Source organism: Eleutherodactylus coqui, chromosome 3, assembly GCF_035609145.1.
Source record: "Eleutherodactylus coqui strain aEleCoq1 chromosome 3, aEleCoq1.hap1, whole genome shotgun sequence".
NCBI lineage: Eukaryota > Metazoa > Chordata > Amphibia > Anura > Eleutherodactylidae > Eleutherodactylus > Eleutherodactylus coqui.
Window position 1 is genome coordinate 235,071,329 of NC_089839.1, and position 72,089 is coordinate 235,143,417.

Below are 72,089 nucleotides of genomic sequence, written 5' to 3' on the forward strand. Positions count from 1 at the left end.
TCTTGCAGTGTAATCCCCTGTCTGATGCCTATCAGGCACCATCTTAAGAGTGAGATTTGTTTTACTTTCAGATTCACATCGATCACATGATGCATTAGCTTAGTATTAGCTGAGGCTGTACCATTTTGCCTGCTTGGGAGACAGTTTACCATCTTTATTCCCCTAAATAAGCTATAGAGCATAAGTATAGAACCAGTATGATGAGCTATGATCTTCTCTTTTATAACTGTGTGACAGGAGCAGTGTGATCATCATCAGAAACTGTGATAAGAGTATCCATGTCCCCCTCTAGGCAATTATTGTGTAGATGCATGTAACAGCATTACACAAACTGTAAAACTGACTCAATTTGAGAAAACATAAACCTAAGCAGATCTGAGCTGGTCAAATTGAGATCACATGGGGCATGGCTTGCAGGAGTCCTGAGAAGGCAGCACTGGCATGAGCTCCGCTCGGCACCATCACTCAGAGCAGATTAGTTAGCACCAACAGGTGAATATACCGGGGAACTCATCTCAGCAATATCCCAGGAGTGCAGGGATGATGAGGAAGAGGATGAGCCGCTCGATTCCCTAGTAGCTGGATGATTTCTTCATAGCACGAGACTCCCACTTCCGGCTTCTCGGCGGAGAGGTCGTGTTCGGAACAGGGTCTGATTTATCACTGGGCATGGCAGAGGTGAGCTACAGCAAATGGGGAGAGAATCCTAGCCTGCAACAGGAGGAAGAGATACCAGGAGAGGGAACCACAGGCAGGATGCAGCAGAGGGGAATGAGCGCTATGCTTCCAAGATGGCGCTATCCCAGCAGCCTCATGACACTAGCTCCACATCTGTAAGCCCAGAAAACAGCAGCCATGCATAGAGGCAAGTGATGTGACACATAACTCCACAATTCTTGACAAAGCCATAGCAGATGGCATTACAAGCCTTGCATCCTCTGACAGACCTGCCACAGAATCCTTAATTAAAGAGACCATAATTGCACATCATTGTCAACACATCTATCCAAGAGTTTAACAATAGAATTGAGCATGCAGAAAGTAAGATGGAGGAAATTGTCAAATACCATAATGACCTGACAGACACTCATTATGATTTAGAAGAAATGGTTGTTAAGTTTAAAAACAAACTCACTGACCTAAAGGACAGGAACAGGCAAAATAATGTCAAGTTCTGCAGAGTACCAGGAAGCATCTCAACAACGGACATTTAAGCATATATAACACGACTAATGCTCAAAATGCTGCCTGACATACCCGACCAGGCCCAAATTGTTGTAAGAATCAAGCCCAAAGGACATTATAGCAGGAATACATTATTATCATACAAAGAAAGCCTTAATGAATGCCACAAAGAAATTGCAGGCGCTTCCAGGCCCCTATTCTGGAGTGCATATTTATACTGATTTGTCACAGGCCACATTTGAGGCAAGAAGAGGATTTGCCAGCACTACCACAACTATGAAAAGGCAGGAATTCCCTATAAATGGGGCTTTCCAGCAAAAATAATAGCATCAAAGGACAATACAACTCACATTTTTCACAAACCAAAAGAAACGGAGGAAGTGCTGAAATCATGGGGCATCCTTATCCTAGACCCAAGGCAAACATTCACGAATGCAGGACCGAAGCACCCTGGGCCTTCATGACCCCAAAATTCCAAGACTCCGTGCTAGAGTGTAATTAGGGAACATTGTGTTGAAAATTCCCCGTTAGTGGAACTCTTTCGCTTTAAATTTAGATTGACCGCCTATCCAGCCGAACTTTGCCCCCTCCCCCCCCCCCAAGAATTACGCAAGCGTAAACTATTGTGTTCACATTTCTATGTTCTTTACCCTCTTTTGTCTTTACCTTTATATGGGTCCATATATCAGTGCTTCAGAGCTTGCAATGATTAAGTAGAATTTACTTTCTCTAACTTATTCAGAAAAAGTCCTATCCCGTTATACGCCTTCGGGTGACTGTTGTATATGGTTTTATTATGTTTTTCTAGGATTCCATGTTGAATGACACTATTTCCACCGCTTGAGCGATATCCGGCAAATGAAGTCAGGCTTTGAAACTTTTGTCCCTGAATGCCAATGGTCTAACTCTTCATACAAAAGCTCGGCCTGGAGAAATGCCATAGCTAATAACTAGAGATGAGCGAGCACACTCGTCCGAGCTTGATGCTTGTTCGAGTATTAGGGTACTCGAGATGCTCGTTACCCAGGACGAACGTTACACGGTACTCGAGTCAATTGCATTTCCTTCCCCGCATGTTTAGCGCCATTTTTTAGTCAATTAACATGCGGGGAAAGCATTACCACTTCCTGCTGTGACATGCCAGCCCTCTGCACGTCTACAGCAGTGAGTGGCTGGGCCATTCAAGTGACCACCGAGTACTTAAGCTGGTGCCGCCCGCGGCTCACCTCAGACGCATGCTGGCAGAGGTTAGGGAAAGTGCTGCTGCTGATATAGGGAACGTGTTAGAGTAGGGATCCTCTCTTCAAGAATCCCAACGGTCCTTCTTAGGGCTGCTCCTCATTTTGTGCATTTTGTGATGTTGCTCATGTTTACTTAGAGAAGACTTGTCACTGTAACATTTTCCACAGTGTAAACACACATATGGTTTCTCCCCAGTGTGAAGCCTTTGGTGGACTACTAGGGATGACTTATCGGAGTAATTTTTGCCACATTCCAGACATATAAACGCCTTCTCCCCGGTGTGAGTACGGTAATGCCTTATCAGATTCAGTTTCTCGCTAAAATGTCGCCCACATTCCGTACAAGTGTACTGATTCTCCTGCGAGTGGATGTTCTCATGTTTTGTAAGAGAGGACTTGTACGTATAGCATCTACCGCACTGGGAACATACATATGGCTTCTCACCAGTGTGCATCCTTTGATGAATGACAAGTGACAACTTATTGCTCAAATCTTTACCACATTCAGAACAACGAAATTTCCTCTCATCCAAGTGAGTTCTTTGGTGCCTGGACAACTTGCCTTTCTCTGCAAAACATTTCCCACATTGAGCACATTGGAATGGCCGCTCACCTGTATGAGTCCTTTCATGGCTCACTAGTTTACCTTTTTCAGTAAATCGTTTCTCACAGTGCATACAGTCAAAAGGCTTCTCACCTGTGTGGCTTCGTTGGTGCACCAAGAGTTGGTTATTGCTCTGAAAACATTTGTCGCACTCCGAACACTCAAAAGGCTTCTCTCCTCTGTGAATTCGTTGATGTGCCACAAGTTGGATATTATTTGGGAAATGCTTCCCGCACTCTGAGCATTTTACACCTTTATGGGTTCTTTGATGCCTGACTAGCTTGCCTTTCTCAACAAACTGCCTACCACACTCCATACAAGCGTACGGCCTCTCACCAGTATGGATACGTTCATGCCGCGCTAACTTTCCCTTCTCAGAGAACAGCTTTCCACAAAAAGTACATTTAAAGGGCTTTTCTCCAGTGTGGCTTCTCTGATGGACAAGTAATTGGGAATTGGTGGGGAACGTTTTACCACACTCTGGACATTCATTGGGTCTCAGCTGTTGGTTGTCTTTAGACTCATAATTGTGAAATACCTTCTGCTTCACATGATGTCGCTGATGTTTTCCCAGATCTGCAATAGCACTAAAACATCTTCCACATTCAAAACATATAAATTCACTGTCTTCAAGGTTTCTTCTCCTTTTATGGGAAAGGGTATCCGACTTGTTTTGATACGCTGGAAAAGGTGATAAAATGGGCCACTCTCTAGGTACATACAGGCTTGTGTCCATTGTATTCTTTGCACTGAATTAATCTGGTTCATGCTTTATGTGGCATTTGGTATGACTTGTGGCTGAATTAGTGTCAGTCATGTCACCCACATCAGAGTCCTCCTTAATATTAGCTGGTAGATATTCTTCTGGAGGATCTATTGGCTTACAGATATTAGAATCTATTATATTTTCCCCATCCTGCAGGGTTGGTTCCCCTTTCATTTCAGCTGTATAGGAAGGTTTATCAGTGTCGGTCTCTGTGAGGCTTTCACCATGACATGCGGATAACTCTTCCTTAATCTGAGGGGACATATCTTGTTGTCTACAAATGTCAGCATTAATAGAATTTCCTCTGCCACATGAAATACATTCCTCCTTGATATTAGGAGATGTATTCTGCGTATGATCTAGGAGTGTATGGATGACATTGTCCCCAAGATGTCTCATATCCCAGGACGTTGGTTCCTCCTTAATGAAAGCAGAGCCATCTTGCCGTTTATGATCCACCAGTATACAGCTAGCATGGCCTGTAACATTACCGACATCCCATAAGATTGGTTCCCCCTTCATTGCAGACAAATATTGTCTTCGGTTATGTAATAACATAGCAATGCTGGATTCTGGGATGGTGGCATCTTCAAACAAACCGAGCTGCTTGGTCGCCATTCTCACAGTTTTTGCATCCTATTTCCGTAGCATACTTTAAGGCTTAAAATTCTTATTTGTGGCTACGAGATCAAAGGAAAGTATACTGCGTGAAATCCTGATGAAGGCTCAGATTCAAATACATCGTCCGCGGCCGCCCTATCCTCACACTGGGATGCCAGACAGGTAACTAACTCAATTGAATGACCCAATGAATGTCCAGAGTGTGGTAAAACGTTCCCCACCAATTCCCAATTACTTGTCCATCAGAGAAGCCACACTGGAGAAAAGCCCTTTAAATGTACTTTTTGTGGAAAGCTGTTCTCTGAGAAGGGAAAGTTAGTGCGGCATGAACGTATCCATACTGGTGAGAGGCCGTATGCTTGTATGGAGTGTGGTAGGCAGTTTGTTGAGAAAGGCAAGCTAGTCAGGCATCAAAGAACCCATAAAGGTGTAAAATGCTCAGAGTGCGGGAAGCATTTCCCAAATAATATCCAACTTGTGGCACATCAACGAATTCACAGAGGAGAGAAGCCTTTTGAGTGTTCGGAGTGCGACAAATGTTTTCAGAGCAATAACCAACTCTTGGTGCACCAACGAAGCCACACAGGTGAGAAGCCTTTTGACTGTATGCACTGTGAGAAACGATTTACTGAAAAAGGTAAACTAGTGAGCCATGAAAGGACTCATACAGGTGAGCGGCCATTCCAATGTGCTCAATGTGGGAAATGTTTTGCAGAGAAAGGCAAGTTGTCCAGGCACCAAAGAACTCACTTGGATGAGAGGAAATTTTGTTGTTCTGAATGTGGTAAAGATTTGAGCAATAAGTTGTCACTTGTCATTCATCAAAGGATGCACACTGGTGAGAAGCCATATGTATGTTCCCAGTGCGGTAGATGCTATACGTACAAGTCCTCTCTTACAAAACATGAGAACATCCACTCGCAGGAGAATCAGTACACTTGTACGGAATGTGGGCGACATTTTAGCGTGAAACGGAATCTGATAAGGCATTACCATACTCACACCGGGGAGAAGGCGTTTATATGTCTGGAATGTGGCAAAAATTACTCCGATAAGTCGTCCCCAGTAGTCCACCAAAGGCTTCACACTGGGGAGAAACCATATGTGTGTTTACACTGTGGAAAATGTTACAGTGACAAGTCTTCTCTAAGTAAACATGAGCAACATCACAAAAAGGAGAAATTGTAGGAGAATTTCATAAGTACAGATCATTTTGTGCGTTAGTGTTGTGGCTGGCTGGGAGGAGTAGTGCACCATTTTTTTTTTTAAAGAATCTAGGCCTGTGCAGAGCATTTGAGCTCTACCATTCTCTGTGTGCAGTGCATTGGACAGATTTCTCATCGTTAAACAGTACGCTAATATTTCCTGGGCCACTGCACAGCATTTCAGCTATACTGTTCTATGTGTGCAGTGCATTAGGCAGAGGTCTAATCGCTAAACAGTACGTCAATATTTCCTGGGCCACTGCAGAGCATTTCAGCTATACTGTTCTATGTGTGCAGTGCATTAGGTAGAGTTCTCATCGCTAAACAGTACGCTAATATTCCCTGGGCCACTGCAGAGCATTTCACACATACCATTCTCTGTGTTGGGTGAAGTAGCCGCAGTTATTAGCACTATCCACTGGCTTTAAAACTTTCTGCCCCTGTGTAGAGCGTCTCGCAATACCCTTTTCTTGGATGCAGTGAAGTAGCCGCAGTTATTAGCACTATCCACTGGATTTATAGCTTTCTGCCCCTGTGCAGAGCGTCTCACAATACCCTTTCCTTGGGGGGTTGAGGTAGCCGCAGTTATTAGCACTATCCACTGGCTTTATAGTTTTCTGCCCCGTGGCAGAGCATCTCACAATACTCTTTCCTTGGGTTGCGGCGAAGTAGCCGCAGTTATTAGCACTATCCACTGGCTTTATAGCTTTCTGCCCCCGTGCAGAGCGTCTCACAATACCCCTTCCTTGGGTGCGGTAAAGTAGCCGCAGTCATTAGCACTATCCACTGGCTTTATAGCTTTCTGCCCCTGTGTAGAGCGTCTCACAATACCCTTTCCTTGGGGGGGTTGAGGTAACCACAGTTATCAGCACTATCCGCTGGCTTTATAGTTTTCTGCCCCGATGCAGAGCGTCTCACAATACCCTTTCCTTGGGTGCGGTGAAGTAGCCGCAGTTATTAGCACTATCCATGGGCTTTATAGCTTTCTGCCCCTGTGCAGAGCGTCTCACAATACCCTTTCCTTGGGGGGGTTGTAGTAGCCACAGTTATCAGCACTATCTACTGGCTTTATAGTTTTCTGCCCCTGTGCAGAGCGTCTCCCAATACCCTTTCCTAGGGGGGTTGAGGTAGCCGCAGTTATCAGCACTATCCACTGGGTTAATAGTTTTCTGCCACTCCATACAGCCTCTCTTATCTGCAAGTCTCTGTGAGCGGTAAATGACCCCTAGGTATCAGCGCAAGATAGCGGTTTAATTTTTTCCGGTCACAGCATAAAGCCTCTACTATCTACAAGTCTCTGTGTGTGGTGAATTTGCCCCAGTTCTCAGCACTGTACAGTGGGGTAATTTATTTGGGCCCTGCTCTATCCTTAATCCGACATGATGAAGAGTAGGGGCAAGGGTCGAAGACATGGACGCGGGCATCCAAGTGAGGGTGTGGGCACAGGCCAAGGTCCTGGGCGGGGTGAATCACAGCCGGCTGCTGAGGGATTAGGGAAGAGCCAAGTCTCTACGCTGCTCAGCTTCATATCACAATTTGGGCGTCCGCGTGGTAGACCTTTATTACAAGCAGAGCAGTGTGAGCAGGTCCTGTCATGGATGGCAGATAACGCGTCCAGCAATGTATCGAACCCTCAGTCTTCTACACAGTCCACTGCTCCAGGCCTAGGGACTGCACATCTGAATCCTCTGCCGGCTACTCCTTCCTCCCAGCCTTCTAACTCCATGAAAATGACAGATTCTGAGCAGGCAGACTCCCAGAAACTGTTCTCGGGTCCCTGTCATGAGTGGGAAAAAACGGTTCCTCTCTTCCTCTCTCACCTGAAGAGTTTGTCGTGACCGAAAGCTCCCAGAGTCCGGGTGATGAGGATGGGGATTTCGGGCAACTGTCTTAACAGCTTTTTGTGGATGAGGATGATGAGAAACAATTGTCTCTCAGTGAGGTCGTTGTAAGGGCAGGAAGTCCGAGGGAGGAGCGCACAGAGGATTCGGAGGAAGAGCTGCTGGACGATGAGGTGACTGACCCCACCTGGCTTGCTAAGCCTACTGAAGACAGGGATTTAGAGGGGGAGGCAAGTCCAGCAGCATGACAGGTTGGAAGAGGCAGTGGAGTGGCCAGGGGTAGAGGCAGAGCCAGAGCAAAGAATCCCCCCAACTGTTTCCCACCACACCCCATCATTGCAAACCTTCGTGCAGAGGGCTAGGTGTTCAAAGGTGTGGATGTTTTTAAGTGAGAGCGCGGACGACCAACGAACAGTGGTGTACAACCTGTGCCACACAAAGATAAGCCGAGGAGCCACCACTGCCAGCCGCACCACCACCAGCATGTGCTGGCATATGATGGCCAAGCACCCCACAAGGTGGGACGAAGGCCATTCATCGCCTCCAGGTCACACCACTGCCTCTTCCCTTGCACCACAACCTGGCACACAGATACAATCCCCCTCCCAGGATACAGGCACTACCGCCTCCCGGCCTGCACCCACACCCTCACCTCCACCGTCCTTCACTCCATCCAGCAATGTCTCTCAGCGCAGCGTTCAGCTGTCGTCAACACAAGCGTTGGAACGAAAGCAGAAATACGCTGCCACCCACCCACATGCACAAGATTTAAACGTGCACATTGCCAAATTAATCAGCCTGGAGATACAGCCGTACAGGCTTGTGGAAATGGAGGCTTTCAAAAACATAATAGCGGCTCGGTCCCCAGTCACCACTATTTTTCCCAGTGTGCCGTCCCCACCCTACACCAGCACATCTTCCACAACATTAACCGTGCCCTCACCAACGCAGTTACAGGGAAGGTCCACTTAACGACGGACATGTGGACAAGTACTGGCGGGCAGGGACACTATATCTTCCTGACGACACATTGGGTGAACTTGGTGGAGGCTGGGACCGAATCAGAGCCTGGGACCGCTCACGTGCTACTCACACCAAGAATAGAGGGTTCTACCTCAGTGCTGGTATCTGCAGCATATTAATCCACCTCCTCCAACCTCCCCCCCCCCCCCCCCCACTCCTCCGCCACCTCCACCTCTCAATTAAAAAGTATGAGCACGTCGCCAGCAGTCGGTAGTGCGCGGCACGGCAGCACAGTGGTGGGCAAGCATCAGCAAGCCGTGCTGAAACTAATCAGCTTAGGTGACAAGAGGCACAGGGCCCACGAGCTGTTACAGGGTCTGATAGAGCAGATTGTCCTCTGGCTTTCGCCGCTGAGCCTCCAACCGGGCATGGTCGTGTGTGACAATGGCTGTAACCTGGTGGCGGCTCTGCAGCTTGGCAGCTTCACACACGTGCCTCATGCCTGGCCGACGTCTTCAATCTGGTGGTTCAGCGGGTTCTGAAAAACTATCCCCACTCGTCTGACCTGCTCGGCAAGGTGCACCGCATGTGCGCACATTTCCGCAAGCCTACCACAGATGCTGCCACCCTCAGGACATTGCAATGTCGGTTTCAGCTGCCAGAGCACTGACTGCTGTGCGACGTGCCCACGCGCTGGAATTCTACGCTGCACATGTTGGCCAGGCTGTACAAGCAGTGTAGAGCAATAGTGGAATACCAGCTGCAACAGGGGCGGCGGAGTGGTAGTCAGCCTCCGCAGTGCTTTACAGAGGAGTGGGCATGGATGGCAGACATCTGCCAGTTCCTCGGAAGCTTTGAGGAGTCTACCCAAATGGTGAGCAGCGATGCAGCCATCATTAGCGTTACCATCCCGCTGCTTTGCCCGCTGAGAAGTTTGTTGCTAAGCATAAAGGCTGGCGCTTTGCGGTTAGAACAGGAGACAGGGGATGACAGTATTTCGCTTGATAGCCAAACCACCCTCACGTCTGTATCTCAGCGTGTTTTGGAGGAGGAGGAGGGGAAGGGGGAGGAAGAGGAGTAGGGGGAAGAGACTGCTGGCCACACTGCTGAGGGTACCCATGCTGCTTCCCTCTCATCCGTTCAGCGTGTATGGGCTGAAGAGGAGGAGGAGCATCCTCCTAGTGAGGACAGCGATGTGTTGCGTACTGGGACTCTAGCACACATGGCTGAACTCATGTTAGGCTGCCTTTCCCGTGACCCACGCGTCAGACGCATTCTGGCCAACACGGATTACTGGGTGTACACCCTATTCAATCCATGGTATAAGGAGAACCTTTCCACTCTCATTCCCGAAGAGGAAGGGGTACGAGAGTGATGCAATACTGCAGGGCCCTGGTGGAAAAAGTGATGCTAAAGTTCCCATCTGACAGTGCTAGCGGTAGAAGACGAAGTTCCGAGGGCCAACTAGCAGGGGAGTTGCGGGATTAGGCAGCATGTCCAGCGCAGGCAGGGGAACACTCTTTAAGGCCTTTGCCAGTTTTATGGCTCCCTAGCAGTGTCACCACTCCCCAGTCAAGACTGAGTCAGAGGGAGCACTGTAAAATGATGGTGAGGGTATACGTAGCCGACCGTACCACCGTCCCCTCCATGATGCCTCTGCTCCATACAACTTTTGGGTGTCAAAGCTTGACACATGGCACAAACTTGCACTGTATGCCCTAGAGGTGCTGGCCTGCCCTGCCGCTAGTGTCTTGTCAGAGAGTGTGTTTAGTGCAGCTGGGGGGATTATCACGGATAAGCGTACCCGTCTGTCAACTGACAGCGCCAACATGCTTACCCTAATAAAGATGAACAAAGGCTGGATTTCCCCAGACTTCTCTTCTCCACCGGTGGAAAGCAGCAGATCCTAAAGATTCTTTTCACTGCAACAGGAGAAAAATGCATCCTCTATCACCCCAGAAAAGGGGAATTAGCTTTGTCTACCCCTCTCGGATATTTATCCTCCTCTTAAAGCAGCATGTCATCATGCTGAACTGCCAATTTTTCTGTGGCCCAAAAGGCTCTGTTAAAAGTTTTAAAAGTTTAACTTAAAACCAATTTTTTTGGAGGGATGCCTCCAGGCTCTGTTACAAATTAAGCAACAACAAGCTGTATCTTTAAAAAATGTTTATGGGTTTCACCCTCCCCTGGGGGTTCAGCAATTTTTCAGTGGTACACTAGTACTCTTGGTACACCAATTTTTCAGTTCCTCGCCTATACTGTTATCAAACTAATTTTTCTGGGCTTCGCCTATACTCTTGGTAACCAAATTTTTCAGGTGTTCACCTGTACTCTTGGTACACCAATGTTTCAGGAGTCCGCCTATACTTTTGCTACAGAAATGTTTCAGGGGTCCGTCTATACTCTTGATACAGAAATGTTACAGGGGTCTGCCTATATACTTACTACAGAAAGGTTTGAGGGGTTCGCCTATACTCTTACTACAGAAATGTTACAGGGGTCCGCCTATACTGTGGGTGCACAAAGGTTTCCCATAGCATTGTTCAGCTGTCTGGCACAAATACACAGAATGAATTGGGCAGAAGTGTGGGCCAAGGCCTAGATACTGGGCGGGATGAAACTCTGCCATGTTTGGGCACTTTCATTTCTTCATGTGTAATACTGTCTTTGGGTTTCATGAGATCGCCTATGCTGTGGATGCACAAAGATTTCCCAGCGCGGTGTTCAGCTATCTGACACATACACCGAATGAATTGTGTGGGGACTCATGGATTTCCCATAGCTATGTAACTCACGGCACATTGGGTCAACCAGGTTGAGGCTGGGACAGAGCCTGGCCCTGGGCCTGTTCAAGTGCTTCCCACACAGGGGGTTGTGGGTCCTACCTCGGTCACGGTTTATCGGGCTTATTATGCCACCTCCTCCTTCTGCTTGGGGTCTGGGGATCAGCGCTGGTCGACATGCATTTGCTCTCATGTTACCACAGTTATCTGAGACACTGCTTTGGACCAATCAAAATAAGTGTAACTGATTTAAAGAGACATTCACAGCTGTACTCGCATCCGAGTCCACTTCATGCCCACGATTGCTGAGCGAGTGAGCAGAGGCCGAGGTCCTGGGCGGGGTGAAACTCTGCCATGTGTGGGCACTCTGATTTCTTCATATTTCATACTGTCCCTGGGTTGCAGGGGCTCACCTATGCTGTGGGTGCACAAAAATTTCCCATTTCAGTGTTTTAGCTATCTGACACAAATAAACTAAATGACTTGGGTAGGGCGCAGAGTGCAGATGGCTTTTGCAGTGCGTTGTTCAGCTATCTGACACATACACCGAATGAATTGTATGGGGACATATGGATTTCCCATAACTGTAACAGAAGTTTAGGAAGACCCCTGTAACATTTAAGTGGCAGCAGTATAGGCAGACCCCTGTAACATTCTTGTAGCAGCAGTATAGGCAGACCCCAGCACGATCTCTGTAGTAGAAGTATAGGCAGACCCTTGTGCCATTTAAGTGGCAGAAGTAGAGGCAGACCCCTGTAACATTTAGGTGGCAGAAGTAGAGGCAGACCCATGTAACATTTAGGTGGCAGAAGTAGAGGCAGACCCCTGTAACATTTAAGTGGCAGCAGTATAGGCACACCCCAGTAACATTCTTGTAGCAGAAGTATAGGCAGACCCCAGTAACATTCTTGTAGCAGAAGTATAGGCAGACCCCAGTAACATTCTTGTAGCAGAAGTATAGGCAGACCCCTGTAACATTTAAGTGGCAGCAATATAGGCAGACCCTGAAACATTTATGGAGCAGCAGTATAGGTAGACCACTGTAACATTTACGTGGCAGAAGTATAGGCAGACCCCTTTAACATTTATGCAGCAGCAGTAAAGGGAAACCCCAGTATCAGTTCTGTAGCAGCAATATAGGTAGACCCCAGCACCATTTCTGTAGTAGAAGTACAGGCAGACCCCTTTAAGATTTACGTGGCATAAGTATAGGCAGACCCCTGTAACATTTTTGTAGCAGCAGTATAGGCAGACCCCTGTAACATTTTTGTGGCAGAAGTATAGGCAGACTCCTGTAACATTTTCGTACCAGCAGTATAGGCAGACCCCGGTAACATTTATGTGGCAAAAATATAGGCAGACCCCAATAACATTTTTGTAGCAGCAGTATAGGCAGATCCCTGTAACATTTACGTGGCAGAAGTATAGGCATACCCCTGTAACCTTTTTTGTAGTAGACGTATAGGCAGACCCCTGTAACATTTATGTGGCAGAAGTATAGGCAGACCCCTGTTACATTTACGTGGCAGAAGTATAGGCAGACCCCAGTAACATTTTTGTAGCAGAAGTATAGGCAGACCCCTGTAACATTTATGTGGCAGCAGTATAGGCAGACCCCTGTAGCATTTATGAAGCAGCAGTATAGGCAGACCCCTGTAACATTTATGAAGCAGCAGTATAGGCAGACCCCTGTAACATTTATGTAGCAGCAGTATAGGCAGACCCCTGTAACATTTATGTGGCAGAAGTATAGGCAGACCCCTGTAACATTTTTGTAGCAGCAGTATTCGCAGATCCCTGTAACATTTATGTGGCAGACGTATAGGCAGACCCCTGTAACATTTACAAGGCAGAAGTATAGGCAGACCCCTGTAACATTAATGTGGCATAAGTATAGGCAGGCAGACCCCAGTAAAATTTCTGTAGCAAGAGTGTAGGCCAATCTCTGAAACATTGGGGTACCATGAGTGTAGGCGAAGGCCGGAAAAATTAGTTGGAAAAGAGTATAGGCGAGGGCCAGAAAAAGTAGTGTACCAAGAGTACAAGTGTACCTCTAAAAAAATGTATCAACCGAGAGGGCAGGTGAAACCCAGAAATATTTTTTGAAAGATACAGCTCACTATTGCTTAATTTGTAACAGAGCCTGGAGGCAGCCGTATTAAAAAAATTGGTTCATATTAAAGTAACAATACTTTAGAAACTTTGAAAAATTGTAAAAAAATTGTTAGATGAGCCTTTTGGGCCGCAGAAAAATTGGCAGTTCAGCATGATGACATGTTGTTTTAGGAGGTGCAGTAGCAGGAGAACTAATATCAGAGACAGATTGACAAAGCTAAATGACCCATTTTTCCAGTGATAGAGAAGAGTGCTTTTATCTGCGGTTGCAGCAAAAATAATCTTTAGGTTCCGCTGCTCTCCGCCGGTGGAGAAGAGAAGTCTGGGGAAATCCAGGCTTTGTTCATCTTTATGAGTGTAAGCATGTCGGCACTGTCAGTTGACAGGCGGGTACGCTTATCCGTGATAATTCCCCCAGCTGCACTAAACACACTCTCTGACAAGACGCTAGCGGCAGGGCAAGCCAGCACCTCCAGGGCATACAGCGCAAGTTCGTGCCACGTGTCCAGCTTTGATACCCAATAGTTGTATGGAGCAGAGGCATCACGGAGGACGGTGGTACGATCGGCTATGTACTTCCTCACCATCATTTTACAGTGCTCCCTCCGACTCATCCTTGACTGGGAAGTGGTGACATAGTCTTGCTGGGGAGCCATAAAGCTGGCAAAGGCCTTGGAGAGTGTTCCCCTGCCTACACTGAACATGCTGCCTGATCTCCGCGCCTCCCCTGATACTTGGCCCTCGGAACTGCGCCTTCTGCCACTAGCACTGTCAGATGGGAAGTCTAGCATCACTTTGTCCACCAGGGCCCTGTGGTATTGCATAACTCTTGTACCCCTTTCCTCTTCGGGAATGAGAGTGGAAAGGTTCTCCTTGTACCGTGGGTCAAGAAGGGTGTACACCCAGTAATCCGTGTTGGCCAGAATGAGTCTAACGCGAGGGTCACAAGAAAGGCATGCTAACATAAAGTCAGCCATGTGTGCCAGGGTGGCAGTACGCTAGACATGTCTGTCCTCGCTAGGAAGAGGACTTTCAGGAGGTTTTCAGAATCTGCTAAACCACCAGATTGAAGACGTCGGCCAGGCATGGCATGTGTGTGAGGCTGCCGAGCGCAGAGCCGCCACCAGGTTACTGCCGTTGTCACACACGACCATGCCCGGTTGGAGGCTTAGCGGCGAAAGCCAGAGGTCGGTTTGCTCTTTCAGACCCTGCAACAGTTCAGGGGCCATGTGTCTCTTGTCACCTAAGCTGAGTAGTTTCAGCATGGCCTGCTGACGCTTGCCCACTGCTGTGCTGCCGCGCCGCGCCACACCGACTGCTGGCGATGTGCTGCTGACACTTCTTAATTGAGAAGTAGAGGTTGCGTAGGAGGAGGAGGAGGGGAAGGGTTTAGAGGAGGTGGCATAGACCGCCGCAGATACCAGCACAGAGGAAGGACCCGCTATTCTTGGTGTGGGTAGGACGTAAGCGGTCCCAGCCTCTACCAAATTCACCCAATGTGCCGACAGGAAGATATAGTGGCCCTGTCTGCCAGTACTTGTCCACGTGTCCGTGGTGAAGTAAACCTTCCCTGTAACCGCGTTGGTGAGGGCACGATTTATGTTGCGGGAGACGTGCTGGTGTAGGGCTGGGACGGCACACCGGGAAAAATAGTGGCGACTGGGGACCGAGTAGTGCGGGACCACCGCCGCCATCATGTTTTTGAAAGCCTCCGTTTCCACAAGCCTGTACGGCAGCATCTCCAGGCTGATTAATTTGGAAATGTGCACATTTAAATCTTGTGTGTGCGGGTGCGTGGCGGCGTATTTGCTCTTTCGCTCCAACGCTTACGCTAGCGACAGCTGAACGCTGAGAGACATTGCTGGATGGGGTCGAGGACAGTGGAGGTGAGGGTTTGGGTGCAGGCCGAGAGGCCTCGTGCCTGTGTCTTGAGAGGGGGGTTGGATCTGTGTGGCAGGTTGGGGCACAGGGGAAGAGGCAGTGGTGTGACCCGAAGGCGGTGAACGGCCTTCGTCCCACCTTGTGGGGTGCTTGGCCATCATATGCCTGCTCATGGTGGTGGTGAGGCTGGTAGTGGTGGCTCCCCGGCTGATCTTGGCGCGGCACAGGTTGCACACCACTGTTCGTCGGTCGTCCGCGCTCTCACTGAAAAACATCCACACCTTTGAACACCTAGCCCTTTGCTCGGAGACTTGGCGCTAGGGGGTGCTTTGGGAAACAGTTGGGGGATTCTTCGCTCTGCCCCTGCCTCTACCCCGGCCACCCCACTGCCTCTTCCAACCTGTCCTGGTGCTGCACTTGCCTCCCCCTCTGAAGACCTGTCCTCAGTAGGCTTAGCAAACCAGGTGGGGTCAGTCACCTCATCGTCCAGCTGCTCTTCCTCCAAATCCTCTGTGCGCTCCTCCCTCGGACTTACTGCCCTCACTGATAGACAACTGTGTCTCATCATCATCATCCTCCCCACCTACTGAAAGCTCTTGAGACAATTGCCGGAAGTCCCCAGCCTCATCACCCGGACCCCGGGAAATTTCCAAAGGTTGGGCATCAGTCACGACAAACTCCTCAGGTGAGAGAGGAGCCATTTTTTCCCACTCAAGGCAGGGACCGGAGTACAGTTCCTGGGCGTCTGCCTGCTCCTCAGAATATGCCATTTTCATGGAGTGAGGAGGCTGGGAGGAAGGAGGAGCAGCAGCCAGAGGATTCAGAGTTGCAGCAGTGGACTGCGTAGAAGACTGGGTGGCAGATACATTGCTGGATGCACTTTCTGCCATCCACGACAGGACCTGCTCACACTGCTCTGTTTGTAATAAAGGTCTATCACGTGGACCCATAAATTGTGATATGAAGCTGGGGACCCCAGAAGCTTGCCTCTCTCCTAATCCCGCAGCAGCTGGCTGTGATTTACCTGGAGCAGGAACTCGGCCTGTGCCCACACCCTCACTTGGACCTCCACGTCCTCGTCCACTTCCACGTCCACGACCTCGACCTCCACCCCTACCCCTCATTATGGTGGATTACGAATAGAGCAGGGACCAAATAAATTACCCCACTCTACAGCACTAACAACTGGGCCTTAATTCACCGCACACAGAGACTTGTAGATAGCTGAGGCTCTATGCTGTGACTAGGAAAAAGTAACCCGCTCTCTCGCGCTGATACCTTTGGGTAATTTACTGCTCGCAAAGACTTGTAGATTATAGAGGCTGTGTGGAGTGGGAGAAGACTGTAAAGCCAGTGGATAGTGCTGGTAACTGCGGCGATCTCAACCTCACCAACGGAAATGGCATTGTGGGACGCTCTGCACAGCGACTGAGCTTAAATACTTTGCAGTGGCCCCGGTAATATTACAGTACTGTTTAGCGGTGAGACTGCGGTCTAATTCACTGCAGACAGAGAACTGTATAAATAATCAAGGAATTATTTGCGTACACTTTCACGCTGATAGCGGTATTGTAACGCTAACTCCAGACATAAAAAAATAATATGGAAGTCTGCAAACAGGCCTAGCTGTGAAATAGTGAAGCACTACAACTCCCAGCAGGCACCCAGTAAAATTGAGACGGTGAGATGCAGCCCAACGAAGGAGAAGGTTTTTTTTTTTGTTTGAAAAAGAATATAGGCTGTATACTGTCTATATCACTTTCCCTCTACAAGTGGTTGTGTTGGCCCTACGCTGTGCATATAATTCACTGCAGACACAGACCGGTGTAAATAATTATGGAATAATTTGCGTACACTTTCACGCTGACAGCGGTACTGTAACGCAAACTGCAGCCAGAAAAAAATTATACGGAAGGCTGCACACAGGCCTAGCTGCGTAATAGTGAAGCACTACAACTCCTAGCAGCCACCCAGTAAAACGCACACGGTCAGAGGTAGCCCTAAGAAGGACCGTTGGGCTTCTTGTAGACAGGATCCTACACTGCCACTGTCCCCATCTCAGCAGCACTTTCCCTATACTCTGTATAATTGACTGCAGACTGAGAACGCTATAGCTGTAATAGCCTGCACAGCCCGAGATTTAAAAAAAAAATTTGTGCAAAACTTCTCCCAGCAGCCACAACAGTAATGCACATGGTCAGATGTGGCCCTAAGAAGGACCGTTGGGGTTCTTGAAGACAGGAATCCTACACTACCACTTTCCCTATCTCAGCAGCACTTTCCCTAATCTCTCCCAATGTGTGTCTGAGGCGAGCTGCGGGCGGGACCGCTTTAAATACTCAGCGGTCACTTGATCTCGCCAGCCACTCACTGCAGGGGGGTGGGATAGGGCTGGCACGTCACTGGAGGAAGTGGTAATGCCTTCCCTGCATGTCTATTGGCTAGAAAATGGCGCTAAACATGCAGGGAAGGAAATGGAATTGACTCAAGCACTGCATGGTGCTCGTCTCGAGTAACGAGCATCTCGAGTACCCTAATGCTTGAATGAGCATCAAGCTCGGACGAGTGTGCTTGCTCATCTCCACTGTCCCACGCAAATCTGATAGCAGACTCCTTCCGCTCCTATATTAGCATCTTATATAATTTAAAAGACGGCGCCCAGACGGTTCAACCTAGTAGCCTAAGCATACCAACTTTCCTAAAAAATCAAATCTTCCCAAGATCTGTCCTTCAGGCTGAACCTATGGACAAGCAGTTCACATATTCTGAAAGAGTAGAGATTTCCTCCCTCAAAAACCAAAAATCCCCTGGTCCTGACTGCTTCTCAGCCAAATACTATAAAAATTTTGTGACAACACTATCCCCATATATCGTTAAATCCTTTAACATGGCATTAAATCAGGGAAACTTTCCTGAAGAAATGCTTCAGGCTACGATAGTAGCGTTACCTAACCTGGGAAAAGAACCTAATGAACCCACTAACTGTAGGGCCAATTTCATTATTTACCACAGACATAAAAATTTACGCCAAGGTGCTGGCGAGTAAACTCTTGAAAATAATCCCTGTCATCGTTCACTTCGACCAGATAGGCTTTGGTATGCGCAGGCAGGCCTTGGATAGCACGAGAAGAATCCTGAATCTCATGCACTCAGTTGAATTCTCCAATTTGCCTTCAGCAATGTTGGCCCTTGATGCTGAAAAGGCTTTCGATAGGATGCGCTGGTGCTTTGGTTTTGGAGAAGGAGCAATACATGCCATCTGGGCCCTGTATTCAAACCCTTCGGCGAGGGTGCTGGTTGATGGTACTATATCAAAACCCTACGCCATAACCAATGGAACACGACAGGGATGTCCGCTCTCACCGCTGTTGTTTGTCTTAACCATAGAGCCGTTAGCTGAAATCATAAGATTTTACATGGGAATTAGGGGTATTTCTTTGGGCTCACGACAGGACAACATCGGCTTATTCGCCGATGACATAATCCTGATGCTGTTAAGACCTTTGGAATAATGGGGGTTACTCAACAGATACTTGATCAATTTAGTAAAGTATCTTATTATAAACTCAATGTGGGGAAAACACAAATGTTAGGCCTAAATTTATCTAGAGATCTTAAAACCACCATCCTATTGAAATTCCCTTTCAGCTACCAGTGACCTTAATCCCTCCCCTTGCTGATATAGAAAAAGATAACTTCCTTCCACTGATGGCATCCTTACAAAAGGAATAGGACCGCCTCTCCAAACTTTACCTGACCTGGTATTGCAAAATAATGACAAATAAAATGAAAATTTTATCTAGATTATTGTATGTTTTTTTAAGGCCCTACCGGTACAAATATCTAAATTTACCTTGGCTAAATTGCAAAGGCAGGTGTCTGAGTTTATTTGGTGGGGAGGGGGTGGGGGGGGGGGTGGAGGCCTTGTCTAAACGTTTCGATCATGGCTTTGCACAGCAAGCATGGAGGTGTAGATGTCCCCAACATAGAAGCGTATTATAAATCTACTCTATTAAACCAAGTAAAATTTTGGATAGACAATAGAAACAATCTCTGCTAGAGACACTTATTTCATTACTATATGCGGCGTCTCTTACAGCTATGCCAGAATATGCAGAAATAAAATTGATAACCTAGGGTATATCTCCTCCCATGATTGCTACAATTGAGGCACGGCAATCCCTTACCCACATGCTGAAGTCTAATAATTGTCTTCGCAAACCCACATTACCTATAGGAACCCTAGGTCATCTAACACCAAACTTGAAATTGTTGAATTGGAGGACAAGAGTGATACTAAGAGTAGATGATCTTGTTTCTATGCACCAAGTGAAACATTTTGAACAGCTTCAAGTAGAGTATTATGCGCCAACAAACAACAAATTGAAATTCTTTATGATCAACTCCTTTCTTAGGAGAGTTCCCATACATACATTGGAAATCCCCAACAAAATCATAAGCAATTAAACACAATACCAGGACCTGCAAAAACTGAAAGTAGATGGTTTTATTTTTATTTTTTTGTCCCCCACTACCACAAATTATGCAGTCGAGTTCCCCCATTTGGGGAAATCGCAGGGGTCAGCACACCCGGAGTGCAATGGATGAGCCTCACCCTGGGAGAACCACCTTAGTGATCATGGTATCTCCCCTGTCAGGTAAGTATTGACTAGATGGTTTTATGACAGATTGACTGACAACTACAAACCAACGAAAAGATCACAAATGCATAATTGGGAAAGAAATGGGGGAAAATTCTCTATGGAGACATGGGGAAAGGCTTTTAAAGGGGCAATACAAAGGGGGGCAACTATTTTAGAGACACAATTAAAAATCCAGATGAGATGGTATTACTCCCTTTAACTTCTAGTAACCACATGAAGAAAGGAGATTGCCTATGCTGAAGAGAATGTGGACAGAAAAGTTCTTTAATGCACACATTCTGGGTATGTCCAAAATTACTCACATTTTTGGGGGGGGGGGGGGGTGTATTTAATTTGCTTCAGGAGATACTTAAAACAAACATACCAATGAACCCCAAATTGGCTGTGCTGTTGATAAACCTGGATGATTTTCCTTGGCCAATCAGATATCTAATCGGCCACACTCTCATGATGGCTAAGACAATTATTGCAAAACATTGGAAGTCCTCTCTACCTCCAACTTTCGAGGAGTTTGTGAACCATGTGGCAGAACACTGTATATTTGAAAAATGGATGGCTTATTGTGCAATTTTTTTATCAGAAATATTTAGAGGTGGAATTTGTGGATAATATACTACAAAAAATGAAGTGTATTTTCTTCAAAGATGCATGCCAAGTTAATGTTAATGTTACTATTTGTTGACATGTTGTCATTAATGTCTTTCTGCCTTGAAAAACAACAAAATTATTTCTCTTCAAAGGAGAATAGGGGAATAATTAAATTGATTATACTACACTGTAACTGTAGCATTTCTTATGTATAGAGCATCATATCATGGCAACTATAGAAACAGATGTATGACCTTTATTTTCTCCTATGCCTCTTAAAAAAAAATTGAGATCACATGATTCTAGCCGACTCATATATACTGTGTGTGTGTGTGTGTGTGGGGGGGGGGAGTTGGCAGGAAGAGGGGGGCTACATAATAGCACTAGAATTGTCTACATCAGCACCCAGCTATGCTTTACAGTGATTAACTTCATGTTATCATTATTAACCTTTTAGTGACCACCTATACATGTTTTTATATTCTGGGTATCTAGGCTTTATTCTGTAGGGCAATGTGAAAACATGCTGGCCTTGTAGAATAATGCTGCGGGGTTAGAGAGTTTGGCAACTCCCTGCTATTGGCAACCGAAGGTAGTCGACAGCTTGGAGCTGTCACCGGGGGCCTGGTCCCTGGTCTCATGATCGTTGTTTTTTAACTTTCTTGACCACCCCATAGTGTTTTTATGTTCTGCTTTAGTGGGCTTTAATCCACAGGGCCATAAAAACATGCTCGCTCTGGGGATTAAGGCCACGTGGGCTGAGGACATGAGAGTTTTATGCTGTCAGCTGCTAGCGGTAGCCAGCAACCTGGAGCTGTCATGGGGGGCCGGGATATTTGAACCCCGGTCACAAGATCGGCATTATCCAATGGATAACGCTGATCGCATATAAGTTAATATAAAGTTTAAAAAGGTAAAGTTTCAGGACCCATGAGGGGAGCTGAGATTACTCAACCCCTTCCCCTGTGATGTCCTGCGGAGATCTGGTCCAGAAATGACCTGACAACGCCTTCTGCGTATGCGCACCAGAAATATTCCAAAATTTGAAATCTCCTGGTTCTTGGCTACTGAAGGTAGCCAGGAAGAAGGAGATATCACAAGGGACTGCACTTGCCATTATCCAATGGATAACAGCAATCATAGAAAAGTGAAAAAAAAATCAAAAAAAAAGTTCGGAACCATGAGGGGAGCTAAAACTACTCAACTCTGTCCTCCGTGACGTCCCGCGGTGATCTGGACTTGCCCCGGGCTTCTGTGCACGAGATTTTATGGGGGGGGGCTGCGGAGAGTGGTTCCCAGTCACGTGATTGCCGTTATCCACTGGATAACGGCAATCACGTAAAAGTTTTTTAAAAAGTTGAAGTTTCATCTCCCCTCACCAATGCCCTCAGTGAGGGGAGATGTAACTTCTTACTGGAGGCCTCCGCATTTGAACCCCGATGCGATCCTCCTCCATGGACCTTCCCCGGCATCTGCGCACACGCTCACCAGCAAGTTTTCGGACGCATGTGCAGGAGCTGGGGAGGGCCTGGGAAATTTAAAATCTCCTTACTCCCAGCTACCAAAGATAGCCTGGAGCAGTGACCAGTGGCTTCATTGAGCGGTCCCCGGTCATGTGATAAAAAGGTAGCGATCTACCTTAGGCTAGCTCACAAGAGCGGATAGGAATTGCGGATTCCGCAAGCGTTTGATCCGCAATAATACGCAGATCAATTAAATGCATTGGAATACACAATTCCGCTCATATTAGCAAGTCGGAAATATGTAACCCACCCACAGAAAACAGAAAGCAGCATGTTCTATTTTACCATGGATATCTGCAACATAGAGTCCATTATACTCTATGGTCACAGATATATTTGCAGCCCATACACAACTACATCGTGTACAGGCTGTGGGTACCTGCATCATCCCGGGACAGCATGGGAAATATAAACAAAAAAAGATGTACTGCGCATGACCACCAGTGTGCGTACGTAGTTATGCGCAGTACATTACGCGGCCATATGCAGGGCCTCCACAAGCGGATTCTACATATGATCATGTGAGCCCGGCATTATTCAGATTGCTACCTGTAATACATAATTTACAAGAAGCACCGGTAACGCTCGCCTTCCTGCAGTTCCAGGAGAAGCATGTTGAGTGCCTTCTATTTGAAACCTCTGTACATCAACAAGCTTAGAAAGCCGTACAGAGTGCCACTTTTTAAACCCCATCCCTGATGCTGAGATCAAGAAATACCCCCCAAAAAAGTGCCACTGAGGAGGGATACCCGGTTTTATTGCCCCATGTGCCCATTCCAACCAGGCCTCCATAATCACCCCTATCTTCGGACACACCAACACAGTTTACATTATTACTTTTATCTAAGATTTAGAGAATGCCAAAAAGGTGGGGGAGGGTGGAGGATTAATTTAGGGAGTCCTTTTTTTTCTGCACAAGTGTGCATTGGGGCCTGGAATTTATTTAGTTGTGCCCTGAAATCCAATGGGTGTTCCCTCCATTATAGGCCTAGCCATGTGTCCTACAAGTAGATTGGGGCTACAATTGATATGTTTCTGAGCACAGGACAAACAGGGGTATCCATTTTGGGGTGAAAGTCTTCATTCATGTGTGCTGCAAAAAAAAAAAAAAACAGTTTTGACACAATTGCAAAAGCAAATGAAAATCATTATTTTTTCCTTCTGCTTGGCTAAGATTCATTCAAAAACTGTTGGGTCAAAATACGCAGATAATGGGGTCATTTGTGGCTGTCCTCTGTCATTTTGGCCGCTCAATAGCTCTACAAGTGCACCATGGGGCCTAAAACACCTTCAAGCCAAATGTCTGTTCTGAAAGCCAACTGCTGTTCCTTTTGGTTTGGGCCCTGTTGTGCATATAGGCATAATATTAGGGACACAATGGGTATGTTTCTTAACACAGGACAGGCAGGAGTATCCACTTTGGGGTGCAAGTCTTTATTCATCTGTATGCTGTACAACAAAAAAACCTATTTAAAATGACACAATTGGCAAAAAAAAGAAAAGTGTAACTTTTTCCTTCTGCTTTGCTTAGATTTAATCAAAAACGGTGGGGTCAAAATATGCAATACACTCCTATATGAATTAGTTAATTTTGCAAAAATCTGTGGGGTCAGAATGCTTAGTACACACCTAGATAAATTGGCTAAGGGGTCCAGATTTCAAAATGGGAGCATTTGTGGGGGGCATTCTATCGTTTTAGCAGCTTAAAGGCTCTACAAGTGTGCAATGGGCCTGGAATTTATCCAGTTGTGCCCTGATAGCCAAAAAGCGTTCCCTCTCTTACAAGCCTAGCCATGTGTCGATGTGCTGGTTCTCCACAGTTTTGGCCACTCAAGGGCTCTACAAGTGTGCTATGGGGCTCGAAACACCTTCAAGTAAAATGTCTGTTCTGAAAGCCAATGGCTGCTCCTTTTAGTTTGGGTCCCATTGTGCATACAGACATATGACTAGGGACACAAGGGGTATGTTTCTGAATACTCGACAAACAGGGGTATCCATTTTGGGGTGCAAATCCTCCTCCTGTGCACTGTGGAAAAAAATCCTGTCTTTAGAGTGACGTATTTGCAAATATATTAAATTTGTGTTTTTTCTCCTCTAAATTGCATTAACTACTGGAAAAAAATGTGGTGTCACATAGTGAATATACTAAGGGGTATATTTTTTTTTAAATGGGGTCATTTGTGGCAGCATCTGTTTTTCTGACACCCATGAGCCTTTGCAATCTTGGCTTATTTTTTTGTTTATATATTTGAACTATATATTTTTTCTTTGCTTTGATTTTAATAACAACAATAATAATCTTTATTTGTATAGCATCAACTTATTCTGCAGCGCTTTCATTTTGTAATTCACCTAGTTTTATTAGATTGAATTTTTTTTAATAAAGGGAATATGTCCAGACTTTTATTCTGCCCTCTATAAGGGCAGCATAAGATAGCGACAGACACAGTGACTGCTGCAATACATGCCTGTCTTGGGTATCAGGGAAGCAATTTGCTAGATACTTACATTTTATCAGTAGCAGAACAGTAGCAGACTCTCACTGCGATGGCGCCAGCTTTCTACCATTAAGGAAGCATTTAAGTCTGATTCCCATTGGATTATTATAAGGCAATTTGTCTTGTTCTGCTTTATTCAGTGCGTTATAGAGATGTGACAACATGCCTGGTTAAATTGGACAATATTTGCCGAGTGCCTCTAGTGGGTTCATATCAACTTTAGACTCTGGGGAAACCAGGGAGGAGCAAAAGTGGAATACTTGGATAATTCTCTACCACTCTGTTGGGGGAAAATGGAAATGGTTTCTGAAGGTGGAAAATGAGGTTAGCCTTCCATGAAGCAAGAAGTCATTTAGGGTAGTTATTTTATCAAACTGCCACCAGGTAAAGCTGGAGATATTCAATTCTGGGGGGAATTCTGGGTTTGACAGGAGTGGGGTCAGAGGAGATGGACCTGAATGAGAAGTCAACTTGAATCGAACCTGACGCCATAGCAAAATAGTGAAAAATGAAAGAGGAGCTGAAATTCTGAAGCTAGTTCGGAGAGTGGCCCTGGTCCAGAGCAGGGTTGGCCAATTATGGGGATGTAATTGTATGTTTTCTATGGCGACCCATAGAGGGGAATTCTTCCCTGTATAAATTGGTGGAATTTGGGCAAAACTGGCTGCCTTACAGTAATTAAGGAGATTAAGTACAAATAGACCACCTGATTTTTTGTGGAGAGACATGATGTTGTTTGATATCCTAGGACGTTTATGGGACTAAATAAAGGACATGATTCTTTTTTTGTAGAGCTTGAATGGCCTGGGGTGTTCTAAAAAGGTATAATACCCTTGGTAAGAGCACCATTTTGATACTGTGAATCCGTCCTATCCAGGAGAGGTACGGGCAATCCCACTTTATTAGGTCTTGCTTAAGCTTTTGGAAAAGGGGTTCGTAGTTTCACTTACAAATAGAATCGTTATTGTTTGTTAATCTGATTCCAAAATAGGGTAAATATTGTGGACAGATCTGGAATTGGAAATTAATATCAATGAGTTTTTGAATGTGGGGGGAACATTACAATGAAGAATATCAGATTTTGATTGCTTAATTTTAAAGATCAGATGCCCTTTCAAAGCTTCCCAAAACCAACAGATTAGGGAGAGATGTTAAGGGTTTTGTCAGCATCAGGAGGAGGTCATCAGCAAACAGACTGAGTTTTGAATGTTGAGAATCCACAGGGACCCCAAATATGTTAGGGTTGTTACACATGGCTATAGCTAGGGGTTCTATCACAAGCACAAATAAGGCAGAAGAAAGTGAGCAATCTTGTTTGGTGCCTCTAAGTATATTAACAGGAGTAGATCTGGTAAAAGACCTATATTTTTTAACTTATTAAAACCAGATAGTAGAACATTAAATGTTTAAAGGGGTTGTCCCGCGAAAGCAAGTGGGTCTATACACTTCTGTATGGCCATATTAATGCACTTTGTAATGTACATTGTGCATTAATTATGAGCCATACAGAAGTTATCAAAAGTTATTCACTTACGTGCTCCGTTGCTGGCGTCCTCGTCTCCATGGTTGCCGTCTAATTTTCGCCGTCTAATGGCCAAATTAGACGCGCTTGCGCAGTCCGGGTCTTCTTATCTTCTCAATGGGGCTCCGTGTAGCTCCGTGTAGCTCCGCCCCGTCACGTGCCGATTCCAGCCAATCAGGAGGCTGGAATCGGCAATGGACCACACAGAAGAGCTGCGGTCCACGGAGGGAGAAGATCCCGGCGGCCATCTTCAACCGGTAAGTAAGAAGTCACCGGAGCGCGGGGATTCAGGTAAGCGCTGTGCGGTGTTCTTTTTTAACCCCTGCATCGGGGTTGTCTCGCGCCGAACGGGGGGGGGGGGGGGGGGGTTAAAAAAAAAAAAACCGTTTTGGCGCGGGACAACCCCTTTAATCTGTCTTTATTTCCTGATTGTAGTTTTTTTATTGTCTGTATTTGACTATGAATTCTGACATTTTGCCTGAGCTGCAGAGATGTGCTTTGCAGTGGCCAATCTGGCACTTAAATGTAGGATCACATTCCAAGCATTGAGATAAATATAATACAAGAACATAATGATGACATCAGTGATCAATGGCTGTCTGAGCTCTCAACCTAAGTTCAAAGTAACCACATAAATTTAACTCTGTACATGGTTAAGTCCTGCTCTTTGTTGCCATATAATCACATATTGTAGTCCTAAAGTGGAAATGATGAGCCATTTTTTTGCACTGCGGAGTTTACCACATGACTGAGGCAAATTTTTATCCCATGAAGGTAAAAAATGAAGGTTTGTAATAAAAAAACTGCAAGCAGAGATCTTGAGCACTGTAAGGATATGATCCAGAAAGTATACTGTAAAATATTATTACTTTCCATTACACATAAAATAATAAATATGATTACTTTTTTCAAATGGTGGTATTGTTTATATGCATCTGTTGAATAAATATTTATATATTTTTTTTACTTATCTAGTGTTATGTACCAGAAAATGGCAAATGTTGTATGTTTGCATTGAAGTAGTTATAAAAAAAACTTGGCTTCTGTTTTCGTAGTACTAAAATATTCCAGAATCTTAAAAACCTATATCCTACAGAATAAGGCAAATGGCTTAGTTTTCACTTTGCAACACATGCTGTGTCATTAATTAACTGTAACAAATTAGGACCAGGTGTTAATCAGTTCCCCCAAATAAAAGTCTACTGTAGCTGTCAGAAGAAAACCCAAGTGAGACTGATATATCATTAAGGAGCAAAGAGGATCAGGGGATTTTGCACATTAGTTTAAATAAAAAAATGATTATCCCAAGTACTATTTACTAATTAACGATAAGGTTTTGTAAATGAATTACACAGCTTCTTGTCATATGTGAAGAATACAATTCTCCTATGAGATGTACTGTATAACAATGTTATACATGCAAAATACCTTACTCTGAATTTAGTAAACATTTCAGAGACAGGATTGATTGTAAAAGGTGATTGTGTGGAACCTTTATGTGTGAAATTTAGAAAATAAATATTTGTAGATACAATAGTTAAACAGATGAATGACTAAAGATGAACACAACTTTGAAAATCTATTATTACCAAACTTGCACATGGCAGAGACTGTATAGAGAAATGTGTAATTGGAGAATCCAGTAGACCATAAACCTTGGGCTATTCCCAAAACTTGGGCTTCCCCCAAGTCTTCACTTTTATGTGCTAGCAAGTTTAATTCTAGTTCAATAGTAAGTCCTTATTCTGCTTGTATTAATAAACTGGAAATTGGATGTTAGCATTACACTTGTCAAAGAGCTGTGTTCCTACAGTCTGACACTAACCAGTCATCACTGACAGTATCCGTTTTATGTAGAGACACATCTTCATGACAAGATGGATGGTAATATTCAGTTGTCAATTAGGATAGTACTACATGGAGACTTTTTGTAGTGCTACCGGTTGATATCAACTGATAAAATGACAACTCAAGTCCAGAAGATAGGATGCAACACATTGTATAACTTTGTATACAGCTGTAGATATATAGTTAAAATTAATTAGTTGAGCTGCAAAAACTTTCTGTACAGCCCAGGCCGTATTCATATATTTCCAAGATAAATACATGAATAAGGAGGAGCTGCACTACACAGAATTCTAAGAAAAGAAGCTCCAGGATGGTTAACTCATGAGAAATCTAAGTATTTACTAAAACAAAGACGTCAGGAGAGCAGACAGACTAGACTCTGTTTACACCACATTATAGTTTTAACATACAATATTTTCTACATACATTGCCCATCTCATATAATATTGTATGTTTAGGGACCATTGTATTTAGCTATTGTAACAATGCTGTCTGTTTTGAACTGCCTCATGCTTTAGTCTAGAGGTAATATTTTTGTGTTTAGTTCTTTGTCATTATCCTTAATGAGAAGGAAACACAACTGAAAGCTGTAATAAGTTATACAATACATATATTTAGCTACTCGAACTTAAAATATCGGCACCTAAAAAATAATGAATCAAGCAAGTACAATAAATTAAAGAATTCTAGTACCCTGCCCTCCATTAAAACAAGTCATTCCTCACTGCCCATACCATTGTTCCTACATATACCAGAACTCATTTCTAATCAAATGTCAAACATCAGACTTTACAGCTCTGCGATTGATTGGTATTCATTAGAGATCCATTATGTTCCATATGTCATTTGCCATTCATATTCAGAATCTAAATTTACTCTGGCTTTGTCATCGAATTGATATTAAATTCCCATACAGTCACGGAAGAGCATGTCTTTAATAATGAATGCGCTTTGTGCAATGTTAACTGCCGTGCACATACATTAATCTCTGACATTACCATTAAGCGATGTGAGTCAATCCTACATTTCACTCGGCTTAAGCAGGTATTTTTTATATTCATGAACCGTTGTATAGGGGATTGATATTTGCCTTAACAGAACAAAAATTACAGCAAATGTAGTGGCTTATATATTTTACTGGATTCAGACATTGTGCATTGTGATTTTATCTATTTCATTCACGAGTCCTATGATTCTAAGTATTATGAATGCTAAACTAGTAATTGCATAAGAAAATAGGAACTTTTATAACTTTTTCTCCTTTACCAATAAAAGATAAAGGTAACATAATTACTTAACCACTTTTCCTATCCCTACATAATGGATATGGATAAATTTGATATTCTTCTTCAAATTATAAAACTAAGTCACTCTAGTGATGAGATAAACATCTAGATCTGTGTTAAAGGAGTTCTACCAGAATCAGGTTACTTCTGCAGCCAATCAGAGGTGGCATAATCACTACCCATTCTTCTGGCATCAGTGCTCACATCCTGGGTGCCATGATGCCAAGAATTGCGAACGGTGATGCTGTGGCTTCTGATTACCTGACTTCTTCTATTAGTATGGACCAGGATCATCATGGGACCTGCTGAATCATTTTCTGGGGGGAGAAGAGAGGGAAGTATTGTTTCTTTCTTTATTTTATTGCATACGCAACTCTTTAAAGGGGTTGTCTCGCGAAAGCAAGTGGGGTTAAGCACTTCTGTATGGCCATATTAATGCACTTTGTAATATACATTGTGCATTAAATATGAGCCATACAGAAGTTATTCACTTACCCACTCCGTTGCTGGCGTCCCCGTCTCCATGGCTCCGTCTAATTTCAGCGTCTAATCGCCTGATTTGACGCGCTTGTGCAGAAGGGTCTTCTCCCTTCTGGTCGGTCCGGGCACGAGCGTCGTTCTGGCTCCGCCCCCTTCTACGCGTCATCGCGTAGCTCCGCCCCGTCACGTGTGCCGATTCCAGCCAATCAGGAGGCTGGAATCGGCAATGGATCGCACAGAGCCCACGGTGCACCATGGGAGAAGACCCACGGTGCATCGTGGGTGAAGATCCCGGCGGCCATCTTGGAGGAAAAGAAGAAAGAACTTGCAGAGAGGGGATTCGGGTAAGTAAAATATTTTTTTAAATTTCAACACATCCCTTGGGTTTGTCCTGCGCTGAACGGGGGGGGCCTATGCAAAAAAAACAAAAAAAACAGTTTCGGCGCGAGACAACCCCTTTAATTTTTAAAGTCAGAAAGTTAGTTAGAAAAAAAAGTGTGTCAGTGTTTCTGTAGGCTGTATTGCAGATTTTAAGCCATGCTTGAATAAACAGTCATTCAATTTGTTCTGTCTGCAGAGCAGGGCTACCTGCAGGGCAGTAGATAAAAAGTTACGCCAGTGCAAACAGCACTGGATGATACTTGCCCCATGACTGGGGGACCGGCATTCCTGTCCATATTTAATAGTGACTTTTATGAGGGAATGGCTGATTATGAAATTCAAAAGAAAAAAGTGATATGACACTTTTTGATGTTGATTCCTCACTGAATCTGTGCTTGGACAACAACACACAGATTTGCCCATTAAAAAATGTCCAAAACTGTATGTGGTTCTGGGGTATATAAGTGTTAATCTGCGGCAGTTATCTGTGATTCGGTCATGGATTTTGAGGTGGAATTTGCATGGATAAATCCAATACAGATTCTGAGTGAACAAAGCTTAGTTCTCACACACCATTTTCAAAGAAAAGCAGAAAGCAGCAATAACGTATTGTATTTGCAGTGTATCTTATACGACTTTGTAAGAATGGATTTAATAGGAAAAAAACTTTTCTTTCTGAGTACAAACTGTTTTATTCACTTACATTAGCAAAAATCATTAGTGAGAAGGAAAAATGATCATATTTGTCTCTTGAAAAGTGATATTCTTCATCTCTGAGAACACAACCTGATTATTAAGAAGCAGCTGTAGGGCCATTTCTTTATCATTAGCAAATGATTCATCCATTGATATTTTATAATTAAAAGCTCTCACACTAATGCTTTATTTAAATCAACTGCTCAAAAATTAACATAAATGTAATTACGGCTAGTTATAAGTAGGCGACTTATTCTCTATGTGCATTTGAAACAGTCTTTTGGTATCTCCTACAGAATGCTGTTAGTCATATTAGCAACGTTGCCATCCATCAATGTTTGAATACTGTCGGATTACTCTTTTTTTAACCCATTCAATCCCAACTCAATTATTTGACGGTTTTAAATTAGAATTTAAATTAAAATTGGCTTCATAGTCAATTCTTCAAATCTAGGCTTTGAATTTTCTTTGTGGCAAATGCATAGGAAATGAAACCTGTAATACAGATCAAAATTTTGGAAGTTAATCCCCAGTGGATCTATAGAAGTTAATGGAGTTTAAAATACAGAATTGTATTTTTTACTTCACTGTTCTCTAGGAGTACAATTACAATATAGCATCTGGATTTTCTCTATTAAACAATTAATAGAGCCAAGGGTGAGGCTAGCCACAGCGTAGCTTGGACGTGCCTTCTCGGAGCTCCAGGAGAATCAGAAGAATCCAGAAGAATTCTGCTGGAAACAGGCTCCTTTTGCAACGTCCCTCTGCACCATCGACATTGTGGCTGTCTCCTAATTCGCTCTGCATATTTTGGGGCCCCAGTGATGCCTCTGATTAGCATTGGGATGTGAGCCTAAGCTGCACCCTGTAAACTCAAGTTGAGCATCGCTGGCTACAAGACTCACTGCACTGACTGAACAACAATGCCGCTGGCCTAAAACCACTGGGCCGCGATGACATTCCCTGGCAATAAAGCAGCCCACCTGAATTGCAACCCTGTCTGTAGCCTGTACAGGAGGTGGCAGATATCAATTGTTCCTGTCTGAGAGCTGACCACAATTTTTAAATCACTTCTATCTCAATATTAGAGATGAGCGAACATACTCGTCCGAGCTTGATACTCGTTCGAGTATTAGCATGTTCGAGATGCTCGTTATTCGAAACGAGCACCACGCGATGTTCGAGTTACTTTCACTTTCATCTCTGAGACGTTAGCGTGCTTTTCTGGCCAATAGAAAGACAGGGAAGGCATTACAACTTTCCCCTGCGACGTTCAAGCCCTATACCACCCCCCTGCAGTGAGTGGCTGGCGAGATCAGGTGTCACCCGAGTATATAAATCGGCCCCTCCCGCAGCTCGCCATAGATGCATTCTGACAGAGATCAGGGAAAGTGCTGTCTTGATGGAGTTGCTATAGGGAGAGTGTAAGGAGTTATTTTAGGCTTCAAGAACCCCAACGGTCCTTCTTAGGGCCACATCTGACCGTGTGCAGTACTGTTGAGGCTACTTTTTGCAGTGTTGCACTTTTTTTTTTGTATATCGGCCGTGCAGAGCATTGCGTCCAGAGCATTGCATCCTGCAGTAATTTTACATAGTCCAGGGCCAGTAATGGTGAGGCAGGGACAGAAGACATATACAGTCTATATAGGCAGTGGGCTTTTCCAAAAAAATTTGGGAAAAAACATTCTATTTGGGCTGCCTGTGACCGTCCTGAGTGTACTGGGTCTCTGCTGGGGGTGGTAGTCCTAATTAATACGCAGCCAGCTAAGTGTTACAGCAGGCTTGCGCAAAATTCTTTCCTGGCTCTGCGTTGCCTCTTACATCACCGCTGTATTCCTGTCCAGAGTGAAACAGTCTGCAGTAATTTTACATAGTCCAGGGCCAGTAGTGGTGAGGCAGGGACAGTGAAAGACATATACAGTCTATATAGGCAGTGGGCTTTTCCAAAAAAATGTGGGTAAAAAATCTATTTGGGCTGCCTGTGACCGTCCTCAGTGTACTGCGTCTCTGCTGGGGGTAGTTGTCCTAATTCATACGCAGCCAGCTAAGTGTTACAGCAGGCTTGCGCAAAATTCTTTCCTGGCTCTGCGTTGCCTCTTACATCACTGCTGTATTCCTGTCCAGAGTGAAACAGTCTGCAGTAATTTTACATTGTCCAGGGCACTGCAATGGGATACATTTATGTACAGCCGGTGGGTTCCAGGGAGCCACCCATGCTGTGGGTGCACACGGAATTCCCATTGCGGAGTTGTACATGCCTGTGACTATTTATTAAAAACCACGGTCTGACTGGGGCATGCAGACACCTTGACAGAATGAATAGTGTGTGGCACAGAGGTTCCCCATTGCTATGCCCACGTGTGCAGCTCCTGATGGCGGTGGCACAGGATTATATTTCTCATTGCTTCTGTGCAGCATTGTGGGCTATCGCCCTGCCCCTTTTAAAGAGGGTCGCTGCCTAGCCGTGCCAACCCTCTGCAGTGTGTGCCTGCGGTTCCTCCTCATGGCAGACGCACTTATAAATAGACATGAGTGTGGCATGAGGGCAGCTGAAGGCTGCGCAGGGACACTTTGGTGTGCGCTGTGGACACTGGGTCTTGCGGGGGGGGGGGGGGTTGGGCAGCATGTAACCAAGGAGAAGTGGCAGCGGAGTGTCATGCAGGCAGTGATTGTGCTTTGTTGGAGGTAGTGTGGTGCCTAGCTAAGGTATACCTTGCTAATGAGGGTTTTTCAGAAGTAAAAATTGTTGGGAGGGGGGGGGGGGCTCACTCTTGCCGCTATTGTGGCTTAATAGTGGGACCTGGGAACTTGAGATGCAGCCGAACATGTAGCCCCTCGCCTGCCCTATCCGTTGCTGTGTCGTTCCCATCACTTTCTTGAATTGCCCAGATTTTCACAAATGGAAACCTTAGCAAGCATCGGCGATATACATAAATGCTCGAGTCGCCCATTGACTTCAATGGGGTTCGTTACTCGAAACGAACCCTCGAGCATCGCGAAAAGTTTGTCTCGAGTAACGAGCACCCGAGCATTTTGGTGCTCGCTCATCTCTACTCAATATCCTCTGGTAGAGTCTTGGTGCGAGTTAAACCCAACTACTAAAGATTTTACATGCTTCTCAGCACCTCACTCTGCATACTTAAGAATAGATTTCCTTCTTACCACAAATAACCCATTCAAAAATTCTCTTAATTTTTTGATCTGATCAAATTCCGGTCTCAATCATATGCTGTTAATTATTGTCTAAACTAACTAATTTAGCCTAGTCTCTTAATGATTCCCTTTCAACAATTCCCTTTCGAGAGAACATGTAACACAACAGTTGGAACTCAAATAAAATGTCTCACGGTTAGAGGTGACAGTTAAAATACATCCACTAGCAACTAATCTCCAAGAACTCTCTCAGGCTAGAACTGAATTAGACCTATGTTTTACTGACAACATCGAATGCAAAATCAGATAGTCCCACCAACATTAAATTCATGTTAAACAACAAATCTTCAACACCTTTTGCTTATAAATTCCCCTGTAAACCTCTTCTATAAGCTTTGCAATAAACATGGCACAATCTCTGCCAATCTGCTCACTATATTCTCGGAAATTAAACACTTTCTAGATAAACTTTGCTCTCAATTCCAGTCACCCCAGACGAGGTAATTAGCACCATTAAAACTCTTAAAATTAATAAACGCCTGGGCCCTGATGGCTTACAGTATCATATTACAAAAAACTTTCTCCAATGCCGAGTTTTTATCTTGCTGACTATTTTAATGCCATGTGAGACAGGCACCCGGTAGGACAAACCTCTTTACTGGCAGCTATCTCTATGATTCCTAAACCGAAGAAAGATCTATTAGACAAACAAAACTACCACCCTATTTCTCTCATCAATATGGATATGAAATTTCTTACAAAGATCTTAGCATCACGTTTAAATTCTGCTCTCATATTGATGATTGGAAGGGATTAGGTGGGGTTTATTCCAGGTCGTCAGTGCCACGTCCATGCAGCACATGAGCACTAAGCATAGCACGAACACAGGGTGATGATGACCACAACTGTAGAAAATCGACTATTGCACTGAAGCACAATGCGCACCACAACCAAAGTATGTAACCTAGAAGTAGGCCCGTGCGACACCAGAATACAACACACCGCACGGAGACAAGGAACGTACATTCAGTAGCAGATTGCCGCACACCACGCTATGCAGGGGCGATAGCACCACTCCTGTGAGGGGGAAGGAGCCCTGGCCCAAACCTATCAGGGAGGGTGATAGGACCCTGCCTAACGCGGGGACATCACCTCAATAAAGGCGGCCCAGTGGTCTTCTTTCTGGGCCCTGGTTGTCCCTATAGGAATCCCAGGAGAGATGAACTGACACGCAAAGCAAAACAGAAATGAAAAGAAACAAAACAAACTGAAAAGGAACCAGCATCTACTTATCTGCAGGTTGTGAAACACCCAGCGCAGCAGAGCTCCAAACTCCAAGTTCTGCACTGTGGAACTAAATAAGCAGCTCTGATCACCAGGAGGGGTGCGAATAAATAGCCACTGTGCACCTGAAACAATGGCAAAGTGAATGGAAAACCACACCTCCACCCTACTCTCAGGCATGGCTAATACAGCATGCATCCCTTCAGCAAGGCAGACAGCACCAACAAACCCTGCACATGATGCATTTAACCTTGACCTGCTTAACCAGGCAACCAGACTTTGCCTGTGTTGAAGCCACCATGCCTCAACGTTGTCGAGACCGACAAGCCGCGACAGTCAGGTCCCGGAAATATTTGTGGAACCACCCATCTGACACATGTCGCTCAAAGGGCTTTCCTGTCATGTTGATACCTTTAGCTGGCCTTCCTGTTCTCAGTACTTGGACACTTGAAATTCCACACTGAATTTCTCACATTGTTACAAGTGTTATATACATCACCCAAAGCTTTTGTTCACTACCAGGGTTTTTGTTCGGACACCACACCTATTTTCCAAGGTGATAATGCCCTTTATCCACTCTTCTTTCCATTTTACCTATAGAGCTACTACTATGTAAGGACTAAGGCATGATATCCGTACAGATAAGAAATATTAAGCTGTGTTGGAAAAGTTCAAATATCCAAGCAGAGGGACACAGTACTATTTCTAGTACTTTAAATTAGATGTTATAGGTCACTAACATTTAGAGGCAAGACTATAAATATCTGGATGGCTTTCTGTCCAGTGTATGAAATAGGAAAAGGACATGATAAAGTGAACCTTTAAAAAAGTGTGCCTTCCATTGTATAATACTGTGTTCGCATACACAATAACCACGTGGTGCCTGGTACTGTGTGTAGTTTTAATATAAAAAATGGCACCTGGACTTATAATACAGAACAAAGCGAGCCCTCCAGGTGTTCAAACAGATATGCAGTTGTACCACACTAACCACCCTGAGGAAGGGGAGAGATCCCACCCTGTCCTCGCTCTCAAACCAGCTCATCGGTCCAGCAGAGGCAGCGCCCCACTCCTTTTCCTGTCTCCCCCAGGAAACCTGGTGGACATGAAATGCAGCTGCAATAAGAGGCTCCAGACGCCCACTTCAGTGGGAAAGGTGGCTCACGGAGACAGCTGGCAGCACCCCACAGCACAACTAGGCGGCTGTCCAAGCAGCAGAGTGGTCCATGACGAAACGTTAGAGGATTTTGTCAGACAACTCCCATAGTCCCCGAGAAGTCACAAGCCCACACTCACCTGGAGCCTCCACTGCAGTCCAGTTAGGCCGCATCCCTCCAAATCCAGCCCAGGTAAGTCCTGTAGTGTGCTACTGCCTGGAAACCCCTGTATATTTTCAGGAGGCTGTAGGGAGACAGGGGAATCCTCTTGCAGAGAAATCCAGGACCAGCAGCAGGGAAAATTAATTTTTAAAGTTGTAGATAAGAGGAAGCATGCACCCTTCATTATAAGTATGTTAGAGCTGGTAGGGGCAGATGGACAGGGAACCCCTATGCCAGCCCTCTCCCATGTCCCTACCTACTTGCCCCCCTGGGCTAAGCCCCAGGGTGACAACTGGGTGACAGTTCCTGCGCTGCACTAGTGACGGGGACAGGGATACAGGCCGGTGAGCACAGCGTAGCTGACTGGAAGCACAAATAAGCAAACCAGAAAGTAGTCGATAAACAGGCTGGGTCAAACCAAAAGACACGTGAAGAGTACAGGAGGGCAAAACAGAGGCAGAGTCAAAGGAAAAGCAGAAGTCAGAACACACTAAGGTCATGCCAGATACTGCGGGTGTAGGCAGACAAGTCAAACCAAACACTGGCACCAGTGTCTGGGCCAGCCTGGTCTATATACAGAAATTCCCACCCAGAGGGGTGGGCCAAAGTCACATGACACCTGGAGGGGATTATAAAGCCACCTCCCGATGGTGGCGTGCACCAGCCCGAGCACCGCGCGGCCGACCAGTGGACAGACCTGCCTGCGCATGACGCAGGACGCTCGCCGGCCGCCGCGACCAACCAGCAGAGTGGGAGAACCCTGGACAGAACTGCCAGAGTGGGCCCCCGCAGCACCCAGACGAGCACCCCGCACCAACTGGACCCTGGTGCCCCCAGTGGTAACCCCATATCTAGCAAAGTATATATTTTGATAGACTTGATTGACTTCTGCAGGCCAGAAACTGATAGAAGGTGCCTTCACACTAAGCGTATTTGCTTTGGGCTTTCCACAGTAGAAAACCTGCAGCAAATCTGCAGTGGCCAGATCCATACCTTAGGCTACTTTCACATAAATGATTTTTCCATCTGATTTTAGGAACAATTTTTCAGTCTGAAAATTGGATGGAAATAGTACTCAATAATTTGAATACGTGTATTTACATGGGCTTTCTTTAGTCATACTAATAGTCCTCTTCTGTCTAATTTTTTGACAAGAATAGTACATGCAAATATGCCGTGTCCCGCACATCCGACAAAATGTCAATGTGCTATCCAATGCAAGTTGTGTCTGAGAATCTTGGGCACAACTTTTAAAATGTCCATGTAAAAATAGTCTAAATGGGGAAAGCCTGACAAAGGCCTCCATGTCTGCCATGTGATTCAGCCTATTAGACTCAATCTCCAGCAGAGTCTAATACTGTAGGTTGGTGTCAAAGACTTAAACCCCATTTACACTGATAGATGATCGCTCAAAAGTCGCTCAAACGATAGTTTGAGTGACAGTTTTGAGTGATCATCTTTGTATACTTTATAGTAGCTAAGTAGCTACTATGGAGCTATGCTGGCAAAGCAGGACACCACTGCTATCTCTTGCCGAACACTACAGCTGTTCTGCATAAGCAAACAGTTGTATTGCTCTCCATGCTTACTGCTAGTGTCCCTGTGAATTGACAGCGGGACACATGCAGAGAGAATCTTATTAGCGCAGCCTTCTGTGATAACAGCCTGCTCCGCTGATAACAGCTGATCACTCACTTCTAGCAAACTAGAAGTTAGCCATCAACGATTCGTGCACGAAAACTGCATGATGTCTCTGCAATTAGACAGAACGGTTATCGCTCAAAATATTCTTTTGAGCGATAAAGATTAGAGCGATAAAAATTATAATCGTTGCGTTTAAATGGTCCTTTAGGCCGTCTTCACAAGGGCGAGAAAACTAGGGCCTTAGGCCATTTAAATGCTGGTGTTAATTTATTTTTACACGGGCGATTGCGATTTTGTGACAAAAAAAATTGCATCTTTGATCCTGCGATTTTTGAGCATCAGCAATGCTTTGTTCTAGGAAAGAATCTCACATCGCATCGCTGTGGCACACGATAAAATGGTATGTTTTTTTTAATCACAAAAGTCACTAAGACTTTCTAATGTTAAAATCACATTGCAATGCAATACACGTATGTTCCATTGCAATGTAATATAAAGAAGCCTCCAAAAGGAAACATGGGAGATAAAAAAAAATCACACATCACAGAGATTCAGAATCTGCTTTTTTACTGACTCTCACATCAGGCAAAAATTGCGCGATTTTCTCGCCTGTGTGAAACACACCTTTAATACAGAGTTCTCTACGATCCTAGCAACTGCAATCGTTGCAGACTTGTCAACTATCAAAGACAGCTGACACCCTCATTATATGGAAGAAGCTTGGCTCTCAAGTAAGCTCCATAAACTGACAACCGACATCCCTTTAATGTACATGTATGGTAAGCAAGCAGTTAATTATCCCTTAAAAACTAAAGTTGATTCATAAAATTGATATCCTTGCTAATTAAGTTAATATATTATTCATACTTTACGATGAACGCCAATAAAAAAAAAAATTAAAAAGATGCCAGAATTGCCAATTTTATTAATCTTGCCTCTAGAAAAAAATGGAATAAAAAGCAATTAAAATGTTATATATTTTATAATTTGGCTAAATGAAGATTAGAGTTCATTCTGCAAAAAGGAAGCCCCCATAGTTCTCGGCCGATGGAAAAATAAAATCACTAGGCACTTGGAATGCAGCAACACAAAAGCAAATCTTTAAAAATAGGTTTTCTTTGTGCACAAAAATAGCTAAATCTGAAACAACTTTATAAACTTGGTATTGCCAGAACCGTGCTGACCCAGAGTATAAAGTTATCCCTTTATTTATTTTGCGCACTGAACACCGTAAAAATGAAATCCAAAATACAAATGGCAGAATTTTTTTCCCCAACCGCACTAAGAAAATTAATAAAAGTCATATAACAAATTACATGTACCCAGAAATCATGCCATTAGAAAATGCAACTTGTCTTGCAAGAAAACAAGCCATCAAATTTAGACAAATTAAAAAGTTATGGCTTTTGGAACGTACCGATGAAAAAATCTGAAAAATGAGTTGGTCATTAAGGCATAAACAGTAGAGATGAGCGAGCATACCCATTAAGGGGGTTGCGGCGGGGATCGGGAGGGAGAGAGAGAGACCTCTCTCACTCTCCACCCCGCTCCCCCCCCCCGCCGCCCCCCACAGCCCCCCCCCCCCCCGAATCTTCAGGGACGAGCCAGCAGGTACTTGAAAAAGGCGATGCTCTCTCGAGTAAATCGCCTTAACGAGTTTCCTCGCTCATCTCTAATAAACAGGCTTTCTCACTATGGGGTTAAAGGGCAACTGTAAAAAGAAGGATATCATCAAGCGTATGCTATTTTACATATACAATATCAATGTGAAGGCGCAAAAGTTAGAAAATGCTTCTGATGTCCTTGATTAAATAAATCAAATCAATGCATTTTTTAAGTAAATAAGTGAATAAAGCATTCTCATTTACAGTGACAAAATAAGGAAAATTGGAACTTTCATTTGGATGGAAACGGACTAAAATGAATGGAGTGAATGATAAGAACCTGCATGGATGAGCCTCTACAATCATTTAAAATAAACTCGCCTGCCTTTAAGACTGATAAATGAAATCATTTGCGGCATGATAATATGGAAGAATGAGAGCACAATTGCGCAGTCTCTGAAACAGTCAGACTTGCTAAGTGATTATAAATTCACTTATGAGCATTAGAGTAAGAAGAAAGTCTTAATTCCAGTATATACATTTATTCTGCTGGTGTTTCTTGCATATAATTGTCAAGCATAATGATAATATGAGTCTCAATCTGCTCCTTCTGTTTGCATCAATCCAAGATAAACCAGCATATGATTGATAAGCAAAACATATTTAAATATTGTGCTGCTGTAAAAATAGCAGTGCAAACCTTGTTCTAGTATCCCCAATGTAGTTCATAGATCCAGTATCATGTGGACTTGTCAAGTAAACATGTATCTGCTGAACGTGAAGGACAAATGAAGGTCAATGTATTGTATAGTATTCAGTGTATGGAATAGATGACATTGCTGTGAAACCACAGAATGATCAATGCATTGCATTCTTTTCATGTCCTTTAATAATGAGAAAAATGGCTTTGTAGTTGTATTGTATTCATCATCAGACTTTGGGCAGACATGATCAATTGTAAGTCTGAAACCTATATTATTATAGCTATAATTATAATAATGATTTTTTTTTCATCAGTTTCTTTTCCAGAGTGCTAATGTTTGCAGCAGTAATGACTATTAAAGGGTAAGTTCGTCATTTGACATCTTTTAAAGTTGAGGCGTTTGCAAATATATATTTTGCCCTTATCTTCAATTACAGCATACATTGTAGTCCATACTTCTGCCAAACTGAATTCACAATTTTGTTGATAGCTATTGCAACCAGCTAACGTTTTTTGTAGACATACAAATTGCAGTAGTTGTGGGATACTGATGTTCTGTACTGAGTCTGTTGAATTGATTGTTGAAATAAAGGTTCATTCACAGAAAAAATGCCCGTGTGACTGAGCCCTAAAGCACACTATGTGGCGAAGGCCCTTTTTCTGTGCCTGTTATGCCCCCCAAAGGAGCTTGTGTGAATGGTGGCGCACGTCTTATTAAACATTCATGCTTATATTTGCACTTCCTTCACCCCAAAGCATGATTTTTGCAATCATGGCCTTTGATGTGGCAAAGCATGCGCACCAAAATTGAGTAAAAGCGATCATTTGTGCAAAAATCGTGGTGCCCAATGTTCGCATTTTGCACTCATCAGCAGAATGTTGTATTATAGCTATGGTTGTATAACATTTGTATGGACGCAGAATAGGTAACACAGCCCGCAGGCTGTGTTTGTTGGCTATGAGGCACTTTTAGATACTTTAGCCACTCGTAAATGTGTATTATGCTGACAGCCCGTGAGAAGACAAATGAGCTGAATTCAGAGCTCGGAACAGCTTTTTTTTCTTCATGCAACACTTTGTTCGTGCAAAGGGTCTTAATTTTTCACACTTTATGCCCAAACATCATGTAACATTTCATCCGTGCAATCATTTTTAAGATTTTAAATGCATGGACGTAATTTTTCCTATGTTTGTAACCAATGGTCTAAAACGCTAACTGTAATAAAAATCTTCTTTGGGCACACTTGACAAGTGCCCCCAAATTTTTCCTCTTGGAAAGGAGGCAATAAAATATGTTAGGCAAATCAGGTACCATAAATCCCTTGGAGCCGTCATGCAGCTATTTGAGAATTTAAACCCAGAACACCAAACACAGAGTCGGTGTTGTAGGCCAAGTGTGTCTGCGGTCATTTAGGCTTTTGCCCCTGACAAATATAGACTCAGGTGTAATTGTGTTATTGATGCTTACCCATGTCTGCGTCAGTTTAAGCTGCAAGGGTTTGAACTTCATTGTAAGATCTCATCTTCATCTCCTCTTTCCCCAGGTTTCTGGCTAATGGTAAATACATTTTTTGTTGCATTTGGATTTCTGGGTTGGTCACTCTTCTGTTGGTAGAATCATCAGGGAGACCTATGACATCATTTGGCAGCGTCTTTTGCTTTTGGTGGTGGCTCCGCCCTCTCGTCAAGATTGGATGAATGTTGCTGCTGGTTTTATGGATGCTGTGCAGTTTCCGAACTGCATTGGCGCGCTGGGTGGGAAGCATATGTGTGTCTGAAAACCACCTAAGTCAGGGTCACAGTATTTCAACTCTATACTCTGTTGGCAGCAACTATCGATTCCTGCTGGTTGATATTGGGTCCTAAGGGAGCACTGTGGAGGCCTGTATTTTCAGAGCTTCCAGAATGGGTAGGCGGCTGAGGGCCAAGCAGCTCTCTATGCCTGAGCCCCAGACTCATCCTAGCTTGTCAGATCCAGAAACCCCATTTGTCTTTGTGGCAGATGAGGCATTTGCCCTGGCTAATCATGTTATGCGGCACTTTGCTCGCAAAGACATAGACACCAGGAGGCAGGTGTTTAATTACTGCCTCACACGTGTCCAGTGTTATGTGGAGTGCGCATTTGGGATATTCGCAAATAGATGGAGAGTTTTACCAAGCGCCATTCAGGTGGCTCCTGAAAACGTGTGTGCAGTAATTCACGCCTGTGTGGTTCTACATAATTTGTGCCCGCAACATAAAACTGTTTGGAATGCAGTGGAGACTTTTCCCACTGCTTTCGAGGGAAAAGTTGTGGAGGAACCTGTATGGTATGGTAGGCCAGCACAATCTGCTCTCCAAGTCAGGAACTTCTTAGTGGAGTACTTCCTGTCACCGCAGGGAGTGCTTCCATGGCAGTTGGACCATGTGCAAGGAAGCAGAGGAGCTGCTCATAAAGTCCTACCGATAGTCTTCGTCAAATACTAGCTGACAGACTATCTGTTGTATATACATTGGATGTAAATGTTGTGTTGGGGAGGCTTTTAGATCCTTTTCCGGAAGTTTATGTTGTCAAACCTGTTTTTTGCACTTTCTTTGTGTATGTGTGACCTAAATCATGTGCTGTATTTTGTTTCCAATTCACAGATATCGTTCACCTTCTTCAAATCTCATTGTTTGCCATGAGAGGCCAAATCTTCTGCTTCTAAGTGAATCCCCAAGCCTATCCACAACTTGCAGATATAGAAGCTAAAATATTGTTGGCTGGACCACCGTTGCGAGCATGTGTTAACAGTGACTCTGCTGGCCTACGTGCTGCCATTTGTTGAATGACTGGACTCTGTCCCCTCCTTAAAACTATGTATGTTTTTAAATGTGAAATCCATGTAATGACTCGAGTACATTGCTATCCATTTGTAAGAATGGTTTGCAGCTCTAAGCACGCACCCACAATAAATTAAGGCTGCCTATTTAAAAGCCATTATGGCTTTACCCAACTAAAATAATGGCAAAACAAGGTACACTAGTTGTGACAAGGAGAGAAACCTTGCATGTTTTGTTGAGGAAGTGGAATTTTTTTTTTAAATGTTGTTAGCTTTGGACAATATACTCCCCCTCAAGCACTGTGACTACACCCAATGTGGCAGCAAGTATTTTACCTGTGACATCTTAAAGACTTCCCTGTCTCTTCAAAAAAAGGATTGTGTTGTGTTCAATGTTGGAGTTGTGGACGCAACCAACGAGGATGGGCAACGAGGTCATGCTAGCCAGGGTTGATACATAGAGATCTCGATGCAGCACAGGGAGTTAAAAAGAGACAGGGTCAGGAGACAAGCTAGAGGTCAGTACACGGAGGTCAATCTTCTTATTGCAGGCAGCGAAGAGGAACAGCTTGGTTAAAGGCTGATAGGTAGAGATGAGCGAGCACCAAAATGCTCGGGTGCTCATTACTCGAGACGAACTTTTCGCGATGCTCGAGGGTTCGTTTCCACTAACGAACCCCATTGAAGTCAATGGGCGACCCGAGCATTTTTGTATATTGCCGATGCTCGCTAAGGTTTTCATTTGTGAAAGTGATGGGAACGACACAGCAACGGATTGGGCAGGCGAGGGGCTACATGTTGGGCTGCATTAAGGGCTGCTATTAAGTTGGGCTACATGTTGGGCTGCTATTAAGCCACAATAGTGGCAAGAGTGGGCCCCCCCCTCCCAACAATTTTTACTTCTGAAAAACCCTCATTAGCGAGGCATACCTTAGCTAAGCACCACACTACCTCCAACAAAGCACAATCACTGCCTGCATGACACTCCACTGCCACTTCTCCTGGGTTACATGCTGCCCAACCCCCCTGCACGACCCAGTGTCCACAGCGCACACCAAAGTGTCCCTAGGCAGCCTTCAGCTGCCCTCATGCCACACGTTGGCCTCATAGCCACACCACCCTCATGTCTATTTATAAGTGCGTCTGCCATGAGGAGGAACCGCAGGCACACACTGCAGAGGGTTGGCACGGCCAGGCAGCGACCCTCTTTAAAAGGGGTGGGGCGATAGCCCATAATGCTGTACAGAAGCAATGAGAAATCCAATCCTGTGCCACCTCCATCAGGAGCTGCAAACGTGGGCATAGCAATGGGGAACCCATGTGCCACACACTATTCATTCTGTCAAGGTGTCTGCATGCCCCAGTCAGACCACGGTTTTATAAATAGTCACAGGCGGGTACAACTCCGCAATTGGAATTCCGTGTGCACTCACAGCATGGGTGGCTCCCTGGAACCCACCGGCTGTACATAAATGTATCCCATTGCAGTGCCCAGCACAGCTGATGTAATGTCAGGTTTGATGCAGGTGGGCTTCGGCCCACACTGCATGCCCCAGTCAGACTGGGGTTCTTTAGAAGTGGACACATGCAGTTACAACTCCATGTGGTCCGACAGCATGGGTGGCTCCCTGGAACCCACCGGCGGTACATAAATAAATCCCATTGCATTGCCCATCACAGCTGAGGTAACGTCAGGTTTGATGCAGGTGGGCTTCGGCCCACACTGCATGCCCCAGTCAGACTGGGGTTCTTTAGAAGTGGACACATGCAGTTACAACTCCATGTGGACCGACAGCATGGGTGGGTCCCAGGAAGCCACCGGCGGTTCATAAATAAATCCCATTGCATTGCCCATCACAGCTGAGGTAACGTCAGGTTTGATGCAGGTGGGCTTCGGCCCACACTGCATGCCCCAGTCTGACCGGGGTTTTTAATACATGGCACTGGCAGGTACAAATCCCTAATGTGAAGTCCCTGTGGACCCACAGCATGGGTGGCTCCCTGGAACCCACCGGCGGTACATAAATAAATCCCATTGCATTGCCCATCACAGCTGAGGTAACGTCAGGTTTGATGCAGTTGGGCTTCGGCCCACATTGCATGCCCCAGTCAGACTGGGGTTCTTTAGAAGTGGACACATGCAGTTACAACTCCGTGTGGATCGACAGCATGGGTGGCTCCCTGGAACCCACCGGCGGTACATAAATATAGCCCATTGCAGTGCCCAGCACAGCTGAGGTAACGTCAGCTTTAATGCAGGTGGGCTAAAAATTACTAGGATTACAATGTAGGCGAGGGCCCAAAAAAATTGGTGCACCAAGAGTGCAAATGTACCTCTAAGTGAATGTGGTTAATGTGCCTTAATTTGTAACTAGGCCTGTAGGCAGCCCAGTTAAAATAAAAATTGGTTCAGGTGCAAGTTTCAACGCTTTATTGAATTGAGAATAAACATTATTTACAAAAGTTATATGACTGAGCCTTGTGGGCCTAAGAAAAATTGCCCGTTCGGCGTGATTACGTGAGGTTTCAGGAGGAGGTGCAGGAGGAGGAGGATGAATATAATACACAGATTGATGAAGCTAAAAGGTCCCCATTTTTGATGGTGATAGAGAACGATGCTTCCATCCGCGGGTGCTGCCTACGCATTGTTTAGGTATCGCTGCTGTCCGCTGGTGGAGAAGAGAACTCTGGGAAAAACCAGGCTTTGTTCATCTTTATGATTGTAAGCCTGTCGGCACTGTCGGTTGACAGGCGGGTACGCTTATCCGTGATTATTCCCCCAGCCACACTAAACACCCTCTCTGACAAGACGCTAGCCGCAGAACAAGCAAGCACCTCCAGGGCATACAGCGCGAGTTCAGGCCACGTGTCCAGCTTCGATATCCAGTAGTTGTAGGGGGCAGAGGTGTCACGGAGGACGGTCGTGCGATCGGCTACGTACTCTGTCACCATCCTTTTACAGTGCTCCCGCCGACTCAGCCTTGACTGGGGAGCGGTGACACAGTCTTGAGGGGAGCCATAAAGCTGTCAAAGGCCTTGGAGAGTGTTCCCCTGCCTGTGCTGTACATGCTGCCTGATCTCCGCGCCTCCCCTGCTACCTGGCCCACGGAACTGCGCCTTCTGCCACTAGCGCTGTCGGATGGGAATTTTACCATCAGTTTGTCCGCCAGGGTCCTGTGGTATAGCATCACTCTCGAACCCCTTTCCTCTTCGGGTATGAGAGTGGAAAGGTTCTCCTTATACCGTGGGCCGAGCAGTGTGTACACCCAGTAATCCGTAGTGGCCAGAATGCGTTTAACGCGAGGATCACGAGAAAGGCATCCTAACATGAAGTCAGCCATGTGTGCCAGGGTACCTGTACGCAACACATGGCTGTCCTCACTAGGAAGATCACATTCAGGATCCTCCTTCTCCTCCTCCTCCTCAGGCCATACACGCTGCAAGGATGACAGGCAAGCAGCATGGGTACCCTCAGCAGTGGGCCAAGCTGTCCCTTCCCCCTCCTCCTCATGCTCCTCCCCCTCCTCCTCCTCCTCAACGCGCTGAGATATAGACATGAGGGTGCTCTGACTATCCAGCGGCATACTGTCTTCCCCCGCCTCCGTTTCCGAACGCAGAGCGTCTGCCTTTATGCTTTGCAGGGAACTTCTCAAGAGGCATAGCAGAGGAATGGTGACAATAATGATTGCAGCATTGCCGCTCACCATCTGGGTAGACTCCTCAAAGTTTCCAAGGACCTGGCAGATGTCTGCCAACCAGGCCCACTCTTCTGTAAAGAATTGAGGAGGCTGACTCCCACTACGCCGCCCATGTTGGAGTTGGTATTCCACTATAGCTCTACGCTGCTCATAGAGCCTGGCCAACATGTGGAGCATAGAGTTCCACCGTGTGGGCACGTCGCACAGCAGTCGGTGCACTGGCAGATTAAACCTATGTTGCAGGGTCCGCAGGGTGGCAGCGTCCGTGTTGGACTTGCGGAAATGTGCGCTGAGCCGGCGCACCTTTCCGAGCAGGTCTGACAAGCGTGGGTAGCTTTTCAGAAAACGCTGAACCACCAAATTAAAGACGTGGGCCAGGCATCGTACGTGCGTGAGGCTGCCGAGCTGCAGAGCTGCCACCAGGTTACGGCCGTTGTCACACACGACCATGCCCGGTTGGAGGCTGAGCGGCGAAAGCCAGCGGTCGGTCTGCTCTGTCAGACCCTGCAGCAGTTCGTGGGCCGTGTGCCTCTTCTCTCCAAAGCTGAGTAGTTTCAGCATGGCCTGCTGGCGCTTGCCCACCGCTCTGCTGCCACCCCGCGCGACACCGACTGGTGGCGACGTGCTGCTGCTGACACATCTTGATTGAGAGACAAAGGTTGCATAGGAGGAGGAGGAGGAGGAGGAGGAGGAGGGTGGTTTAGTGGAGGAAGCATACACCGCCGCAGATACCAGCACCGAGCTGGGGCCACGCAATTCTGGGGGTGGGTAGGATGTGAGCGGTCCCAGGCTCTGACTCGGTCCCAGCCTCCACTAAATTCACCCAATGTGCCGTCAGGGAGATATAGTGGCCCTGCCCGCCTGTGCTTGTCCACGTGTCCGTTGTTAAGTGGACCTTGGCAGTAACCGTGTTGGTGAGGGTGCGTACAATATTGCGGGAGACGTGGTCGTGCAGGGCTGGGACGGCACATCGGGAAAAGTAGTGACGACTGGGAACCGAGTAGCGCGGGGCCGCTGCCGCCATCATAGCTTTGAAAGCCTCCGTTTCCACAAGCCTATACGGCAGCATCTCAAGGCTGATCAATTTGGCTATGTGCACGTTTAACGCTTGAGCTTGCGGGTGCGTGGCTGCGTACTTGCGCTCAAACACTTGCGCTAGCGACGGCTGGACGGTGCGCTGAGAGACATTGCTGGATGGGGCCGAGGACAGCGGAGGTGAGAGTGTGGGTGCAGGCCGGGAGACGGTAGTGCCTGTGTCCTCAGAGGGGGGTTGGATCTCAGTGGCAGGTTGGGGCACAGGGGGAGAGGCAGTGGTGCAAACCGGAGGCGGTGAACGGCCTTCGTCCCACCTTGTGGGGTGCTTGGCCATCATATGTCTGCGCATGCTGGTGGTGGTGAGGCTGGTGGTGGTGGCTCCACGGCTGATCTTGGCGCGACAAACCTTGCACACCACAGCTCGTCGGTCATCTGCACTCTCAGCGAAAAACTGCGAGACCTTTGAGCTCCTCGGCCTCTGCAGGGTGGCATGGCGCAAGGGGGCGCTTTGGGAAACAGTTGGTGGATTATTCGGCCTGGCCCTGCCTCTACCCCTGGCCACCGCACTGCCTCTTCCAACCTGCCCGGCTGCTGCACTTTCCTCCCCCTCTGAAGACCTGTCCTCAGTAGGCTTAGCAAACCAGGTGGGGTCAGTCACCTCATCGTCCAGCTGCTCTTCCTCCGAATCCTCTGTGCGCTCCTCCCTCGGACTTACTGCCCTTACTACTACCTCACTGATAGACAACTGTGTCTCATCGTCATCGTTCTCCTCACCAACTGAAAGCTCTTGAGACAGTTGCCGTAAGTCCCCAGCCTCATCCCCCGGACCCCGGGAACTTTCCAAATGTTGGGCATCGGTCACGATAAACTCCTCTGGTGGGAGAGGAACCATTGCTGCCCATTCTGGGCAGGGGCCCGAGAACAGTTCCTAGGAGTCTGCCTGCTCCTCAGAATGTGTCATTTTCATGGAGTGAGAAGGCTGGGAGGAAGGAGGAGCAGCAGCCAGAGGATTCAGAGTTGCAGCAGTGGACGGCGTAGAAGTCTGGGTGGTCGATAGTTTGCTGGATGTACTTTCTGCCATCCACGACAGGACCTGCTCACACTGCTCATTTTCTAATAAAGGTCTACCGCGTGGACCCATTAATTGTGAGATGAACCTGGGGACCCCTGAAACTTGCCTCTCTCCTAATCCCGCAGCAGTCGGCTGCGATACACCTGGATCAGGAGCTCGGCCTGTGCCCACACCCTGACTTGGGCCTCCGCGTCCTCGCCTGCGTCCTTTAGGCCTACCCCTACCCCTCAGCATGGTGTATTACGAGTAGAGCAGAAACAGAAGGTTGTAATTAAATGTGCCGCTTATTGGCCTTTGGTTGGAGGCTGACTTCGCTTACGGAACGCACAGCAGAGCCAGGAAACAATTTTGCGCACGCCTGTAGTGAGACATAGGTGCGTATCACTGACCTAGTGGAATTCACAGCTCAGAAGCAGTCAAGTGGCCAAAGGCCAGTAGTAGGCCTTAAGTATTTTGCTTCTATTTTTTTAAAATGCTGAGCTGATACAGCAGACAGATACTGTAGGCAGCGTATAATATTATGTATACTGATTTCCTCTGCCGGGATGACGGCGGAGATGTAACGGAGACAGCAGAGGCAGGAAACAATTTTGCGCAAGGCTGCTGTAACGCTTAGCTGTGTATTAATTAGGACTACTACCCCCATCAGACAGATACTGTAGGCAGTGTATAATATTATATATACTGTTTCCCTCTGCCGGGATGACGGCGGTGATGTAACGGAGACAGCAGAGGCAGGAAACAATTTTGCGCAAGGCTGCTGTAACGCTTAGCTGCGTATTAATTAGGACTTCTACCCCCAGCAGACAGATACTGTAGGCAGCGTATAATATTATGTATACTGATTTCCTCTGCCGGGATGATGGCGGTGATGTAACGGAGACAGCAGAGGCAGGAATCAATTTTGCGCATGGCTGCTGTAACGCTTAGCTGTGTATTAATTAGGACTACTACCCCCAACAGACAGATACTGTAGGCAGCGTATAATATTATATATACTTTTTCCCTCTGCTGGGATGACGGCGGTGATGTAACGGAGACAGCAGAGGCAGGAAACAATTTTGCGCAAGGCTGCTGTAACGCTTAGCTGCGTATTAATTAGGACTACTACCGCCAGCAGACACGCAGTAAACTGTAGACGGTCACAGGCAGCCCAAAGATAGTATTTTTCCCCAATTTTTTTGAAAAAGCCCACTGCCTATATAGTCTGTTTATCTCTTTCCCTGCCTCACCAGTACTGGTCCTATACTCTGTGCAATGACTGCAGACTGAGGACGCAATGCTCTGCACGCCCGATATACGAAAAAAAAAAAAATTGTGCAACACTGCTAAAAGCAGCCTCAACAGTACTGCACACGGTCAGATGTGGCCCTAAGAAGGACCATTGGGGTTCTTCAAGCCTAATATAACTCCTAACGCTCTCCCTATAGCAGCAGCAGCACTGTCCCTGATCTCTGTCAGAATGCATCTGTGGTGAGCCGCGGGCGGGGCAGATTTTAATACTCGGGTGACACCTGATCTCCCCAGCCATTCACGGCAGAGGGGTGGTATAGGGCTGGAACATCACAGGAGGAAGTTGTAATGCCTTCCATGTCTTTTTATTGGCCAGAAAAGCGCGCTAATGTCTCAGAGATGAAAGTGAAAGTAACATGAACATCGCGTGGTGCTCGTCTCGAGTAACGAGCATCTTGAACACCCTAATACTCAAACGAGCATCAAGCTCAGACGAGTACGCTCGCTCATCTCTACTGATAGGCAAAATGTGTGTCCTTTCCCTATTTCTAAACCACTTCCCATCACAATATTTGCTATATAGGATTTGTTTGTAAAATCTGTCCTGCTACAGGCAGCAGTACTACTTTATGATTTGTCTGAAATGCTGAACAGTTCTTTTTATAGTATCCATTTCCATTTTTCCCAAGGCAGGACAATTACCAAGTTTATTGCTTCAGGTCTCTGTAGCTGCACCTTCTGACCACCTTTATGCAGTTAGTCCCAAAATTTATAGTGGGGTTTCCAATGCTTATTTTATTGAAATGAAACATGATGCATTAAACAAGTGTTGAACAAAAGACAAAATCTCCAAGTTTTCCATCCTGAGGCTGAAAGTCAGGATCCTTTTCTTCACCATCCAGCCCAGACCAACTCTTTTCAAGAACTCAACTCATCTCTTCATGCATTGTCACATAGATCTTTGGCTTTCTCAAATCTTTAACACTTGTGTTAAGATAAACTCCTAATAGTGAAATGCATAGTTTCCCCAGTATACTGTATAACAGTGCAACACACAGTTTCCCCAGAGTAATACATAATAAGCTGCTCTTTTCCCTCTTAATTAATAATTCACACTGTAGTCTTTACTCAATAATAGGCCACAATGTTCCCTTTATAATAATCGGCACTGTGTCACCTTAATTAATACATCACACTGTGCCCCTTTAATTAATAAATTGCACTGTGTCCCCTTAATTAGTAAGTAAACTTACTGTGCTACCTTAATTAATAGGAAGCCACACTGTCTCTCTTAGGCCTCATTCAATGAGCGTTTTTATGTGTGTGCATAGGTGCGCACAAAACCGCGCATCCACGTATGTGTCAAAACACACGTGTACGCTTTACTCAATAATAAGCCACAATGTTCCCTTTATATTAATATGCACTGTGTCACCTTAATTAATACATCACACTGTGCCCATATAATTAAAAAAATTTCTGTTTCCCCTTAATTAGTAAATGAACTCACTGTGCTACCTTAATTAATAAGAAGCCACACTGTGTCTTTTGGGCCTCATTCAGAAGAGCGTATTTATGTGTGTACATAGGTGCACACAAAACCACGCATGCACGTATGTGCCAAAACACGTGTGTATGAAGGTCCGTGCCCATTGCTTTCAATGGTGCCGCCATTGCTGCCGGCAGCCCCATTGAAAGCAATGGGCTTCCGGCAACCTCTGCAATGATTTTCGGGGAAGGGCTTTAAATATAAGCCCTTCCCTGAAAATCATCCCCAGCATGTGTAAAAAAAAAAAAAAAAAAAAATATATATATATATATATATATATATATATATATATATATATATATATATATATACTCAGCTCTCTGTCGCTGTCAGGGCTCAAACGCGTCTTCACTGCTTGGTCCCCGGCACTGTACTAAATCTCTTTCAGTTGGTCACAGCGCTCAGCCAATCACAGGCAGCGCTTGGCCATTCATTGAATTCAATGAGCACTGCCTGTGATTGGCTGAGCGCTCAGCCAATCAGATACAACCCTTTCAGCAGGCAGGGATTTAAAATCCCTGCCTGCTGAAAGAACTTCACTACACTGCCAGGGACCCAAGCGGCTAGACGCGCCTGGTCTTTACACAAACCAGGGATGATTTTCAGTAAAGGGCTTATATTACTGCAGGGGTTGCCAGCAGCCTATTTTTTTTTTGCACATATGTGGGCATGCGGTTTTGTATGCACCTATGTACACACATAAACACGCTCATGTACACGAGGCCTTAGAATGCCTGATATTTTCTGTCTTCTCTACACACACTATTTTCAGCATTTTTAAACTATTGTTAAAACAGAAGCCAAGAATTTAATTAGTTTTTCATAGTCATTTTTTTCTAGCGATTTTGGTTAGGTTTTTATATTTGTATCAGGCATTCTTTCTGGTGTTTTTCAATAGTTTATAGGAAAAGTGGAAAAGTGCCTTAAAATTTACCATATAGCCCCCAAACAACCATAAACACTATAAACTAAAATGTTTTGTATGCATTGCATTTTATATTTCACTACTGAAATGTAAAAAATGGCAACAGCAATTTTGGCTAAATTTTTGCACTATGAAAAAAATGGCATTTTTGCAGTAAAATGTGCTATGAAACTTGCCTTATTGTGGTAATTCACATTTTCTATTAATGTTTGCTTTTTGTTGGCAGGCACATTTTAAAATTGAATAATGGAAGAAGAATGAAATAATAGTAGATCCTTGGCAGAATCAAAATTGTACAACCTTTAATCATCTATATACAATGGTAAAAATATAATTGAGGTCGTCATTCTAGCTGCCTAAATGATGTGTGTTTCTAATCCTTATTGATACATTTCTAAGAGATATCCAAGACACAAAGAAAAAGTTTTCATTGAAAACTGATAATAAAAGGACAATGACATTCCTATTTCATACACCTCTCCATCCGAAAGGTTACTGTAGTTTAAAATCAAAAAAAGGCTTACATTTCTCTCAAATACCATTGATCTTGCAATCCCAATAAGTATTCTAAAATAAAAAAAAGTTTGCTAGAAATGGATTAAATGTGAAGAGTGATAAATGTTAACTATTTCTCAGGTCACATCCTGTTATTGTACTTGACAAAGGACAGTATATGAAATGCAGGATGGAGATGACACTTCTAAAAATATTTCTCTTGTGCTGAGCACCAAATGCTCTTCATTGTGGATATCTAACTAATAAATGAAAAACATGAGCCATAAACTGATTTCAGCATTTTCAATGTAAAATCAGTAGTCTTAATATGTGAAGTACGAGTAAAAATTAGACTTAATTTTTAAATAATAATATTGCATATACAGTATGTTGAACAATAATAACATTATTTTTAATACTTACTTACTGAGGGCTATTTTACATTAGCATAGAAATTTTCGGTTGGCTGTGTCACAGCAACAGCATGACTGAAAATCGTGAGAGCGCCCGTTTGTGCATCCGTTCAGATGGCCCAGGTCCAGCGCGTATACGCCGAGCCCGGATTGCCATCAGGTGGGGGGAGACAGTTTAGCTCTGCTAAACTGCCTCCCCCTTTCCGCCCCCTCAGCAGCTCTCGGCAAGAGAAGGGGTGGGACGGAGCGGGAGCTAATGTGCTAAGCTTCCTCCCCTTTTCGCCCCTTGTTGGCTTCCAACAATGGGAGGGGGCAGGAGCTTAGCAACTAGCTCCCGCCATGTCCCGTGCTCTCCCATTGCAAACAGCTGGCAAGGGGCGGAGAGGAAGAGGAATGGGGGTGGGAATTTAGCAGACATGCTGCTAAACTTCTTGTCACCTCCTTTTTTCGGCAGCTACCATAGGCTACCATAGGAGTCTATGGAAGCGGCCATATTCCGGCCAGGAAGATAGTTCCTGAATAGAGATGAGTGAGCACAGTCGTCCGAGCTTCATGCTCGTTCAAGTATTAGGGTACTCGAGATGCTCGTTACTCGAGTCGAACACCACACGGTACTAGAGTCAATTGCATTTTCTTCCCCGCATATTTAGCGCCATTTTCTAGACAATAGACATGCAGGGAAGGCATTACCACTTCCTGCTGTGACGTGCAAGCCCTCCCCCCACAGTAGTGAGTGGCTGGGCTGAGTACTTAAAGTGCTCCCGCCCCCGGCTCGCCTCAGATGCATACTGGCAGAGGTTAGGGATAGTGCTGCTGCTAATATAGGGACAGTGTTATAGTAGGATCCTGTCATCAAGAACCCCAACGGTCCTTCTTAGGGCCACTCTTTATAGTGTGCATTACTGTTGTGGCTGGTTTGGAGCAGTAGTGCACCAATTTTTTTTTTAAGCATCTCGGGCTGTGCAGGCCATTTCAACTATAACGTTCTCAGTCTGCAGTGCATAATGCAGAGTTTAGGAACAGAGCTGCTTCTATAGGGAAAGTTATACAGTCCTGATCCTCAGTACAAGAGCCCCAACGGTCCTTCTTAGGGCTACATCTGACTGTGTGCTTTAGAGTTGTGGCTGGCTGGGAGCAGTAGTACATCAATTTTTGTATTATGCATCTAGTCCTGTTCCCATCCTTGCAGTAATAGGTTTCTCAGCCTGCAGTGCCGTACAACCATCTCTCACCATGAAACCGTACTCTAACATTTCCTAGCCTACTTCAAACTACTTCAGTCATACAGTTCTGTTTCTGCTGTGCATAACACAGAGTTTAGGGACACAGCCACTTCTATAGGGAAAGTTATACAGTCCTGATCCTCCGTGCAAGAACCCCAACGGTCCTTCTTAGGGCTACATCTGACCATGTACTTCACAGTTGTGGCTGGCTGGGAGCAGTAGTGCATCAATTTTTGTATTACGCATCTAGGCCTGTTCCCAGCCTTTCAGTAATAGCGTTCTCAGCCTGCAGTGCCGTACAACCAGCTCTCACCGTGAAACTGCACTCCAACATTTCCTAGCCTACTGCAAACTACTTCAGTTATACCGTTCTGTGTTTGCAGTGCATTAGACAGGGGTCTTACCGCTAAACATTTCTGTAATATTTCCTGGGCCACTGCAAAGTATTTCAGCCCTGCCGCTGTGCAGAGCGTCTCACAATACCCTTTCCTTGGTGGGGTTGAGATAGCTGCAGTTACCAGCACTATTCACTGGCTTTAGAGTCTTCTCCCACTCCATACAGCCTCTTTTATCTACAAGTCTCTGTGAGCGGTAAATTATCCCTAGGTATCAGTGCAAGACAGCGGGTTAATTTTTTCAAGTCACAGCATAGAGCCTCCACTATCTACAAGTCTCTGTGTGTGGTGAATTAAGCCACAGTTGTCAGTGCTGTACAGTGGGGTAATTTATTTGGGCCCTGCTCTATTCGTAATCCGGCATGATGAGGGGTAAGGGTGGAGGATGCGGACGCGGGTGTCCAAGTGAGGGTGTGGGCACAGGCCGAGTTCCTGGGCATGGTGAATCACAACCGGCTGCTGCGGGATTAGAAGAGAGGCAAGTTTCTGGGCTCCCTAGCTTCATATCACAATTTGCGGGTCCGCGTGGTAGACCTTTATTAAAAACAGAGCAGTACGAGCAGGTCCTGTTCTGGATGGCAGAAAACGCTTCCAGCAATGTATTGACCACCCAATCTTCTACGCACTCCACTACTTCTGGCCGAGGGACTGCAACTCTGAATCCTCTGGCTGCTCCTCCTTCCTCCCAGCCTCCTCACTCCATGAAAATGACATATTCTGAGCAGGCAGACTCCCAGGAACTGTTCTCGGGTCCCTGCCATGAGTGGGAAAAAAGGTTCCTCTCTCACCTGAGGAATTTGTTGTGACCGAAGCCCAACCTTTGGAAAGTTCCCGGAGTCTGGGTGATGAGGCTGGAGACTTCCGGCAACAGTCTCAAGAGCTTTTTGTGGAAGAGGATGATGAGACACAGTTGTCTGTCAGTGAGGTAGTAGTAAGGGCAGTAAGTCCGAGGGAGGAGCGCACAGAGGATTCAGAGGAATAGCAGCTAACCGATAAGGTGACCGACCCCACCTGGTTTGCTAAGCCTACAGAGGACAGGGCCTCAGAGGGGGAGGAAAGTGCAGCAGCAGGACAGGTTGGAAGAGGCAGTGGAGTGGCCAGCATGGAGGCAGGGCCAGAACGAAGAATCCCCCAACTGTTTGCCAAAGCACCCCCTCGCGGCAAGCCTCCGTGCAGAGGGCTAGATGTTCAAAGGTGTGGATGTTTTTTAGTGAGAGCACAGGCGACCGATGAACAGTGGTGTGCAAACTGTGTCGCACCAAGATCAGTCGGGTAGCCACCACTACCAGCCTCACCACCACCAGCATGCGCAGGCATAAGAGGGTGGGATGAAGGCCATTCACCACCTCTGGGTCACACTACTGCCTCTTCCCCTGTGCCCCAACCTGCCACACAGATCCAATCCCCCTCCCAGGACACAGGCACGAGCGTCTCCCAGCCTGCACCCACACCCTCACCTCCACCGTCCTCCACTCCATCCAGCAATGTCTCTCAGCGCAGCGTTCAGCTGTCGCTAACACAAGCATTGGAGCGAAAGTGCAAATACGCTGCCACTCACCGGCATGCAAAAGCTTTAAACATGCACATTGTCAAATGAATCAGCCTGGAGATGCTGCCGTACACACTTGTGGAAAGGGAGGCTTTCAAAAACATGATGGCGGCAGTCCCGCGCTACTCGGTCCCTAGTCGCCACTATTTTTCCTGATGTGCCGTCCCAGCCCTACACCAGCACGTCTCCCGTGCCCTCACCAATGCGGTTACTGGGAAGGTCCACTTAACCACGGACACGTGGAGAAGTACTGGCGGGCAGGGCGACTTTATCTCCCTGACGGCACATTGGGTGAACTTGGTAGAGGCTGGGACCGAGTCAGAGCCTGGGACCGCACACGTCCTACTCACACCCAGAATAGCGGGTCCTACCTCGGTTCTGGTATCTGCGGCGTTTTATGCCACCTCCTCCAAACCCCTTCCCCTTCTCCTCTGCCACCTCTACCTTACAATTAAGAAGTGTGAGCACATCGCCAGCAGTCGGTAGCGCACGGCGTGGCAGCACAGCGGTCGGCAAGCGTCAGCAAGCTGTGCTGAAACTAATCAGCTTAGGTGACAAGAGGCACACGGCCCACGAACTGCTGCAGGGTCTGACAGAGCAGACCGACCTCTGGTTTTCACTGCTAAGCCTCCAACCAGGCATGGTCGTGTGTGACAATGGCTGTAACCTGGTCACGGCTGTGCAGCTCTGCAGCCTCACACACGTGCCATGCCTGGCCCACATCTTCAATCTGGTGGTTCAGCGGTTTCTGAAAAACTACCCTCACTTGTCTGACCTGCTCGGCAAGGTATGCTGCGTTTGCGCACATTTACGCAAGTCCACCACAGACGCTGCCACCCTGAAGACCCCACAACAGCAGTTTTGGCTGCCAAAGCACCGACTGCTGTGCAACGTGCCCACACGCTGGAATTCTACGCTGCACATGTTGGCCAGGCTGTACAAGCTGCGTTGAGCAATAGTGGAATACCAGCTGCAACATGAGCGGCGGAGTGGTAGTCAGCCTCCGCAATTCTTTACTGAGGAGAGGGCATGGATGGCAGATATCTGCCAGGTCCTCGAAAACTTTGAGGAGTCTACCCAGATAGTGAGCAGGAATGCAGCAATCATTAGCATTACCATCCCGCTGCTTTGCTTGCTGAGAAGTTCGCTGCTAAGCATAATGGCCGACGCTTTGCGGTTGGAACAGGAGACAGGGGATGGCAGTATGTCGCTTGATAGCCAGACCACCCTCATGTCTATATCTCAGCGCGTTTTGGAGGAGGAGAAGAGGGAGGGGGAGGAGGACAAGAAGGAGAAGGAGGGGGAAGAGACAGTAGGCCACACTGCAGAGGGTACCCATCCTGCTTGTCTGTCATCTGTTCAGCATGTATGGGCTGAAGAGGAGGAGGAGGAGGATACTGAAAGTCATCTTCCTTGTGAGGACAGCGATGTGTTGCATACTGGGACCCTGGCACACATGGCTGACTGCATGTTAGGCTGCCTTTCCCGTGATCCTCGCGTTAGACGCATTCTGGCCAACACGGATTACTAGGTGTACACCCTTCTCGACCCATGGTATAAGGAGAACATTTCCACTCTCATTCCCGAAGAGGAAAGGGGTACGAGAGTGATGCAATACTACAGGGCCCTGGTGGAAAAAGTGATGCTAAAGTTCCCATCTGACAGTGCTAGTGGCAAAAGACGCAGTTCAGAGGGCCAAGTAGCAGGGATCAGTCAGCATGTCCATCGCAGGCAGGGGAACACTCTCGAAGGCCTTTGCCAGCTTTATGGCTCCCCATAAAGACTATGTCACCACACCCCAGTCAAGGCTGACTCAGAGGGAGCACTGTAAAAAGATGGTGAGGAAGTATGTAGCCGATCGCACCACCGTCCTCCGTGATGCCTCTGCTCCATACAACTATCGGGTGTCAAAGCTGGACACGTGGCACAAACTTGCATTGTACGCCCTGGAGATGCTCTTGCTATGGAAATGTTACAGGGGTTTGCCTATACTTTTGCTACAGAAATGTTACAGGAGTCCACCTATGCAGTTTCTACTGAATGGTTTGAGGGGTTCCCCTATACTTTTGCTACAGAAATGTTACTGGGGTCCGCCTATGCAGGTTCTACTGAATGGTTTGAGGGGTTTGCCTATACTTTTGCTACAGAAATGTTGCTGGGGTTCGCCTATACTCTTGCTATAGAAATGTTACTCAGGTCTGCTATGCAGTTTCTACTGAATGGTTTGAGGGGTTCGCCTATACTTTTGCTACAGAAATGTTACTAGGGTCCGCCTATACTCTTGCTACTGAAATGTTACTGGGGTCTCCCTATACTTTTGCTACAGAAATGTTACTAGGATCTGCCTATACTCTTGCTATAGAAATATTACTGGGGTCCGCCTATACCCTTGCTACAGAAATGTTACAGGGGTCTGCCTATACTTCTGCTACAGAAATGTTACTGAGGTCCGCCTATACCCTTGCTACAGAAATGTTACTGGGGTCCGCCTGTAGTCTTGCTACAGAAATGTTACTGGGGTCCGCCTATACTCTTGCCATAGAAATGTTACTGGGGTCTCCCTATACTCTTGCTACAGAAATGTTACAGAGGTCTGCCTATACTTTTGCTACAGAAATGTAACTGGGGTCCTCCTATGCAATTTCTACTGAATGGTTTGAGGGGTTCACTTATACTTTTGCTACAGAAATGTTACTGGGGTCCGCCTATACTCTTGCTATAGAAATATTACTGGGGTCCGCCTATACCCTTGCTACAGAAATGTTACAGGGGTCTGCCTATACTTCTGCTACAGAAATGTTACTGAGGTCCGCCTATACTCTTGCTACAGAAATGTTACTGGGGTCCGCCTGTAGTCTTGCTACAGAAATGTTACTGGGGTCCGCCTATACTCTTGTCATAGAAATGTTACTGGGGTCTCCCTATACTCTTGAAACAGAAATGTTACAGGGGTCTGCCTATACTTTTGCTACAGAAATGTTACTGGGGTCCTTCTATGCAGTTTCTACTGAATGGTTTGAGGGGTTCACTTATACTTTTGCTACAGAAATATTACTGGGGTCCGCCTATACTCTTGCTATAGAAATGTTACTGGGGTCCGCCTATACTCGTGCTACGTCAATGTTAGTGGGGTCTGCGTATGCTATGGGTGCACAAAGACTTCCCATCACGGTGTTTTACCTATCTGGCACAAATACACTGACTGACTTGGGCAGAAATGTGGGCCAAGGCCGAGGTCTTTGGTGGGGTGAAACTCTAAATGTTTGGGCACTTTGATTTCTTCCTGTGTAATACCATCTTTGTGCACCCACAGCATAGGCGAGCACGAGGAACTCAAAGACTTTCCATTGTAGTTTTGAGCTATCTGACACCTACACAGAATGAAGTGTGTGGGGACCCATGGATTTCCCATAGCTATTTAACTCAAGGCACCTTGGGTCACACAAGGCGGAGGCTGGGATCGAGCCTGACCCAGGGCCCGCTCATATACTTCCCACACAGAGTATTGCAGGTCCTACCTCGGTCATGGTTTCTCTGCATTATTATGCCACTTCCCCTGCTTGGGGTCTGGGGATCAGTGCTGGGCAACATGTATTTTGTCTTGTGTTACCACAGTTATCTGAGACAGTGGTTTGGGCCAAACAAAAGGAGCGTTACTGCATTAATGAGATGTTCACAGCTACACTAGCATCCGAGTCCACTTTATGCCCACGATTATTGAGGGTGTGAGCCGAGGCGGAGGTCCTTGGCAGGGTGAAACTGCCATGTTTGGGCGCTCCAATTTCTTTATGTGTAATACTTAGCTTAGGTTGCAGGGGCTCGCCTATGCTGTGGGTGCACAAAGACTTCCCATTGCGGTGTTTTACCTGTCTGGCACAAATACACTGACTGACTAGGGTAGAAATGTGCGCCGAGGTCCTTGGCGGGGTGAAACTCTGCCATGTTTGGGCACTCTGATTTCTTCCTGTATAATACCATCTTTGTGCACCCACAGCATAGGCGAGCACAAGGAACTCAAAGACTTTCCATTGCGGTGTTGAACTATCTGACACCTACACAGAATGAAGTGTGTAGGGACACATGGATTTTCCATTGCTATGCAACTCGCGGCACCTTGGGTCACACAAGTTGGAGGCTGGGACCAAGCCTGACCCTGGGCCCGCTCACGTGCTTCCCACACAGAGTATTGCTGCATTGTGGAGATATGTAGAAGTGCTGGCAACTGAGTCCCCTTTATGCCCATGTTTGCGGCTCCTGACAATTTTGTGATGGAGGTGGCATGGGATTGGAATGATGATCGTATGTCAATTTATCATCAATTCTCAACAGCATTGTGGGCTATTGCCTACACTTTCAGAGAGGGTCACTGCCTGGCCCTGCCAACCCTCTGCAGTATGTGCCTCTGGTTCATCCTCATCCTGGACGCACTTATAAATAGACATGAGGGTGGTGTGGCTATGAAGCGAGCGTGTGGCATGAGGGCAGCTGAACGCTGCGTAGGGAAACTTTTGTGTGCGCTGTGGACGCAGGGTTGTGTGGGGGGGGGTTGGACTGCCCTGCCAGCATGTAACCCAGGAGAAGAGGCAGCAGTGTCACCCACAGGCAGTGATTGTCCTTGGTTGCAAGTAGTGTGGTGCTTGGCTAAGATATGCCAGCGCGTGTGCCTTGCTAATGAGAGTTTGTCCCAAGTAAATTGTTAGGGGGGTGACCGCCAGGCTCTTGCCCCCATTTTGGCTTAATAGTGGGACATGGGAGCCTCAGATGCAGCCATGCATGCTGCCCTGCCCTTCCCTATCCGTTTCTGTTGTGTTTCCATGACTTTCTTGTTGTTTGACAAGTCATCACCTATGCGGAGCATCGGTCCCATACAAAAATGCTTGAGTCCCCCATTGACTTCAATTGGGTTTGTTAGTCGAAACGAGCTCTCGAGCATTACGAAAAGTTCGACTCAAGCAACGAGCACCCGAGCATTTTGGTGCTCGCTCATCTCTAGTTACTTCCTAAAATCCTCTATTGTTTGGGAATCTCCCCTTTATGCTCTCTAAAAAGGATATAAAATCCTCAGCAAACATGTTATTTTTTACTCAAAAAACAAACCCAGGCTCTCTCCCCAAAACTAATTTTGAATTGGCCTTCTCTAACCTAAATAAACTCCATAAGGGTATTTTGAAGATATACATATGCAGCAAACTTTTAAATGGTAAATTGTCATGTTTTGAGTATTGGAAAAAGGACATGGGAGTTTCAATTAGTAACCAAGACATGCTCAGGAGGTTTACATTAGCCAATTTAAAAGTGTGCATCCCATTTGGCATTTTCAAGCAAAATTCCTTAGCATTGCTACTCCCACCTGCTTAGCTACAATTTATTCCTCAATCTCTGATAAATGCTGGACATGCTCCAAAAACAGGCAGACAATAAAACATTTTTTGGGAATTGTCCAGTTATCAGTTTTTTTGGGGATCAGATTAAACACCTTTTTGGAGATGTCTTGAAGAATTCACTGAATTGTAACTGCTCCTTCACTATTGGATATAGGAGTGGTGGATTTGCCTCACGAGGATAGAACAATAGTTTTCCATGTCTTAGTATCTGCTAAAAGCTTTAATGCAAAACACTGTAGTCCCTCATGGTCTGAGTTTATCAATTTCATTAATAACAATTCTAGACTAGAGAATACATTGGCAGCAATACATGGGAGTATTGCAAATCATAACTGGGAAAAATGGATAGTTTCCGCACTTTATCTCTGTACTCCATGACAACTCCAATTGAAAACACTTTATGCTATGCCTTATCATTATTATTCTTAGAAAGTCAATCTCTAATTGTAAAATTCCCTTGCAAGCTATCAGTTATTTGTTGTTAATGTTATCTTTCTCTTATAAAATGGGAGTTTAGATGTTTGTAAACATTTTACAGAATCATGTTTTTCTTCTCTGCATGCCATAAGTGTATCTTAACTTTCTGCTAAATAAAACTTTAAAAAAAGAAGATGAAAACAGTCTTTTTTTTAACAGTAGCAGCACTCATTTACTTGGATATGGATGAATGGCTATGCCAGACCCAACCATTTACAAGTGTAGGGATATTTATGAAGCAATCTTTGTGGCAAATCATTTGACTTTTTTACAACTTCTCTGAATCAAAGTGGACAGACACATATATGGTGGATTCATACAGCAATACTATATGAACAGAGGTACAAAAACTTTTGTCTCTTTACATTTTTCCAATATAGATCATCAAAAGGAATGAAATTTCTTACCATAGTAACCAGTAGGAAAAAGAACAAGAAACAAAATAGTATTGTTGCATATACATCTTTAGGCCTCATTCACACGAGTGTGTGCTGGTGCATACATAGGTGCGCACAAAACTAGCGCGCCCATGTACGTGCACAAACACCGTGAATTCAGGTCCATGCACTATTGCTTTCAATTGGGCCGCAGCTGATTTCGGCAACCCCATTGAAAGCAATGGTCTGCCGGCAACCCCTGCAGTGATTTTTAGGGAAGGGCTTTAAATATAAGCCCTTCCCTGAAAAATCAATCATAACTGGTGTAAAAAAAAAAAAATACTCACCACTCTGGAGCTCGGCATGTCTTCTCTGCTCTGTCCCCGGCAGTATAATGAAGTTCTTTCAGAATGTGGTCATTTAAAATCTCCGCCTGCTGAAAGGGTTGTATCTGATTGGCTGAGCGCTCAGCCAATCACAGGCAGCGCTCAGCCATTCATTGAATGACAGCTGATCGCTGCCTGTGATTGGTCACAGCGCTCAGCCAATCACAGGCAGTGCTCGGCCATTCATTGAATTTATTGAGTGCTGCCACAGTGTTCAGTGACAAGGGAACTCCCCGTGGGGAATATTGACATGCACCATGGAGCAATGGTGCACACATGTCTTATATTTTACAGGTGTGCTCGTTTGCACGTCTGTAAAACACGAACATGTGAACGCACCATAGGGAGCCAAGGGTTCTCATAGACACGCAGTTTTGTGCGGACGCATGTACGCACATAAACACACTCGTCTAAATGAGCCCTTAATAGTTAACAAGATAAAAGAAATGTATTTAACATCTTTTTTTGTTATCCATTAAAATGTATCATATGTGCAAGAATATTAGTTCTTTTTCTAAGAGCAACAATCCTTTTTCCTAGCAGTAGTCCCGTTTTGTTACACATGGATGCTTTCAAATGTTAGTTCTGAATTGTACTTGGTGAGCATTTTTAAAGAGTTTATTACAGTATACAATCCATCCTGGAGAAAAGATAAATGTACTTTTAAAATTAGTTAAAAACATTCTTTAAATAGCATCTTTCCAACCTGCAGGGGATAATAGTGTCACACCAGATAATAGCTTCCTATGAGTCGCTAGTGCACAGGTGAAGCTGCAGGAGCAGGAAAAGGACACACAGGCAGAATGCTGACAGATGGCAGATTACATTGACTTTTAAACATAATGATAGGGTTGGAATGCTAAGTGTACAATACTGATAGCTATTAATTTCTCATCTTGTCAGATTAGCAGAGGTTTATAGGTAGAGCCCTTTATACAGCTGACAAGATTCACAGCAGCAATAAGTGAAGCAATCAAATGATAAACAAGAACATTGCAAAATAAGATACATAATTTAAGATTTGAAGGGAACAAAAAAAGAAGTTAGGATTTATGTTGTCTTTCCAACATGTAAGCATTTTTGTATTATCATATGTCAGCATATTATTTTTATGTATTTCAATACAGTAAGGGTATGTTCACACAGTAAAATCACAGTGGAATTTTCAATGGCGAATTCCACCTCTAAAAATTGCATCAAAATCTGTGGATTTCTGACATGTTTTTTCTGTGGATCAAGTCCAAATTCCGAAACACAAAATTGTGTTTCCATATCAAAAAGTTACATGCAGAGATGAGCGAGCACCAAAATGCTCGAGTGCTCGTTACTCGAGTCGAACTTTCAGTAATGCTCGAGAGTTCGTTTCAAGTAACGAACCCCATTGAAGTCAATGGGCGACTCGAGCATTTTTGTATATGACTGGTGCTCCGCTAAGGTTTTCATTTGTGAAAATCTTAGCAAATCACCAAAGTCATGTAAAAAACACAGAAATGGATAGGGCAGGCGAGGAGCAACATGCAGGGCTGCATTTCGGGCTCCGAGGTCTCACTATTAAGCCACAATAGTGGCAAGAGTGAGACCCCCCCCCCCCCCCGCACTGTCAGCATAACGATCGTTCTCCTCTGCCACAGCTGTAACAGCTGTGGCAGAGCAGAACGATGTTAGCCCATTGAATTCAATGGAGCCGGCAATACAGCCAGCTCCATTGAAAGCAATGGGCTGCCGGCGAGCGCGGGATGAATTTTTGGGAAGGGCTTAAAAATATAAGCCCTTACCTGAAAGTCATCCTAAAATGTGTAAAAATAAAAAAAAAATGTATACTCACCTTTCCGCTGCAGCCGGAGTTCAGCCGCGTCTGGCCAGCAGTTCTCCTGAACTGCTTTCTGTTGTATTCAGTAGGTGGGGATTTAAAATCCCCGCCTGCTGAATGAGCTGCCTCTGATTGGTCACAGCCTCACCAATCAGAGGTAGCGCTCACTAACCCGTCTGCCGGGACAAGGTGAGTATATATATATTTTTTTACTTTTTACACATTTCTGGATGAATTTCAGGGAAGGGCTTATATTATTAAGCCCTTCCTGAAAATTCATCCCGCGTTCGCCGGCAGCCCATTGCTTTCAATGGAGCTGGCTGTATTGCCGGCTCCATTGAATTCAATGGTCAGTGCTCGTTTAATTGAGACGAGTACCGCGTGGTGCTCGTCTTGAGTAACGAGCATCTCGAGCACCCTAATACTCGAACGAGCATCAAGCTCGGACGAGTATGCTCGCTCATCTCTAGTAACATGCCTTCTTAATGTAGAAACACGATTTTCCATGTCAGAATTGTGCAAATGGATTTTACCCATTGACATTTCTAAATAAGCTTTTGGATTTGTGCTAGAAACCATGGCAGAAAGCTGCGTTTTTTGACACGGTTTTTAGATATAAAATTTACAGCGGAAAGTTCCTTAGTGAATTCGCTATGTGAACATACCCTAAATAAATCACCTGATTTTTTAAAAATAATTAAGGGAGTTAATAATCATTCTACATTTTCTATATAGTTTCTATTGTGCGTCAGTAACGTTGGTTACAGTGCAGTTGTGTGAGGGGTTTTATTTTGCAAAAGTTTCAGGTAATCAGAATGCAGTAAACCATGCATATGGCATTGTACAATAATACTTTACCCATAGACTTCTTTTGTGCTCTTCTGTATCTCTATAAGCCTCCAATTTTATACAGAGGCATGAGTTTATTCCTGCCAGATTCCATAAGGATCAGACAGAAAATAAAAAGTTGAGGCATTCTTAATTGCATGGTTAGTAGGGATTAGAGATGAGCGAACACCAAAATGTTCGGGTGTTCGTTATTCGGAACGAACTTCCCGCGATGTTCGAGGGTTCGTTTCGAACAACGAACCCCATTGAAGTCAATGGGCGACCAGAGCATTTTTGTATTTCGCCGATGCTCGCTAAGGTTTTCATGTGTGAAAATCTGGGCAATTCAAGAAAGTGATGGGAATGACACAGAAACGGATAGGGCAGGCGAGGGGCTACATGTTGGGCTGCATCTCAAGTTCACAGGTCCCACTATTAAGCCACAATACCGGCAAGAGTGCCCCCCCCCCCCCTCCCAACAACTTTTACTTCTGAAAAGCCCTCATTAGCATGGCATACCTTTGCTAAGCACCACACTAGCTACAACAAAGCACAATCACTGCCTGGATGACACTCCGCTGCCACTTCTCCTGGGTTACATGCTGACCAACCGCCCCCCCTCCCCCCCACAGCGCACACCAAAGTGTCCCTGCGCAGCCTTCAGCTGCCCTCATGCCACGCCACACTCATGTCTATTTAGAAGTGCGTCTGCCATGAGGAGGAACCGCAGGCACACACTGCAGAGGGTTGGCATGGCTAGGCATCGACCCTCTTTAAAAGGGGCGGGGCGATAGCCCACAATGCTGTACAGAAGCAATGAGAAATAGAATCCTGTGCCACCGCCATCAGGAGCTGCACACGTAGGCATAGCAATGGGGAACCTATGTGCCACACACTATTCATTCTGTCAAGGTGTCTGCATGCCCCAGTTAGACCGGGCTTTTTAATTCATAGACACAGGCAGGTACAACTCCCTATTGTGAAGTCCCTGTCGACCCACAGCATGGGTGGGTGCCAGGAAGCCACCGGCGGTACATAGAAATATCCCATTGCATTGCTCAACACAGCTGAGGTAGTAATGTCGTGCGTAATACAGGTGGGCTTCGGCCCACACTGCATGCCCCAGTCTGACCGGGGTTCTTTACAAGTGGACACATGTAGGTTACACTACGTGTGCACCTACAGCATGGGTGGCTCCCTGGAACCCACCGGCGGTACATAAAAATATCCCATTGCATTGCCCAACACAGCTGAGGTAGTAATGTCGTGCTTAATGCAGGTGGGCTTCGGCCCACACTGCATGCCCCAGTCAGACTGGGGTTCTTTAGAAGTGGACACATGTAGGTTAAACTCCCTGTGGACCCACTGCCTGGGTGGGTGCCAGGAAGCCACCGGCAGTACATAGAAATATCCCATTGCATTGCCCAACACAGCTGAGGTAGTAATGTCGTGCGTAATACAGGTGGGCTTCGGCCCACACTGCATGCCCCAGTCTGACCGGGGTTCTTTACAAGTGGACACATGTAGGTTACACTCCGTGTGCACCTACAGCATGGGTGGCTCCCTGGAACCCACCGGCGGTACACAAAAATATCCCATTGCATTGCCCAACACAGCTGAGGTAACGTCAGCTGTAATGCAGGTGGGCTAAAAATTAATTTGATTACACTGTAGGCGAGGGCCCACAAAAATTGCTGTATCAACAGTACTAATGTACATCCCAAAAATTGGCCATGGCCAGCCAAGAGGGCAGGTGAAACCCATTAATCGCTTTGGTTAATGTGGCTTAAGTGGTAACTAGGCCTGGAGGCAGCCCAGTGTAACGAAAAATTGGTTCAAGTTAAAGTTCCAACGCTTTTAAGCGCATTGAAACTTATAAAAATTGTTCAGAAAAATTATTTGAGTGAGCCTTGTGGCCCTAAGAAAAATTGCCCGTTCAGCGTGATTACGTGAGGTTTCAGGAGGAGGAGCAGGAGGAGGAGGAGGAATATTAGACACAGATTGATGAAGCAGAAATGTCCCCGTTTTGGATGGTGAGAGAGAACGTAGCTTCCATCCGCGGGTGCAGCCTACGTATTGCTTACGTATCGCTGCTGTCCGCTGGTGGAGAACAGAAGTCTGGCGAAATCCAGCCTTTGTTCATCTTGATGAGTGTTAGCCTGTCGGCACTGTCGGTTGACAAGCGGCTACGCTTATCTGTGATGATTCCCCCAGCCGCACTAAACACCCTCTCCGACAAGACGCTAGCCGCAGGATAAGCAAGCACCTCCAGGGCATACAGCGCTAGTTCAGGCCACGTGTCCAGCTTCGACACCCAGTAGTTGTAGGGGGCAGAGGTGTCACCAAGGATGGTCGTGCGATCCGCTACGTACTCCCTCACCATCCTTTTACAGTGCTCCCGCCGACTCAGCCGTGACTGGGGAGCGGTGACACAGTCTTGGTGGGGAGCCATAAAGCTGGCCAGGCCCTTAAAGACTGTTGCACTGCCTGGGATGTACATGCTGCTCGATCTACGCACATCCCCTGCTACCTTGCCCTCGGTACTGCGCCTTCTGCCACTAGCGCTGTCGGCTGGGAATTTTACCATCAGCTTGTCCGCAAGGGTCCTGTGGTATAGCAACACTCTCGAACCCCTTTCCTCTTCGGGAATCAGAGTGGGCAGGTTCTCCTTATAGCGTGGGTCGAGCAGTGTGTACACCCAGTAATCCGTCGTGGCCAGAATGCGTGCAACGCGAGGGTCACGAGAAAGGCATCCTAACATGAAGTCAGCCATGTGTGCCAGGGTACCTGTACGCAACACATGGCTGTCTTCACTAGGAAGATCACTTTCAGGATCCTCCTCCTCCTCCTCCTCCTCCTCCTCAGGCCATACACGCTGAAAGGATGACAGGCAATCAGCCGGTGTACCGTCAGCAGCGGCCCAAGCTGTCTCTTCCCCCTCCTCCTCATCCTCCTCATGCTCCTCCTCCTCCTCCTGTACGCGCTGAGAAATAGACAGGAGGGTGCCCTGACTATCCAGCGGCATACTGTCTTCCCCCGCCCCCGTTTCCGAGCGCAAAGCAGCTGCCTTTATGGTTTGCAGGGAATTTCTCAAGATGCATAGCAGAGGAATGGTGACGCTAATGATTGTAGCATCGCCGCTCACCACCTGGGTAGACTCCTCAAAATTACCAAGGACATGGCAGATGTCTGCCAACCAGGCCCACTCTTCTGAAAGGAATTGAGGAGGCTGACTCCCACTGCGCCGCCCATGTTGGAGTTGGTATTCGACTATAGCTCTACGTTGTTCATAGAGCCTGGCCAACATGTGGAGCGTAGAGTTCCACCGTGTGGGCACGTCGCACAGCAGTCGGTGCACTGGCAGCTTAAAGTGATGTTGCAGGGTGCGCAGGGTGGCAGCGTCCGTGTGGGACTTGCGAAAATGTGCGCAGAGCCGGCGCGCCTTTACGAGCAGGTCTGACAAGCGTGGGTAGCTTTTCAGAAAGCGCTGAACCACCAAATTAAAGACGTGGGCCAGGCATGGCACGTGCGTGAGGCTGCCGAGCTGCAGAGCCGCCACCAGGTTACGGCCGTTGTCACACACGACCATGCCCGGTTGGAGGCTCAGCGGCGCAAGCCAGCGGTCGGTCTGCTGTGTCAGACCCTGCAGCAGTTCGTGGGCCGTGTGCCTCTTATCGCCTAAGCTGAGTAGTTTCAGCACGGCCTGCTGACGCTTGCCCACCGCTGTGCTGCCACACCGCGCGACACCGACTGCTGGCGACATGCTGCTGCTAACACATCTTGATTGCGAGACAGAGGAGGAGGAGGAGGAGGGTGCTTTAGTGGAGGAAGCATACACCTCCGCAGATACCACCACCGAGCTGGGGCCCGCAATTCTGGGGGTGGGTAGGACATGAGCGGTCCCAGGCTCTGACTCTGTCCCAGCCTCCACTAAATTCACCCAATGTGCCGTCAGGGAGATGTAGTGGCCCTGCCCGCCTGTGCTTGTCCACGTGTCCGTAGTTAAGTGGACCGTGGCAGTAACCGCGTTGGTGAGGGCGCGTACAATGTTGCGGGAGACGTGGTCATGCAGGGCTGGGACGGCACATCGGGAAAAGTAGTGGCGACTGGGAACTGAGTAGCGCGGGGCCGCCGCCTCCATGATACTTTTGAAGGACTCCGTTTCCACAACCCTATACGGCAGCATCTCAAGGCTGATGAATTTTGCTATGCGGACGGTTAACGTTTGAGCGTGCGGGTGCGTGGCGGCGTACTTGCGCTTGCGCTCCAACAGTTGCGCAAGCGACGGCTGGACGGTGCGCTGAACTACACTGCTGGATGGGGCCGAGGACAGCGGAGGTGAGGGTGTGGGTGCAGGCCAGGAGACGGTAGTGCCTGTGTCCTGAGAGGGGGGTTGCATCTCAGTGGCAGGTTGGGGCACAGGGGGAGAGGCAGGGGTGCAAACCGGAGGCGCTGAACGGCCTTCGTCCCACCTTGCGGGGTGCTTGGCCATCATATGTCTGCGCATGGTGGTGGTGGTGAGGCTGTTGGTGTTGGCTCCCCGGCTGAGCTTTGCGCGACAAAGGTTGCACACCACTGTTCGTCGGTCGTCAGGCGTCTCTGTGAAAAACTGCCAGACCTTAGAGCACCTCGGCCTCTGCAGGGTGGCATGGCGCGAGGGGGCGCTTTGGGAAACACTTGGTGGATTATTCGGTCTGGCCCTGCCTCTACCCCTGGACACCGCACTGCCTCTTGCAACCTGCCCTGCTGATGCCCTTGACTCCCCCTCTGAAGACCTGTCCTCCTGAGTAAGCGTTGCACACCAGGTGGGGTCAGTCACCTCATCGTCCTGCTGCTCTTCCTCCGAATCCTCTGTGCGCTGCTCCCTCGGACTTACTGCCCTTACTACTACCTCACTGCAAGACAACTGTGTCTGATCGTCATCGTCCTCCTCACCCACAGAAAGTTGTTGAGACAGTTGGCGGAAGTCCCCAGCCTCTTCCCCCGGACCCCGGGAACTTTCGAATGGTTGGGCATCAGTGACGATAAACTCCTCTGGTGGGAGAGGAACCGCTGCTGCCCAATCTAAGCAGGGGCCCGAGAACAGTTCCTGGGAGTGTTCCCGCTCCTGAGCAGGTGTCATTGTAGTGGAGTGAGGAGGCTGGGAGGAAGGAGGAGCAGCAGACAGAGGATTCGGATTTGCAGCAGTGGACGGCGCAGAACTGCGGGTAGACGATAGGTTGCTCGAAGCACTTTCTGCCATCCAGGACAGGACCTGCTCACACTGCTCATTTTCTAATAACCGTCTCCCGCGTGGACCCATTAATTGGGCGATGAATGTGGGGACACCAGAAACGTGCCTCTCTCCTAATCGCACAGCAGTCGGCTGCGACACACCTGGATCAGGAGCTCGGCCTGTGCCCACACCCTGACTTGGCCCTCGCGTCCTCGGCCGCGTCCACATCCTTTAGGCCTACCCCTACCCCTCAGCATGCTGTATTACCAGTGATTTGATTTCACAGGCAGCTAATAAATTGGCGCAAGACTGCAGGCCAAATATAATTTTTACCCTTTTTTGAAAACGAAAGGCCCCACTGCCTCTAGTGAATGCATAATCTAAGTTTAATAACTGTGCTGCTTTCCTGCTAATGTGTCACAGAACGTGAGGGTAGCAGAGTTATTAACTGTGGCAGAGCAGGTATTTTTTTTCCCAATTAAGGAAAGCAAATGGCGAAGCCAGGAGTAAAACGTAGCTGGGTGCGTCTGATTTTTACAGGTTGCACACGCAGCCGACACGTGTCCACCGCCCTTAGGACGGACAGAGGCAGGACAAATAGAATTATTTTCCGTTTTTTTGCACCAAAAGGCAGCACTGCGTATATTCTATGAACATGAGAAGTTTAATAACTGTGCTGTTTTCCTGCTAATGTGTCACAGAACGTGAGGGTAGCAGAGTTATTAACTGTGGCAGAGCAGGTATTTTTTTTCCCAATTAAGGAAAGCAAATGGCGAAGCCAGGAGTAAAACGTAGCTGGGTGCGTCTGATTTTTACAGGTTGCACA

General features: G+C 46.2%; 2 protein-coding genes and 1 pseudogene across 2 annotated transcripts; 1 reads left to right on the top strand and 2 right to left on the bottom strand.

The window, feature by feature from the left end:
• Nucleotides 1-2,488: 2,488 nt before the first annotated feature.
• LOC136620284 (zinc finger protein 84-like) lies at nt 2,489-3,796 on the bottom strand. The gene has a single exon (XM_066594985.1). The coding sequence runs from the start codon at nt 3,764-3,766 to the stop codon at nt 2,489-2,491; it is 1,278 nt and encodes a 425-aa protein (XP_066451082.1). The 5' UTR covers nt 3,767-3,796.
• A 718-nt stretch (nt 3,797-4,514) lies between these two features.
• LOC136620285 (zinc finger protein 300-like) lies at nt 4,515-5,605 on the top strand. Its single transcript, XM_066594986.1, has 2 exons — nt 4,515-4,539; nt 4,617-5,605. Exons 1-2 carry the CDS (start codon nt 4,515-4,517, stop codon nt 5,603-5,605), a joined length of 1,014 nt encoding a protein of 337 aa, XP_066451083.1.
• Nucleotides 5,606-19,697: 14,092 nt separating this feature from the next.
• LOC136622346 (U1 spliceosomal RNA) lies at nt 19,698-19,871 on the bottom strand (annotated as a pseudogene).
• Nucleotides 19,872-72,089: the final 52,218 nt, after the last annotated feature.

Bases quoted from the DNA above. Each gene is read 5' to 3' on its own strand.
- LOC136620284 (XM_066594985.1), bottom strand. From the start codon at position 3,766: ATGGACACAAGCCTGTATGTACCTAGAGAGTGGCCCATTTTATCACCT.
- LOC136620285 (XM_066594986.1), top strand. From the start codon at position 4,515: ATGAAGGCTCAGATTCAAATACATC. The intron at 4,540-4,616 runs GTCCGCGGCCGC...ATGAATGTCCAG, and splicing joins GGCTCAGATTCAAATACATC to AGTGTGGTAAAACGTTCCCC.